The sequence below is a fragment of the Paramormyrops kingsleyae genome, chromosome 3 (genome assembly GCF_048594095.1).
Source record: "Paramormyrops kingsleyae isolate MSU_618 chromosome 3, PKINGS_0.4, whole genome shotgun sequence".
In the NCBI taxonomy this organism is placed as follows: domain Eukaryota; kingdom Metazoa; phylum Chordata; class Actinopteri; order Osteoglossiformes; family Mormyridae; genus Paramormyrops; species Paramormyrops kingsleyae.
In genome coordinates, this window is record NC_132799.1 from 8,646,911 (window position 1) to 8,717,516 (window position 70,606).

Sequence of the window (70,606 nt, forward strand, 5' to 3'; positions counted from 1 at the left end):
ACTGGCTGCAGACGCCTGATAGCAGATAAAAGGGGCAGCTCAGAGGAAGCAGAGTGTACACACCCCCAGATTCTGCGAAAGTCACCCTTCCGGTTGTTGTTTTGTTTCCTCCAGGGTGGGGTGGCCAGAGAGCGGCCGCCCAGTCACCTCTGCTGCACAGCCGCCCTTGCGTTTGGGTCCCCGCAGCCCAGAACCTGAGGCGGAAAAAGTCTGGCCTGTTTGCAGTGAAGCATTAAGCTCAGGGAATTCATATACTCACAAGTGAGCACATATAACATTGTTCACTGAGAAACTGTGGGGAAAAAAATTGAGGCTATATATATAAAGATTGTGCCAAGCAGTAATAGTAATCTTAATAATAATGACAAAGCAAGGTACTGAAGATGCAGTCCTCAGCAGAATTAAAAGTGTAATGACGAACGAGCATGATTTGATATAATTCAGTATTGGTCAGCTGCCAGCAGATGGCGCCTTTTCCCCACTGCCAGCTGAAGGCAGTGGCTTCTTGTGGAGCAGGACTGGGAGACTTCCTGTCTACTGTGGGCCCAAGTCCAATGGCCACGGCTCTGGCTGCATTGACACTGTACACAATACTATGTAACATTTGCAGTATGTGCAGCAGCACTGTGTTTGAATAGGCGTGTCTACTCCTGTATGTAAACTGAGCCCGTTGCCAGGGATACTGACAAGCCTATGCCTTTAAAGAATGGATATGCTAAAAGATTTTTTTTTATCCTAGTTTTGAAGGACAAAAAATATTTCTCAACACTCTCTCCTAAATTTGAATAGAGGTGACCGAAAATAGATTTATGCATGGTGTAGTATTTTAAAGAACTATAAAGTATAAAGTTCAGCATTCGTGTAAACCAGGCATCGATTATTGGACCACGTGTCTGATGGTGAACTTTCGATGAGGGCCATGCTTACCAGTGTGAAGGGGGGCTGGGGGCCACCATTTACTTTTCAAAAACTGCCTCGCTTGACTGTTAGTCAACTATGTAGCTGCGCATTTGTGGGAGAGTGAGTTGTATTGTGTCTAGATTTTTAAAAAAAAACTAAAAATAATAATAATAAGAAGAAGAATAACAATAGTAATGATAATTTTTAAAATGAATAAATCTGATGGTCAGGATAATTTGCTTATTGTTTTATTCAGTCGCTGGCTGCCACACTGGCCTCTGGGGGGCGCCAGTGGCACACAGGCCGTGCAGTGAAGACCACTGGTATAATATGCATGTCAGTACTTGCACTAAGAGTAAGAATGCTCTGCCTAGCATAAATCTGTTAAATATCCATCCATCATCTACCCCAGGGTTCTTCAACTCTGGACCTCGATTCCAAATCCAGGCCATGTTTTCAGTTCTCCCAGGTAATTGTTTAATAATTACTGATTCTGATTGGTCAGAGGCTTCACACCTGACTGACAGGTAAAGGAAGGCTGGAAAACCAGCAGTGCTCGGACCTCGAGGACCGTGAGTTGAATAACCCTGATCTACCCAGTTCGGCTGGTGAGGCTTGCAGGGGGATCCTGGAGACTGTCCCAGGCAGCAGGGCTGTCAGGCTGGGTTACGCACCGGACGCCATGCCAATAAATCTGTTAAATATGTGCTGCTAAAATCACCGCTGGCTCCACAATTATGATAAATACCCGAGCAATTATGAAGTTAATAATTGAATTTCCTTTAAATAATTGAAGTATGCCAGTCGGCTAACCAGCTAGTTGTAAATTCATTTGCCTGCAGCTAAATACTGTGAGAAACAATATTTTAATATATGGTTTTGAACTGTAATAAATGTATTATTCTCTTGAAACACTGGCTGTCTGATTGGTAGTTTTTTTTTTGATAATATCATACAGAGAATTACAGTACCCCCCATGGCTAAAGCATACTCAAAGCACAGCCCTCTAATTTGAATTAAATCAGCCTTGTCTCAGTGTAACTGATGGTTCACGTCTGAGGATTGTGAAAGCAGGTATAGACAGTCCCTTGAGTAACTGGACGTTAAGGACATTGCTCAAAGGCCCAATGGTGAAATCGCTCTGCCAAGTCCGAGATTTGAACCAGCAACCTTCCGATCACAGGGACCGCATCCTAACCTGCTGTGTCACAGACTGCTTCTTGGAGTGGCTCGCTGGAAAGTCAGGAAAAACTCAGGTGAGAGAAAGATCTGGGCTCTCATAGAACAGCAAAGGCACAAGCATTAACACAGATGTATAGCAGATCAGGTCCTGCAAACAGCCTTCAGTACAGGGGGCTTTACAGCCAGCATAAACTGGCATATTCCAGGGTAAAGGGACGAGCAAGCATACCTGGCTTATCATATGATTGTTTTTGTTGTGAAAATCCCCTTTACTAGGGGGGTCTGATTTTAATGAAAATGAGAGGGCACTATTTAATCAAATTAGTGTACATTTATTTGGGTGGGGGGGGAGTTAAGGCCCCCAGAAGCGACACCCCTGCTGTAAGTTATTTATGTGTTCTGACATACCACATGGTTTCGGTTGCGATGGTGAAAACCCCAGTTTCGGTGTAAGTGCCGTGTATGTAGTCTCTCTCTCGACCACAACAGGAACTGAAACTGCGTGACCATCCAGCCGCTCACCTATACATCCTCTGAGTGCAAATGCTGGAGTTTCGACCGCGTATGGGCAGCCCAGGTTGGGGAATAACAGGAGAAAGGTACACGTGGGGAAATTACTTCTGATTAATTGAACGGTTTAATAATCGAAGTTGTAAGATGCGGAAGTTCTTCTCGCTGTCGGTAATTGTGCTCCAGGAGAAAAGGTCGCGACACTGACGAAATAGACTGGATTGGCGCCAGAAGCCAAAGACGCAAGAACCAAAACAGCGGGGGTCAGAATACAGTCAGTGCTGTGACCTCTTGGCGAATCGCATCGATCCGATGTAAAAACGAGCCACAGTCCTCCACTTCAGAACCAGCTGGGCTGAGAGGAATATTATCACAGCAAGACACAAAGACAGAGGAATGTGGAAGGGTCACTTTGCTGGTATGATGGACTCTGCACTTTTCAGAGCAGCCTGAGGCCATCGCTGGGCCGTGTCCTCAGGGTCTCACAGAGCCCGTTGAAAGCTGTTTTCAAGCAGACTGCTTTGACAGTGCCCACAGGAAGTGTGCACCCTTCTTGTGTTACAGCCTAAATTGAAAATCTGATAATTTAAATAAAAGATGAATGTGTAACTATTCATTGACAAGAATTGGCTAAAGTTGAGTCTTTTTGGGCTTATGAGAAGACATTGTACACTGGAAGACACTATAATGTTTACAAAAGATGAAGGTAAATGAGAAGGACCAGCGCAATGGCAGTTTTACACAAAAATGTTCTGAGGGCTGAACATAAATGATTGGTTCAGAGAGAAAACCAATCAGATTGCACAGGAGGTGGGACCAACCAATCAGATGTAATGGTCCCACCTCCTCTACATTCGTTTGGTTGTCTCTATGAACCAATCACTTTGAACCACAGAGCAAAAAAATAGGGATGTATCTTTGGGTCCCCGAGGACTGGTTTGGGAAACACTGTTCTAGGGGAATGCCATCTCTGTGGTCACCAGGAGTCGGCATCGACTTGATGGCAAAATTTGTTCAACTGCATTGTACATTTTCCCATTTATGCTGAACCTGCATGCAGTTTGAAAGCGGAACACAATAATATCCAAAATAATAATCTTTCTGAGGATTCTCATTTACAGTTCAGACTTGGATTGTTTCTGAACAACGTGTTGCTGAAGGTATGCTTCCAAAATCACAAATGAACATGGAGAGCTGAACCAGGCTTGGCTGTTTCTCAAAGGTGGGCCTGCCTTGTGCTCCATCTATTGTTTTCTCGATGACGAGAAATGCCCCCCATGCTGGCCAATAAGAAGCATTCCCATGGTGCCCTGTCACGATGCTTTGCACGCATAGGGGATGGTGTTACCAGGGTGATACGCTGTAATGGCTTTTCCACCGCACAGAGCGATTAGAGTTCTGGCCAAGCGTCTGAATATTTATTTAATCGGCGCAGGGAATCGTTGCCAGCATCCTTCCAGCCGGTGATGTGCTTCACAGCATATTTGCAAACACGCGTGGGCATTTTCGCTAATGACTCTGTTTTCCCCACTCGCAGTAACCGGGTTCTCGATGATGGGGGGGAGCAGTCTATCCCATCTCAGCGGAGGACCCCTGCAGGTTGTTCGGAGCTGTTATTGGCCTCCCGGTAGCTTCTCGTTCCGCTCCGGCAGAGACCGGAAGCCTGGATTGTCATAAGTATGTTCTGTGGGCTGATAAATGCCCAGTGCTTCTACTGTAATAATACAGAGTGCATTTGACAACTCCCATGATCTCAGCGTCTCTAAAGCTTTGCATCTTATCTGTTTTCGAAGCCCCTCACTCTTCCTGGTTATCTTCCAAGGAGTTTCTCTCCATTTTATTTAAATACACAGTTCCACTACAAAACCTTACACGGATAATTCTTTCTTTCTATCTCCTGACTCCTTATCCTGGTCTGGGTTGCAAGGAGGGGTCCGGAGCCTGGCCCAGGCAGCACAGGGCCACATTACACACTGGACTGGATGCCAGTCCATCACTGAACACACAAATCACACACTGGCACACAAACTCACTCAATGGGAAATTTAGAGATGCCAATTAGCCTAACTGCATGTCTTTAAACCTTGGGAGGAACCCAGAGGACCCAAAGAAGCACCACACAGCACAGAGAGAACAGGCACGATCCAAGAAAGGGATTCGAACCCACAACCCAGGGAGGTATAAAGTATGCAGATGTCTTGTTCATTTAAACCATGAATTTATCTGAATGCACTGGGTTCAACTTGAACTTAAGTGTCATTTCATGAGTTCAAACGGTTTCCTTCCAAATCTTGCTGCTATTAAAGGATGGCTTTGTTTATGTGGAGATGTCTGCCTCTGGACCTCATTTAATAGTGCGATGGCCACATGAAGCTTCTTAAACCATTTTCCGTATTTTCTGACACTAACAGATGGTGCTCTTGGTTTACTTTGGGTTATGCTTTGAGCCTTTTTTGAATAGAAAGACAGCAAATGGTTCACCAAGCTTCATTTGGCTATCACTACCATACAATCAAAGAATTAAAAAAAAATCAACTCGCTCTTTCCATATATAATACTTTAATCCAGCAGTATGCAATAAGAGAAACTACTGCCACATTTCACACTGGCATACGAGTACAGAATTAAAAAATACAAGTTATACCTGACGAGTCCAGATGATGGCTACAATGACCGGGAACCGAAATGCAGAGGGTCTACAACACTGCACTGTTCGAAAAAACTCGAGAATGAACATAAGAGGCACATACATGGAGATCTCTTGGAGGTGTGGGAATGTTGCGGACAGCGTTGCCGGAAAACGGGACTCTGTCGTTTTATTTTGTCGGCCTGTTTTTCACAAGCATTTGCCCCCCCCCCCCCCCCACATCCAGCAACGAGCACTGTGACACCCAGACCTGCATGTGAGTGCACTGGCTCCCTGGAACCCCTAAGAATACCTCCATCCACTCTCCACTGCTGCCCCCCCCCCAAACCCCCAAGTTAGCCAAACATGGCTGATCAGCATCGTATACCCTGAGCATCATGGTTTCCAGGCCCAAACAGAACCCCACTCTCTTGCTTCCAATTACGGGTCGGGGGGTTGAACTGGAGGGGTATTAGCCCTGTGACGGGGTAAATAACAGTCTGGCAGGTACCGCGCACCACTCCAGTGCCCCCACATGGACATTTCTGGAAGTACTACGCGGCGATTTACAATGTGAAGGATCGGACCCACGTGCGGAGCCTCCCTGGGAAGACGCAAGTCCCCAGAAATCCTGCTGGCCCTCTCTGGGCCTTGGGCCCCCGCTCGGGCCGCTACGTGGGATTCAAAGGAGGCACTTTGTATGGCGGACCGGGCTCTGCGAAGCGTGCGCACGCTCACCCAACACGGTGCACGTATGCACAGAGGGCATCACGATCATGGGGGCGGAAGGTGTAAATCGGACAATGGATTCCGTCAGAATCCATCATTCAGGAGCTACGAAACTAAACGGGAGGCCGTTATACTCTAATGCCGTACGGAAAGCGCGTTCAACGCAAAGGTCACGGCGCCAATAAGCAGCTTGCAGCATCGTTAACTCAGACTTCTGGCAAAGAAATCCTCGTGAAGGAAGACAAGATAGATGTAATATTTCATGGTGGGGGTGGGGGGTGGGTGATGAAATTCAGGGGAAATCAGGTAGCCCATATAATTTCTATATACCTACATGTGTGCTTAGGGAAGAACAATGGCAAGAGATTAACTAAGTAAAATAGCTACCACAGAGTAACGAGTACGGCTGTTCCCCAGTGTACGTTTAGCACTGGAAGGCTACATTGCACATCTGGGGGAGGCATGGATCAGTAGGCATTCCGGAATGTTCTGGTAACCAGAGCTCCCTCACACCTGGTTCCTACACGGGGAGGAAGTCCCCATACTCAAGCCTGTCCCCTGCACACCCAGCCTCCCCCCACACGTCTTTAGGTGGTCTGATGGCGCCGCCCTGCTGGAATTTCATTGCCCTTCCCGGATGCTCCTCTCCTCTGTGCTTGTCTGCTGCAGCCCAGCCCACCTCCTCCTTGGCTACACCTCCCATGACTCCACCCCTCTCAGAGGGTGGAGAGGAGGCGGGGCTCTTTGGGTGTGCCTCCTTGATTGACCTCGCCCTGGCCCCACCCACCCTCCTCCTCTGGGGGGGGCCCCAGACGAAATCCTCCGGGGGCAGGTAGTGTCGCTGGGCGAAGCGCAGGAGGCCGCGGCGCTGGGAGCGGGCGCGCAGCGTGTAGACGAAGTACTCCAGCGCGCTGTGGCGCATGTTTGGCAGCGTGCCGCCCACCAGCGCCTCCTCCAGCAGGAGGCGCACAAGAGGCGCCTTGAAGGCCTCGAACCCGAGTTCACCCAGGCTCTTCAAGATGCGCGTTATGCGGAGATAGTTGTGCTGGGACCTGTGAGGGCAGCAGGTGAAAAGTTGCTCAGCATATCAGGATGATGTGGAATTCTCTAATCATTTCCTACTCCCAACACATTCACCCTGTGTCACAGGATACACATTCTGGGTTTTAAATTGAGCATTACTGCTTGACTGCAGAAAACAGCTTGAGGTATGAGATTATACTAGCGAACATTTAAGAGTCGGAAGGTTTAGGGATTTGGAAAAATACACCCTGATTAGTCTTCGGTGTCAGATGATTTTACTAAACATGTTATTCCACACATGTTGACCTAAAGGGTAGAATTCCATTAAAGACTAACAAAACAATGCAGAAATATTACCTAGTATTTGCTCTGTATTTCTATTAGTTAAAGTTATAACTTAAGTCAACTAAACAATCATGAACATATTAAATGGATATTTGTAGTATTATACGAATAGTATATTTTGCAGAATGTTCTTCCCTCACCTAAGAAAAACAAATTAATTGTAGATAAGGGAAAAAATCCTCATTTCATAAGTACAGTGTTATGTAGCCAGGCTCAAGTATATTCTATAATCACTTAACATCGTGTTCAGGGCTGCGGTGATCCTGGAGCTTATCGCAGAAGCCACAGGGCAGGGGATGCCGTACTCATGGCTCACACCCAGAGTACACAGGATACATGAAAACAAGCACAGGCAGAAAGTAGGATTTGAACCCTCTACCCTGAAAGTACGAGGGTACAGCCCTACCTACTGAGCTACTGTGGCATCCTGTTGTACCCCGATACAATAAAGGGGAGGAGCCTAATCTAATGAGACACACTGGTGAGGCCTATGTCTACCTCGGACAGGACCTATAGCGCTTTGCTCTCACTGCATGTTTGCCTGGACTACACCCCGGCACCCCCCTACCCCAAACGGATCAGGCTGCACGCTGGCACTCACTCGTTGAGGTGCTGGAAGCGCTCCTGCCAGTTGGGGGCACGGGTCACGCTGCCACTCTTGTCCAGCAGCTTGATGCCAAAGAAGTCCAACATGAGGGCGTAGGCCTGCAGGAAGCGGCGCCGGGCCTCGCGGGAGTTCTGGAATTCCTGCCGGGTGGCAGCGATAGGCTCACAGCGGTCACATGCACCACTGAAGCCCCGCCCACCCCTCTCCATCAGGGTTAAGTCAACCAGCTCTTTAGAAGAATGCAAGACAAGTTGGCACCAACGGCACAGCCAATGCCGGCGGAGTCCTCGTACCTTAATCTCATCCTGAGTCAGCTCTTGAGCGTAGAAATTCAGCCCTTGCTCTCGCAACGGGAACAGCCTGCGACACAGCAGACGGAGACGCTTCAGTGAGCAGCTCGCGGTCTCCTGCTCTCTAGCGCCCCCTGCTTCTTGGCAGCTCCATCCCCACTCGCCGAAAACGCCGACCTTGCTGCTCACCCCCATACCTTTGGTGCTGTCTCTTCCAGAGCTGCCCCCCCCCCCCCTCCACGCCAAGGCCAGACCGAGTCGCAGAACACGTCGCTCTACCTCGCAGTTTTTAGCTATCTGCGCTTTTAGAGTTGCTAATTGGGATTATGCTAATGTTCCCCAGCCCCGTGACGAGCGTCTTTTTTAAGCTCGGTGTCACGTGCCGTCTCATGAACGACTCATGGTCTGTCTCTTCTGTTTTACGGGGGTGACGTCTCACCAGTGTTTGGTGGTGGGGGCGCGGGGGGGGGATTATTATTTACTGGATCCCAGGCTCAGGTCGTTTTTAGCCGTGGAAGGAGGCTCACCACTGTATGTACGTGTGGTTGTGCTCTAGCTTGTCGTAGTGGCCTCTCCACTGCGTGAGGATTTCTTCGACGTAAATACCTGCATGGAGACAAAGGAGCGTTAAACGAGAACTCCGGCCGGCCCCCCGACTCTGCGGGATCCACGCGTCCTTCACGGCAGAGGAGTCACTCCTGCTGGGGCTGAGGCGGGCGTCGGCATCAGCATGCCCCCGCAGCCCCACCTGTCCGACAAACAGGAGGCGCTCTCGGGACCGTGCGGGGACAGGCCAGCTGAGCAGGTCGACAGGAAAAATGCAGGCAGAGGTGCTGCCGCCCTGCCGCGGTCGAACGGGCCCCCGGGCTGCGAGACGACCCTTTCCAGGCCGCTCTCGAAATGAATGTCTGGAGGACGAATTTGGGGAAGAAGGGCACAAGAACATACTCTGTTACTCTGTTACTGCTACGCCGCTGTGTGAGTCACTGGGTAACAGTGTGTACCTTGTGTGTGTGTCTCTGCGCCCCCACCCCCCACAGCCAGCTACCAACCCTAGCACTCCTTTCGAAATACTCCACAAATGGATTCTTTCCGGAACAAATGTTTGAAGAGTGAATTTCCTAATACTCCTAAGGCCTTCTCCAAACAGATTATTGACCCCCCCGCCTCCTGCCGCTGAACTGAAACTGTGTCTCCTCAAGCATTGCATTGACCCCCAGTGGCCCACCTGTAGGCACCCTGAGGCCAATTTCAAGCTAATTACTTTGTGTGTGTGTGCGGCGTTTATGGTGTCGCAGTCTGTCAGTGTTTATACATGCGTATGTGTGCATCAATGTAAGAAGATTCCTGATTGGTTAGCGGCACGTGCGATGTGCGTTTAGCAGGGCAGTGAGAAGCACGCGGTCAGCAATCAGGCTGTCGATTCGTCCTTCCAGACTCCTCCCTGACAGGTGGAGCGGTCAGACCCCTGGGAGCACCGCATCCATAAGTAGTGTCAACAAGGGGTGCAGGTTACACTTCCACAGCAAACATATCGACCACAGGCAGAGTCTGATGTTTGCACTTTGGAGGGCAAGGAAGAAAAAACCCATCTTGCTTACCCTGCGTGTAAACACACGTATAGAGTACCAACAAACCGCTCGTGCAAATGTGCAGCACAGAACACAATTAATAACCTCACAACAGCAATACCTTATGTTAGCTAAACTTTAAACGTGATTTACGTAATGAAGGAGGGGTCGATTTTGAGAGTATAGACCCAAAGCATTTCAGGTGACTAGGCGGGTCATTACCCCCCCCCCCCCCCCCCCCACCTAAAACTCCACCCATGATTTCAACCGAATCACATTCTGAGCGAGTAAACGGCAGCCACGTCGTTCCACGCCATCCACCGTGTGGGCGATATGCCCCCTGCCGTTCATACGGCCTCCCTGGGAAACTTACCATCGGGAACCAGGGGGATCTTGTTCAGATAGAACCTCAGGTTGCGGAAGTCGCTCGGCTGCCGCGGCTCCTTGTAGCTCTGGGGAAAGATGGGGAGCCCAAAGCTCATAACACCCACAGAAACTGGACCCTCCTAAAGCAAGGACAGTGGCCCTAGAGCTGCCCGTGTGACCAAAGGGTGAGTCAGTACAGCTCGCTCATCAATAGCATAGCTGCGCTAGCCAGGTGACTAGCATTAGCATCTAGCATAAGCTAGCTAATATTAGCCTTTTACCAGATAGTGTATGATGTTATTAACTAAACAAAGAAATCCGTTTGCTGCTTCAGTCATGTAGCTGAAAGCATTATTTAATGCTAAACTTGACAGTGGGTCTTATCTCACTGGCTAGACACACTTTGTAAAAATTTATATGCCAATGTAGTTAACAAACAACAGTTACATCTCCAGTACGCTACCACCCAATTATGGGCCTACGTAAAAATTGTAACCCTTCCCTCCACTGCAAGTCCTTTGGATAAAAGCATCAGATAAATGAACAAAATGTAATATGTCCAGCCTGCTAATGAATACTGTTAGACACCTCTAAATGTACTATTTGATTAATAAAGATGTTTCTGTGCAAAATGTGTAAGAATTTCATTTTTTTTTCCCCTTGTAAATATTCTGTTCTTGATTATTTTGAGAGTTCCTTACGTGTCCCATTACTGACCCTTAAGCCGCACGATACAGGTGAGAAAACGTCACTGCTGCGCAGCCGCGATGACTTAATTTCAGCATTATTTAAGTTACTTTAACAGTTTGCAAATTTTCTTCTATACTTCAAGTTGCACTTTGATTGGGGTATTTTTGATTTTCAGTTAACTGTGCTAATTAACGCTTCGCTCCCAGCGTGCAAGTTCGTCTGAGACAAACAAACCTGCAACAGCCTGAGAAATCCCCGTGCAAGACGGTGCATGACATCTCCTCCGAGGCGGCCCTGCGCGCGATCATCACGGCAGCGCTCTCGAGATCACCCGTCCCTGACTCGCGCTTTAACTAAGCACACAATCACGTGTAGCTCTTGACAGGAGCCACCGCAGAACTGGTCATATCCAGAGGGAATAACCAGCCTAAAGGGAAGTGTAACGTTCCCCTATCGTAAAAGAAAGGGAATCGCGTGGCAAGAGTGGCTTACCGGGTAGCTGTGACGGTACTTATACAGGTCCTTGGCTGCATAGAAGCTCCTCTTCACCTTAGCGGCGGGGTCGTGCGGGTCGGCGTGCTGCGGGACACGGGGTGGGTTGGAATTAGCGGAGCCCGATAATAACGGTGCCGAGCATCGTGCAGGCGCGCGCTCAGTGTGATCGCTAAGCATGTGTGACACTGAGCAGGACTGTAGGCGACTGTAGGCGAGTTTTCCCAGGAGAGCCGCTGCCGTTAGACTTTTTCAGAAAGTTCTTTACCTGGATTGCTTCTATAGCACGTGCATCTCTACAGATTGTTGAACAAAGTAAAAATAAACAGTTTCCCTTTGCAAGTCATTAAAAATAATGGATTCCGCCGTTAAAAGGTCTAAACAGTGCAATTCAACGACACTGACCCATAAATCTCCCTCGATAAACTTTACAAGCTATACTCATATTATTCTTATAATCCCCCAAAGCCCCACCCATTCCCCCACCTGAACCCAATAAAAAAAAAAAAACAGACCTAGCACGCAGGTTATGGGGAAAATGTAAAGTAACACGGAGATAGATACAATTTGTTTTATGTGTGTAAAAAATACATTAATCAAACTACAGTATACTGTAGTGATCCTTAAATGTTTTATATTTAGTATACGTTAGTGATCACGGTAAACGCAGGAATTACTAGAAATTGAACGTCCATTTAAACCAATGACATCTAATTAAGCCTAACTGATTATTGCTATGGGGTTGACTTCTATGCTAGTAAAAGTGGACTAGACAGTAGTCTATCAAAAGCAGTAGTCTTATTCTCGACTTAAATTGTTTAAATAACCGGTTTTATCTACGAAAAAAACTGCACCATTAAGCATCGGTAGCCACGCTTCGCAGAAAAACATAGCAGCTAAAGCAACAACGTGTCCCCCGATCCGCTTTAAAGCGCAACATGAGCGGTAGGTGTGTGAGACGGGACCGCGTGTTAACGTCGGTCAGCGGGGGAAATCATTTCCGATTTCCAAGTAGGCAACGATGATATTTCATTTAGCAGCATGTATGCAGAGATCTCGCCATGCGACTTCATTGACAGCTGCACTCGTAACGCCAAAAAAGCCACCATTGTCGCCCCGCTGACATCCTTTGTTCGGCTGGAGCTGGATCGCCGCGTTAAATACCTGCTGTGGCGCGTCCGCCTGCTCACATTGCCGGGGAGAGATCGGGCTGTCGCCGCGCTCCTCTCCCTGATCCTCGCCATCGGAGTCCGTATCCCAGGTCGAGTCGCATTCCTCCACTGTGCTCGGCTCCTTATACCTCCAGCTGGCCAACAAATTTCCCATTTAAGCCCGCACCGATTTCAGCGACCGCTCATTCACTGCCTGGTGCGTCCTGCCTACATATTTAAAACTCCCGGACAGTCCATGGTCACCCCCCAGCTGCCGTGGCCTTGCAGCCGAACCCGCGGTCCTGGACTGTGGACGGATAATTTTTAAGGCGGGATGAAGGGATTTTCCAGATGAGGGCTCGATCGAAGAGCCTTGAACACACCCCCTTCAGCGTAAAAGGGGCGCCGGATCGGTGCAAAAAGCATAGCGTCAACGTCGCCGTGCAATTCAAGACCGCAAAAAAAAAAACCCAAACAACGCAATTTTCCCTACCGATTATCATGAGACCGTTTTTTTTTTGGTCATGTATGTAGTTCGCCCTCTTGAAGAGCGAACAGGATGGCCGCTGTTAGTTCACGTTATTTTGCCTTTACGTTTAACCTAGTTATATTAGTGAGCACGTGCATTTGCTATATAGGTTAACTGCAGAGTCTTTTTGTCTCATAATTAAGGATAACGTTTGAGTGAATATAATTAAATAAATAGTTAGATTACAGTTAAGCCGTGATTTTATGATTTTTTAAACTCCAGTTTAAAAATACTGTTTTTGTATTTGTTTTTGAGAACTTGCACCACTTTTTTTTTTTTGTAGGTATGAATGAATTTCTACGACACACAAGGTGAGGTTACTTTCTGTAACAAAACAAGGAAAATTAAAGTTAAATAACGCCACACCTCGCATTCCTAGCCCCTGGCTTAGACGTTTTTATCTATAAACGAGGTTGCATCGATTGCTGGTCATATCAAATCCAGGACGAGGGCCAGTTCTATGTACCGCTGGCACACCACTAAATGCTATAAGAACCAAATGAAAGCTTTAACTACGACAATGTAGTGAGCATAAATTTTGTTGAAAAATGTGTATTTTAGTTGATTTATAGCCCCACACTATGTACTATGAATATTTATTAATCATTGGCCTACAAAATATTTCCGTTGGACTTTTATAAAGTACAAGCGTTCTTCTCATTTATGAAGGCAGACCTATACAATTAATCACAATAAAGCTATATATGAAAAATGCATTCATTATTTAGTATTGCATACATGAATGTTACAGCACAAAATACAGTCATTAAAAAGGCGTTTGAAGTATTATAGTAGTGGAATTTTAAGTGTATGTTAAGTGTTGCGCTATACCTAAATTTGTTAAGTGTTTTTATGTATTGTATACTATTTGTCATAAAGCCACCTCTCACGCCAACAACTGCTGTGTATGAGAAAGACTGTTATGAGTGGATGCTTGGATGGTAAGCCAAACACTTCGCCGACGAATATACGGTTATCACGAAACAAGCGATAAGATGCTACTATAATTTTGAGTCGACAACCTACACTGTGAGCCATCCAATAATCTCAGGGGAATAAAACCGTCAAAAGTCCCCAATATAATATATACGGTCATAACAAAACTAAGACCACGCGCAATCTCTTCGAAGTTTTCCATTGGTGGTGATCAGTTAGACGGCCAATCAGAATTAGTCCGGGCGGTCATATGACTTTTTCGCCTCCAATTTGGTTTCAACCAGGAGTTACGTCATGCTTAGGGTGAGGAAAGTGTTCCCGGCAGCAACTTGAGAAAATTATCTACTCTATCACATGATTAACATTACATTGAGTTCTTTCGCAAACAGATACTGATACTTTAATCATAAAAAGTAACGCCATAAATGTATACCTGTAACTGAGAGTTGATTACTAATTACTAATTAACTGCTAAATTAATCAGTAAAAACTCTTAGTGTGCTGAATTCATGTCCTGAGCCAATGAAATGCACTTAGCATCTAATCAGCCGCAAATAAAAATATACAAATACAATAAATTATACATCAATTATAACTGTAAAGTATGAATCGTAATCAGACTGACATGTAATTTATTGTTCCCCATGAGGAATTTCTGTTTTCACCTACATCAACTTGCTATGACACACAGACACATGTATCACTGAGAGCAGGTTTGGCAGTGAAGGGCAGCCACACCCATAAAGCTGGGGGGTTAGGGCCTCGCTCAAGGGCCCATGGACATATAACTATTCTGCTGAGACCAGGATCAAGCCGGCAACCTTTCAATCACAGCCAGAGAGGCTCAGCTCACTAAGCCACACAATGGTTAATGGTAGCAGAAGGTGCAGACAGGAAGTACACAGAGAAAGACTGACCGATGCAATGATACAAGTCTGTCACATTCATAATTGACCAGTCATGTAAGTCTTGTCTATACTTTGCTTCAAATACTTTAAATTGACTTACACATTTAAGTATGAATGCCCGTGAAACTGAATTTTATGTATTCAGGTGCCCCAGTAGACTGCTGGGGCCCCTGTGCTGGGGCCCCTGTGCTAGGGCCCCTGAATCTGCAAGGGTATCCACGCCCCTCCAACACCCCTGCTCACAGTTTCCTGAACAAGGAAGGACAGGAACAAGGAGTGAAGACGGGATAGCAGTCACAGTGATGATATTCAGCTAAAGTTTAACGATAATAATTTTGTTTTTTTTGAGGGAAAATCGTCTGCTATCATTGTGCCACCTAGAGGAAAAGAGGTTTGTAATGGATTTGTCTGCTGTCCAATTCTGCCCTTTCGTCTAGCAAAAACATCGGTACTACTACATTTACTCTGTTTAATCATTTCTGTTTGCTAAATACTCATTATATAATATAGATGGTATATTATTATTATCATTATTATTATTATTAGTAGTAGTATATATATGGCATGCACATCAAGCAATTTGCAATTTGTTCCATATATTACAGCTGTTTGTCTCTTTATCAAAAATAGAAATAATTAAAAATATATTTAAGCTATTTTTTAAAACCTAGTTATTTAGGGATTGTTGCTGAGTAAAAAGATTATTCCACTGCGGCAGTAAATCTCTCTGACACCTGAGGTAAGGATTTCAGTCGACTGTAAGAATTATCAGCTTGATATCAGCCTCTGGCACGGCACCCGTATTCCATCTTTTACAACAATCCCTGAGCCTTTTTTTTCTAGGTGAAACTACATCTGAAGTTTAGTGGTTTTTAAGGAGCACCTTCTTGTGCTGAGACTGGCCACACAATGAAGAAGTGGTCAGGGATATTTTCCCAGTTTGTTGAAGCACAGTGAAAACTCAATAAAATGAATCCATTCAGATTTAATTAACCTAAAATCCCATGTAGCCGCTTCACGCCTACAGTTCTTGGCAGAAATATTGGACTGAGCTCCACATTGACCTATATTACTACTTATTGGACTGATGGCAGGTCTGAAACAGGGACCCTAATACATAGCAGCTAATGCAGACTGAGATCTCGTTGGTCCCTGTATGGCCCCGGTCTCTCCCACTCTGCCGCATATTCTGGCAGATGGTTCACTGCAAGAAGGACAGGGCCCAGCAAGCATGCCCCCCCCCCACCCCAAAGCAGACAGACACAGGCCTGACATGGGCTAGAACATCTACAGTGTTTCCACACACAGTTATCTACACTTTTTAGTTCCGTGTCACTAGGGCATGAAAGGAATGTAAAATTTAATACTCAAGTTCCTGTTGTTATTTATACCAAAACTACTTGTTATTTGTTCATTTACTATTCCTGAGCATATGGAAGGGTATTTAGGGCTAGATCAATGGGTCTGTCAGATGCATTGTACATATATATAGTACAGGACATACATATATTACTTGTGTATGTCCTGTGTATATTTAGAAAAACACACCTCATGTTTAACTTCATTCACCCTGAGTCACTATGTTGTGTTTTTTGAGTATAACACCAGAGGGCAGTAGTGCTGCTTCTTAGCAATTCACAGCCACTGGTAAAGCAGTACTATACCAAAGTTTATTGAGATTAAGTAATAATGAGCCCCTTGAAACTCAGGTTTAAATATGCCACATGTAAATTAGCAGACATGTGAAGTCGCTGGGAGTGGGGGCGTCGCGGAGGTCAAATTCTACATCAATATGGCTGCTGACATCTCTGGGTCTCATTAATGAGGAGCAGCCTGGGGCAGCCGCCTGTTCATCTGACCTCGGAACCCCGTCTCACCTTCCCTTCAATGCAAGGGCGTTTCATGGGGCGTGCCGAGATCCAGAGAACCCCTGCCTAAGGTGGCCAGCTTTGCCTACTGCAAATATTCAGCTGTCCATCTCGGCCATTAATGGTGCTGGGCAGGAATGTACAAGGGCGGGGCGGGGCGGGGGGACTGGGCGGTGACCCTTTCACCCGAACGATCGAAGGTGCCCCCCTTTTGAGGTTCTAAGTGTCCCTATTCAGTAAAATGTATTTATTGATTGAACCAATTATACCCCCCCCCCACCCCCCCAGGTCAGTAGAATTTACCCTAAGCCACAGCCCCCCTCACTGCCCCTGCTTGAGCACCTGTACCTTGAAAACTTACTGGGTACCAATTATTATTCTTTCAAGCTAAAACTAATAAGATGACTTATGGCCATTAATGTAGGTGTAGATGCAGTGGGAGGGGCAATGGATATATGTCCCCTTATTAAATGCTAGCAGTCTGTATCGGTGGGGGGGGGGGGGGCAGTATCTCTGCCACCTTCAATTAAGGTGTCGTTCCTCAATCCGTTTTTGCTACAATGTGGACTGTCTAGGGGTCCCTGAGGACTGAGCTGAGAGACACTGAATTAGGGCTTTAAAAAAAAAAATACTGCGCTGAAAAGTCAGCTGCCGTTGACCATAAGGGGGCGCTGCTTCTCCCCACCTAGCTTCGCCTCGCCCCCTTGTGAAATCTAACCTTTCCGGCCAGGATACTCGGCAAGGCCCAGGGGCCGCTGCTGGTGGTGGGTGTAAACACCTCCGTCAGTCTGTACCGCCATTTCACAGAAAGACATTAAGGGAAACAGCATCGCCAAAATGAGAAATCCCTAAAACAAGTGGGCTAATGGGGGGAGGGTGTGTGGAGAGGTGGGTCAGATGCAGCCGCTCCTCCTGGGATTTCAAAAACTTGCACTGGAGATGGGACCTTCATTCCCTGACTGTGATTGGATGCAGATTGGCTGAATCGGGGAAATCACTGAGTTGAGGTGGGATGATGGAGGGGAGGGGGGTGTAATATCAGATACAGCCCAGTCACTGACTCTTTTTGGTAGCATTTCAGCTTCTGTAGCTGCACAGTGATCCGGACGTCGTTTGCTCTTTGGTGGCTCTGGGGGGGGGGGTAACACTGTTGCCTCACACCTCCGAGGGGTGGGGGCTGCAAATCCTGCCTCTGCACCGTGTGTTTGGAGTTCAATTGTTCTGCCCCAGTCATGTGGGTCTGGTTCTCTATAGCTGGCATCACTAAATTGCCCGTAGTACATGGAGTATGTGCCCTGCGATGGATTGGCATCCTGTCCCGGGTGTGCCCCAGCCGTATGCTCCGTGCTGCCAGGGAGAGAATCCAGGCCCATCTGTTACCATGCCCAGGATAAAAGCCTAAAAGATGGATGGGTGTGTCATTGTGATTCCCAGCCAATACAATGCTGCACTGTAGCTATTATTCTGATAGATTTAGATCACAACAAATAATCCAGAGTAGGTTTCTTTACCTCACAATTGTGGTAGTCATTCATCTACAGGATGTCTAACCATGGAGACATCTGCTCGCTTTAAATTTGGCATGGTGACGCACAGTGCAGTAAACAAATGATACAAAAAGATGGTGCTGAAATTATCGATTACATCCGTGTGTGTTCGTGACACTATAGACGTGGCTACTTCAATCATACCCTCTGTGTCCGCAGTACCCCTGTGAGCTTAGCCTGTGCGTCCGCGGTACCCCTGTGAGCTTAGCCTTTGTGTCCGCGGTACCCGTGTGAGCTTAGCCTGTGCGTCCACGGTACCCCTGTGAGCTAAGCCTGTGCGTCCGCGGTACCCCTGTGAGCTTAGCCTGTGCGTCCGCGGTACCCCTGTGAGCTTAGCCTGTGCGTCCGCGGTACCCCTGTGAGCTTAGCCTGTGCGTCCGGGGTACCCCTGTGAGCTTAGCCTGTGCGTCCGCGGTACCCCTGTGAGCTTAGCCTGTGCGTCCGCGGTACCCCTGTGAGCTTAGCCTGTGCGTCCGGGGTACCCCTGTGAGCTTAGCCTGTGCGTCCGCGGTACCCCTGTGAGCTTAGCCTGTGCGTCCGCGGTACCCCTGTGAGCTTAGCCTGTGCCTCCGCGGTACCCCTGTGAGCTTAGCCTGTGCCTCCGCGGTACCCCTGTGAGCTTAGCCTGTGCGTCCGCGGTACCCCTGTGAGCTTAGCCTGTGCCTGAGCAGGCCTGGGCTATTTTGCGGCAAATTGCTTCTTAGCGCAAGTTTAACGCCTGTAAACTAATCTGCAGAATACGTTCCCTTCCCCGCTAACAAGGTTTTGTGCTTGGAGAGAAGCTTCACTTTTGTCATGCAAATGAATTCCTAAGAATTCCTGTCACCATCGTAAAAAACATTACCGGCAACTCAAGGTTATTTAAACATAAATTCATTTTGCAGCTGGGTTAGGATCGTTTCAAGTGCTTTTTTTTTTTGCTCTGGCAAAATACACCACTTGTTCTGTTATCGCGGAGGAAATAATGATGTGATTATGTCAGAAGATTATCTTTTCATCACTTAATTTTGCCTGGTTCAGAAGCAGACAGCACAGTAATGATAAGGCTCAGCAACACAGCACAACATCTACTGGGGAAAGATACATAATTGTATTCAAGAAGGGAAGTGTCTGCCTTCTGGATTACCCAGAAATCCTTAAAAATCATCTGGTATGCATCTAATGTGGAAATTTACCAGTGCCTTGGACATATTTTACAAATATAATAACACGATCAACAGCCCACGGGTATTACCAGGATAACTTACTTGATTTTCTTATATAGCTGCAGAAGATAGTGTCAAAACACTGTGACAAAAAACAAGGTGACGGTTAAGACCTGATTTCTCAACCGGAAACTGGCGTGAAACTTACTGGCAAAGTGATTTAACTTAAGTGACAAGCAGCAAGGAAAGTGTGACGATGACAGCTGCTACCTCCCATGATAGGATGATGTTGTCAACGGTGCAAACAACAACGGAAGGCCAGAACACACAACACCTGAAAAACTCAGCCAAACAAAATCGCAGAAACAGCTTGTGTTGGAATATGAGGGTAATCACGAATCCTATTTTGTGGCATGGGGGTGGCCTCAAACCTCTAGGGTTGCAGGTTCGATTCCTGGCCCCGGTTCTGTGTCTGGAGGTTGCGTATCATGTTTTCTTTAGTGACGTTCCTCTGGTTACCTTGGACTCCTCCTGGAGTGCAAAGGCATTAGGTGAATCTGTCTCAAAATACTGTTACTGTGTATGTAACCTCCATACTTCCTAGGATAAGTTCCAATCTCACTACAACTGGCTGTTAGATGTTATAGATTGCTGTAATAAATACTACTATTTTACTATCACCCATTTCCTGCGGACCAAAGTTCCGGCAACTGGATAGACTAGGTTTTCCAAGGTTCCATCCCTTTGGACGCCGTTGTAAAAACAGAAACACCATGCCCTGAACCGTCAACGTGAAGCTATAGTAGCTGCCGCAGAGCTGAGTCTTATTAGTTAATAAAGGGCGGGAAAGAAAAGCCATTTCTATGCTAATGTTGTTGACAAATTCATTTTGTATTTCCGTCCATTGCGCGAATATAAATTGTTTGCCCTAAAACCTACTGAAGTGGATGTTCTTATTATCGCATAATCAAATTAAACCATAATTTATTTTTACATGGCAACATGAATTTTACTGACCACTTCCTCCACAAGCTGCCTGCATTATTGAAGCGTATGGAAAAAGTTGCTAGTCACAATACTCTCCACTCTCTGTCGTCTTAATCTATTATTCTATTCTCTCCTTACGCCTGTGTGTTACATTAACTTGGTAGCGCCGAGATAATAACACATCGCAATACCTCCTTGATTTAGCGCCACTATCATTAAAGATTGATTATTTTTTTTTGGCCGTACTCTTCTCATTGGCTTCCACCCCCTGCATTCCCTGCAAGGTGCAAAACGTAGCCTGCGAAGCCAGTCAGAAAAATTATATATCTCTGTAAGTATAACAGACTGCCATTGTGACAAGTGTAATATTTTTGACATTTGATGTATATCATATAACGCAATCCATATTTTCAACGTAAATGTCTCCACGTAGCAGGATGCTTCGCACATGTAGGAAAGAGGGTTAAACTCACCGTGAAAGGCAGAACAAGCGAAACTCATACTGTTATTCGTATAAGAGCGTACGATGTGACGTCACCACGCACATACAGTAGGATTATTAACACAGTGGTGCATTTCGGAGTGAGCCATTTCATTCGTATTGTTTCACTAATTTTCACAATGCGGCATCGCTACGGCTCTGGTCCAGGATTTTTTAATAGGCCACTCTGAGAGAAAACTTCTAGAATATGGTTTCACACTTGAAACTGATGACACAGTGATGATCCTATTTATCCAGCCACACACACACACAAGGAAATTTAATCGCTGCAAGAAATAATAGCTTACTTTAAATATACATGACAAGCTTGATAAACGTCCGTGTTTAATTATACTTGATACTGCGCACTGCGTGCGTCTATTTTCTATGCACCGCGTACCGTGCAAAACGTGACAATAAACTTGCATTTTCTGAAAGATCGACCTAAGTATAACGTGCTAATTTATTTCTAATTTCAGCATGTTAATAATAGCTAGAGCTTTATTGCGTATTTATTTTATGCGTGATGTGTTTAAGTGCTCTACTCAACCGTTTAGTATCTCTGTTTATCTTGGGATTGTTTGAAATTAATCTTCAGATTTTGTTGCAACTAATTAAAGCAAGCATAGGCTATGTGAACAGTCGTGATAAGGAAAACATTTTTTGCAAGGTATGCAAAACGCATTTGCATGTGCATAAAACAGTAGCTTAAATGGCCAATATGTAAAAGATAAAGCGATAATTTAAACTGTCCTATCAGATGCGGTGCCAAAAAGGAGTACAATCAATGAATACAGTGCGATGCGCCTTCTCTCCCCCTATTCTCGCCCGGCCCTCCCTTTCTCTACGGAGGATACCACTGGTGGATAAAACGAAGAGCCTTTCAGGTCTCGGCGGACACTGACGTTTTTCTGAGCAGCACAACAAAGGCGCTCTCTCTAACGCGGCTCTTCGCCAGCCCTCTCGGACACGCCGCCCGTCTCACAGCCAGCCGGCGCCGTAGATTCCCTGTTATCCATATAAAGTAACAGCATGTAATAAATATCTGGCGTGTGCCGCATATCGTTATTTTTTCCGGGATCGGTGCACGGCGCAATTCAAACGGCACACGCCGAAGACGCGGATCCTTGAATTACCTGTTGTCTCCGATCTCGGTGCGGTCCCCCGCATCCGAGGTGCGAAGCATCGCTCCGCTCCCCGTCATGAAGAGACGCTCCGCCGAGGAGAGCGGGCCAGTCAGGGCAGCGGAATCACGGCGCTTTGAAATCCGCATAACAGGCAAACTTTGGATTTCCCCGGGGCGGCTCCGGTAGGTCGGTTTATTTAAAAAAAAAAAAAAAAAAAAAAAAATAGTACTATATAAGATATTTTATTAATCAGATGTGAAATATTACGTCGCTGAAAAAAATGCTATAGAGATGGTTTAAAGACATAAGACACTTATAGATGTCCAAGCTATGCCGAAGAATCAGCGGACTGAAGAGACAAAATAAAAACATTATCCTCTATTCCTTCTCCGTTTAATATTTGCATCATGAAATCACAATTCTATAGTCGTTTTTTTATCATTTTACCTTGGGCTCTGATTGTTATTATTATGATCGATATGGATACCAAGAGAACATCCGCCCGAAGCAGCGGCCACTTTTACCTCTCCCGGTTGGGGAACGCACGCCGGCAAGACCGGACGACTCGGATTGCGTACAACGGTACGACTCTGCCAGTCATCTACGCGGTAACACCTACGTACAGCAGACCGCAGCAGAAAGCAGAGCTTACCCGTCTGGCGAACACCTTTCGCCAGGTGCCCAGTTTCCACTGGATCGTGGTGGAGGACTCTAATGTGCGCACGGAGCTGGTGTCGCGCTTCCTAGCCCGATCCGGACTGTCCTACACCCACCTGCACGTCCTCACGCCTCGCAGGTATAAGCGGACCGGGATGCCCCGTGCTACCGAGCAGAGAAATGCCGCCCTCGGGTGGCTGCGCCTGCACCGGTCGCCCCAAGACCCCGGCGTGGTGTTCTTTGCAGACGATGACAATACTTACAGCCTGGAGTTATTCGAAGAGGTAAAGAAGGCATCTCATGTTGGAAGTTGTCCTCGTGTTTGTGATGTTGCAAACCATACAGTAACTAACATTGGTCATATAAGTATAGTTACTCTGGTATTCTGTGCAGTCTTTATTACTGAGTGAAAAACAAGGAATGCTTTGTTTGTTACTTCTGAACCATATAAAAAATAATTTCATAATGTTTACTGATCTAAAACGAGTTTGAATATACACAGTGAAGAAAATGGAGTACTATTAGAGATGGTTAGTCCTAATAATCCAAAACCATTGAAACCATACTGCTTGGATATTCTGTGCATGTAGGACACATTACCAGTGGCATTTAATGAAAAAAGAATATTTTGGACAATTGCGCGATCAAAACGAATACACGAAATATCACTAACATAAAGTAGCTGGTAGTCTAGCATATATGATGCTTTTGGGATCACTTGTTTTACTCCAGAACAACTTACTTAACCTTACAATTTTTCTGAAATATATATTGTGCTGAAGAGCTTATTTCTGTGGGTATGGACGACCGCCACATCACCGTGCATTCCGTACAAACGCAACTGTAAGCAGCATAATCGCAACTCCAATTTGCGTGCGGTATTACCACGCAGCGCGAAATTAGTAACAGCTACAGAGACACTAGACAGACATGGATTTATATTAATAAATAAATTAAAGTAATCAATATAGTTCGACTGGATATTACAGATCTGTTGAATCCTCATATTAGAGACCTACTGCGTGTGACGGTTTCATTCTACCTGGGCTCTTTAGTATAAGCTTGACTAAGGGGTTAATCGATTTTGATACATTGTAACATCTCTGTTGTAAGACGTGTCGGATGCTTTTTCTGAGTAAATAGGAGTGCATTTTAGTTTTTTATTTTACGTTTAAACTTTCAACTGATGTAACAGCAAAAACAGTTTTGTTATCATTTGTGCACAGTTCGCCTACCATTTTGTAGCGGCTTGTGGGTCAAACATTCTTTAAATCACCGAGTCGTCTCAGTTAAGGTGGTTTGAAGAAAAGCCACACAGTCCGGAATTTTGCACGCAGACACTCACACGCTCTCTCTCTTTCTCTCTCTCTCTCTCCCTCCCTCTCTCTCTCGATTACCCCCCCCCCCCACACACACACACACACACACACACTCACACACTTTGCACTATGTATGACGTTAAATCAATCAGATTACTCACCATACGTTGTTTACTTCTTAATGCACTAAGGCAGTTTCTGGCACAGGCCAAGGCACATTTTTACTTAATAGCACGGTATGTCTATTCAGTCCAGTTCTCATATTGTAAGAAATATATGTCAGAAAACGTTGCATCGCTATGTGGGCTATTGAGCAATTGGCTTTGCGGGATGTGTGCGCCAGTTCTGCTGTCATGCAGTCTGCAGGATTGAAGGCGCGCGCGCGCGATCTGGCTCCCTGCGGTCCGCAGCTGTGCATTTGCATGCTCACGTGAGCAGAAGTTGGACAGCATACCATGCTGTACCCGAGGAACAAACCTGCCCATTTTTATCCAAAAAATAGGAGCCACGAAACAGAAGCGAGAAGGTTATTGAATGTAGTCAGGGAGGTTAAAAGAATGCAGTTTAGAAACAGGAGTGTTTTCCGAACTATTTCCACCTAAAGGCTTGAAAAAGGTCAGATTAAGATAGGAGTTAACAGGGTATAGGTTGTATCACAGGGTAAAGTGTATCGCTTCTGTTCGGGACTGAAGAACAATGCTTGCTTACTCACCAACTCGGTCTGACTACATGTGAATAATGGGGTTTAATGGTCTGTGGCATGTGTCCTGTGGAGGTAGCTAAATAAACGAGAATTAGTGTTGGGTCACACTCATGCCGAAGTGAAGGGTTTTAGTTCAGAACAGTGTGTAGAACACAGGGCAGCACCAACACCCAGGAGACCTGTCACTGTCCAATGCTCACAAGGCATGTGCCGCTTTAGCCTCCACAACAATGTCAGCTTGGCTTCCTGGCCCATCAGAGACAGGTGCGTCACTGTACAGACTCCGAAAGATACAAGCTGTATGCTGACATAACACAAGCTCCAGCGTAACGCAGACGATGCCCCCGTGCCCCTTCCTGCACATTTCTGGGATACAGTTCTTCGCCATGATTCCAGCCACCACCTTTATTACATCACAATGAATAACAATGACAATGAAAGAACAGAAGCACTTAAGTACAGTTGATGCTGGGAGAAACATGTATAAACCATATAGAAATATGTTTATACAAATGAAAGAGAACCAGGTGTAAAGAATGTCACCCTTTATCGTTTTTTCTTTCTTGTCTTTCTGATTATAATCTTTTTGTGTTTCAAAACCAAAGGATGACTCAGATTTATTTATGGACAGTGTCTTAATATAGCGCACACATGCTGAATTGTCTTCTTTGTTATATAATTCTAATGCTTTAAAAAAGAGGCCAACAAGTCTAATCCTATACATCAGACAAATAGCTTAGCACTAGAATTTAGTTTAACTAAAATAACAATGTGCTATATTGCTAGTAACAATTAAATAAACAAACAAATATTAAATTTAGTAAAATGTTCTGTAGGTAGCATGGCGTGGAAAGACTTTCAATAAAAAATATATCCCACATTGCATTTCTCTTAAATGCAGTACATACACTTCTGAAATTTGTGGATTTAATGTACCAGAAGTATTTCTTCAACGAATCTTGTCCTGCTGTGAAATATAGCCAAAAATATCACAGATGCCTTTTAATATTCAGGGGCGTAATATTCTCTGTTTACAGTATCCTTTGCTAGAATTCTGTGTGTCATACTTAGAAAGATTCTCTGATGCATCTGATATCATTTAAACCAGTGCTTCTCAACCTTTTTGCACCGCGGCCCAATTGTTACCATGCCAGCTCAGTTGCGACCCTATATCAAGTATAGATCTAAATTAACGCTATGATCAGGCACACGGTGCACTCCGCAATTTACACCAATCGATGCCTATCGCAGAAACCTGATTGGATGTGCCACTGAATTTTAAATTAAGCATCTGTGGTTTGGCTTCTTGGATTGGACGAGTGTCCACTAGTCATGCGCTAAGCATTTGCAGACCCAAGACCTGTTTATATAGGTTAATTCTAGGACTAGGGTTGGGAAATCTGATTGAGGATCAGCATATGAGCTTCCTGATTTAAAAATACTTACATTTCCAACTCTGCCAGGAGAGCCTTTCAGAACTTGCTGTGACCCATGGGTTGAGAATCGCCGATTTAAACTACACATCCATTTTAGAGCACCCTGTTTAATTGAATAAATTCAAGCTGGTTGCTCAGACACTTCTTGGCTTTGAAACCTGGTACTTCTTGTCAAGAATGTTCCCTGAACACTCAGCAGTTTATGTATCACAATAAACTGACATTCATCTTGGATCAAATGGATTTTTTTTTAAAAAAAAAACATTACCACTTCTCTTGGCAGATGCGACTGACCAGACGGGTGTCCGTGTGGCCAGTTGGGCTGGTGGGTGGCCGGCGGTATGAGCGCCCCCTGGTGGATAAGGGCAGGGTAGTGAGCTGGTACACGGGCTGGAGGGCTGATCGGCCCTTCGCCATCGACATGGCAGGTACTTCCCCTTCTTTTTACTTCCCACAAAAATGCCACAGGACACAGATCTGGACCATCCTGACCCTACTGATCCAAGCAGAAGCAACCCCTCGCTTTGGCTTTCTACATCTCCCCCACCTTCTGAGAGATTATGGAGGCGTCCAGCATCCACCCTGGACTCCATCAATCTTCTCCTGTGCAGCCAGGGAAGGCTGGCTGCTTGTGTCACCACTGATGCCGACCGCCGCAAATTATTTAGTAGAATTTCTGTGGCATGACAGAAAATCACAGCCTGTGACGGCTGTACGAAGCAACTTGAGGGCGGAGGCTCCGGGTGGGGATTGTCCGTTCTGCGTGTCTGCAGCTATCTCGAGCCCATGAAGGACACATTCGGACTGGCATAAGACTACACCTGGGCACCAGGCAAAGAGATCCAGAAAATCCCTTAGATCTTGGCCTTAAGGGCAGTGTGACTCAACGACAGTCATACATGTTCAAGCTACCTTATCATGAAGTCCTGACTGGGGGGAGGGAGGCTCTGAGGGGGCAGGCTGGGTGGCCGGATTTGAGCTCAGCAACCAGTCACCATCCTTTAACGGTGAAAGAATCACATTAAAGGCAGAGACAGAATCTGCAGGCGCTGCAGGTTGTAGAGGACTGGCAAGGATGGGGCTTTGCAGGCAGAATGTTTTTCACGCACACACACACTTCGCAGAGAAGTGTGTTGCTCTGCCTCGCCTGAAGCAAGAGCGATTGTCTACAGATGGAGGTAGTTTAGCATTCTCATTAAACGGCCACATCTCGCAAGCCCTCTGGTGAGATCCTCGGGCTAGACAACAGCGCGTCGTACATCTCCTCCTCTCTCTGCGGCCTGGGGCTGCAATCTTTTGCTCTTGACCTTACAAGGAAGGGCTACACCACAGCCATCGCTGGGGTGCCATCCGGCCGCTACCATCTCCAGAGGTTCACCTAATAGTCGAACGGCCGCGGCATTGAAATGGCATTAATCTGGAGAAAGTGGGCGGATGCTTTTGGTCGGTTGATGAAACGCAGACAGCGTTGGTTATTTAAGACCGAGCTGTGTGGAAAGCTCACCTCTGGGGTTTTCTCCTGGCATTTGACGTATCGACGCTTTGCTGAGGGCAGAGACACGTGACCTTATTTAATATGAACCCTGGGGAACAAAGTGCTAGATCTTGTTGATGCTAAGACATATTTACTGTATAACAGCTCTGTTTAATCTCTGCCGGCTGTATGGCTGCTGACATCTTTTTCTGTTGGGTTGCAAAACAGAATCAGATCCACAGAAGCTCAGAGACGTTGAACAGCAGCATCTCATGACCGTATAGACACACTAGATCATTGACGTCTTTGTGTCGCCCTTAGGGCGCCATATTGGTTCACTGTCAAGACCAAGAATGAAAACTATCAGTAAGAGGTTTCAGTTGCGCCCCCCGGCCAAAGACAGAATGGTCCTAGACAGCCAGGCCAGACGTGGCATTGATAACTGTGCCCATGTTCTCTCCAGGCTTTTGCGTGAACCTCCAGGTGGTGCTGGACAACCCTAGGGCGCTCTTCAAACGTAGAGGGTCACAGCCCGGCATGCAGGAGTCGGACTTCCTCAAGCAGATCACCAAGGTGGAGGAGCTGGAACCCAAGGCGGAGAACTGTACCCGGGTCAGTTACGTCACCCCGCCCACCCTCTGACATCACCTCTGACTCTGAGTCAGTCATCAAATCCTACATTCATGTGAAACTTGAACTGGTGCCGAAGTTACGTCAAAGCTGCTAAGTCACCCCCAAACACAACACTGTCGCCAGCCTGCTGTAGAGAGCCCACCCCCTGCAGGTTTGTCCTCAGCCCACGCCACAGTGACGCCACGTATTAGACTCATCAGCTCCTGTGCAGTTCAGCTGGACCGATGGACGGCTGGGGGCAGCCTTGTTTACGGGCACACTGCTGCGGCTTCCGCTCATTAACGTCAATCTGTCGGTGTGCAGCCCGCCAGCAGCCAGCTGCCGCGGCGACGGTACCGTGACAGATCCGCCCCCCTCCCCCCACCAGTCGACGTGAAGCCTGCCGACCGCCCACGATAACGCTACTTTAGCGGTGGCTACCCTATGCGTCGACGGAACTTGATATATCCATTTCACGTCAAGCAGGCCCTATGAGGAGTGTTTGGCAAGCTAGTGCATGATGGGAGATGGATCAGAGCACGGGCAACATCAGGTGGCTCATACTGGACTCACAGCGGCCATGAGAAGGTCGTGACTCTACTACTGCCCATCTGGAGGCAACCTGCTAGTTAGACCACTTGCATACATAAGACACCACCAAGGGACATAACGGATTCTTCATATTTATACCACCCAGATACCTTGATAACCCAAATCTTATATCTTAGCCTTTATGAGTCTTCATCACAGACCATCAGTATGACAAGAAAGGGCGGCTGAAATCTCCACCCGGTAGAAAGATGGGGCATGACCATAGCAGTGAGCACACAGCTCACGTGGGAGCCTGGCTGTACCAGCAGGACAGGGGAGGGCAGCCATTCCATCTATACCAGGATAACTCTAAGTCTGAAGATTCTCACATTCAGCTGGCGAGGGCTGGTTCTCCTCGGCCTGGTAGGCACTGCATTACAAGCCTGGCACTGCAGCCGTTCATGTGTGAAGTATGGATATGTCAGGAGGCCTTGGGGGGAGGGGGGGTGAGGGTGCAGACTCATACTCACATTTCCTCTCATTCCCAGGTACTGGTGTGGCACACCCGCACAGAGAAAGTGAACCTGGGCAACGAACCCAAACACAGGCAGGACTCCATCCATATTGAGGTGTAGCGGCGAACGGGGGCCCCGAGAGAAGGACCTCCAGGCCTGGCCTGGTGGGCTGAAGGTCGTGCTCCGGCGCCTGCTCCTCCACCCAGTCCCGATCTCCCATTGCCGGAGCAGAAGCTGCACACTCTGGAGCAACAGCAGCACTGCAGACCTTCAACCCATCAGTGACTTGGCCCATCTCCCAATCCCATTTTGCTGAAGGGAGGTGCAGCTGGGGTGCCGAGACCCACTCCACGGATCCAACATTGCTCCCCAATAAGGATCGCGGGCGAAGACAGGAGCAGAAATACACAGAAACCAAGAGCCGCCGCCGCCCCCCCCCCCCCCCCAAAAAAAACATTGCAATAAAGGAGTCTTTAGACACAATGAACACACTGCATTTCATGGCTATTCACTGTTTAATGCACGGAAATAACATTGTATCTGACCTAGGCACCAGAGAATGTAAACACAATGTTGGGAACAAATCAAGAGGACAAGGTGTGAGCTCAGCAAGGCCCCCTGGCTGCGTGGAGGGGGTCAGCATTTGAGCAGCAGACACCAAGACTCTGTTGCATGTCGAACCTCTACTCTCCCAGTCTCCCCCTCCCGAAATTATAACGCTGCCCCCTCCACTCCACCAGATTTCAGAACCCAACCCCCACACACACACACACACACGCACCCTCCCCCCCGGCTCGCTGACCGTTTCACTAGCTGGGCTTTCTCCTGTGACAGGAACAATAAACTCTGAGATTAAAAGATGCACGACTGTTTGGAGTGGAGTGACTGCAGTGTGGGATTCGGCGAGCGGCACATAACTGGGCATGTACAGTAACAGCTCACACCACGCCTCTGCCGGGCCTGGAATCACACACACGGGGGTGGGAGGGGGGGGGGGGGGTGTCACCATCATGATAGCCATATTTCTGCTATTTAAATACTAGAATGCACTATTGATTTGGTAATGATATATATTAGACACTTGTATAATTGGTCCAGCAGCTTCAATCGCTGATATGCTTCTCATCTTTTTGTCTTTAAAACCAAAAAAGAAAAAAAGTAAAATTAAAAAAAAAAAAAAAAAAAAAAAAAAAAAAGCAGAAAATTAAGACAAAGCAGCTGGTCGATGGAACTTTCCGGCTCGGGACCCTCAATGGGGTGCCCTTACCTGGAGGGGTTGAGTGGATGAGTGGAGGATGGAGTAACTACATGTCAGTACTGAGAGAGAGAGAGAGAGAGAGGGGGGGGGGGGTGCTGGGGGGCAGGCTCATTTCCAGAGCTGGGTACTCAGAGTCTGGCCCGAGGGCGGCCCCACCCAGCCTCCCACGGGGGCCCCAGGCTGACCAAAGGCTACTGCTCCCCCAGGACCGTTTAGGGTCATGCCCGACATCTGCTGGTTTACCTGAGAGAGAGAGAGAGAGAGAGGGAGAGAGAGAGAGAGAGAGAGAGAGAGAATTTGTTCGGGCCTTCACAAAGTATGGGGTCATCATCCAACACCCTTCCCCAAAATACACCACCAGAATCAATTTTAGTTTGCTCTCATTCTGCCTGCAGCAGAAAATAATGTGGTAAAAATACACAAGGATGCATTTGGGGCAGGAAGGCATGTGGGCAGGGGCATGCTGGGCAGGGGCATGTGGGCAGGGGCATGTGGGCAGGGGCACACACACACTCTGCAGTAAAGCTGCACCCCCATTCAGCCAGGCAGCCAACAGCCGTGCGGCAGACGGAGAAGGCGGGGCTATGCAGATCAGTCAGGCGGCATTATGAGAGATAATCCACGGCTGGCGTGGTGGTGGCCTGGTGACAGTGACAAAGGCCACGCCTGGGGTGTTTAACTCTCGCATGCTTTTGGGGCTGTAGGTCGAGGCCCTTTAATTAAAGGCAGATATGAGACCCGTTCGATCGATTTACGATGTGTAATTAACCTCCTAGAGACTGTGGGGGAGGGGCACACTCTGCCTGCAGCTAAGACGGCAGAGGTGATGGGAGATGTGTGATTTTAGAGTGGCGGGGGAGGGGTGTTCTAATTCCCCCTCCCAGAGGAAGGTAGACAGAAACAGCTTCGAGGTATAGGAGGAGTGCAAAGGATCCAGGAACATGGCCAGGCTGCTTTGAAACTCACCAATTATTACTACTGTAGAGTTCTGCAGCTGGTGGGCGGAGCCATTAATTAGCAGAGTCAACCAATCAGAATGAGGAAATGTGTCAGGAGGCGGGCCTACCTGGCCGATCGTCCACTGAGGCTGCTGGCCAGGCTGCATGGCGTACATGCTCTGGGGGGGCACCATGCCGGGTGGAACCGGGACCCCCTGAGGCGCGATCATGCCAGGAGCCAGACCCATCACGCCAGTCTGCCCAGCGCCCATGAATCCGTTGGACATCGTCATGCCGACCATGATGCCCGCGTTCTGGCCCATCATGGTGGTGGGGGGCATCGCGCCCATCGCTGGGAAGCCCTGGAAGCCGGCGGGAGGCTGGCTGGGAAACTGCATCTGGGTGGGGCCCACGAACATGGCCGCTGGAAGAGGACGAGGACGAGAATGCGAGGCCACCCTCAGTCATGTGCTAAAAGGCTGAATAAGTCTGCTGGCTCAAGGCTCCTAAACACACATCCAGACTCTGAACTGTCTGGCCAGAGCTACCTGCTAAGGACGCTAACCGACAGGCTCTTATCAAAAAGTACCGATCCGACAAAGGATGCTCTCTCCTCCAGAGGTTACTGCTGAGAGGGGCAAGGGGACAGAGTGAGCACATTGCCTGAGAGGGATCGTCACCTCCCTGCGGCCCAAATAAACGAGCACGCGGATCTGGATCCCGGGGGCATCGGTGTTGCGGCGGTGTCAAGGGGGGGGCAGAGAGGAGTGCTGTCGGAAGGGGTACGGGAAGAGGACGGACAGCTGCATCCCACTCAGCCAGAGCGAGAGTGCAGGGACACACAGCACACAGGCCATGAATAATTGATGTTCCCGTTTATAAAAAGGTCTCTTAAGTCTGAAAGCCCTCGTCACACCCCCCCTCCCCCCGTTCCCACTCTAAACCTCCACAGCCACTACCGACATTTTAATTTTCATCGGAATTCTTTCACACGGGGATCTGTACGGCCCAAAGTTGCCCTCTCCCCCACATTTGTCGCATACCCCACCATCAGGTCAGGACTGCAGACTGAAGACAGACTTTTGCGACCCCCACTGGTCACGGAATGGACCGAGCCGGTGCTAGAAGGGACTTACCAGGGGCAGGCTGCTGGGCCATACCACTGCTGCCATACAGGGACAGAATGGAGTCCTTGGAGAGAGGCTTCTTAGTTGAGTCGTCCGTCCGTCCGCTGGCCTCGCTGAACAGGTCTAGGTCACCTGATTGGGCAGGGCCAGAGCTCCCTGTCCCCGTGGCAACCATCGCTGCAGCAGCGTTAGAGCTGGCCTGGGGTGGGTATATAGGAACACCCACTTATACGGTCAGAAACACTCTCGCCCAATGAGATAATCAGTGTGACCGTCGGTATGCTGATGAGGATCGGGGTGGAAGAAGGGTCACCTGTCACTGTTCCGGTAGACCGGGATGTTTAATTAATGAAAATAAAGAGATGAGTGCAGGTGCGGTACAGCACCAGTAGGAGGCACTGTTTTAATAAGACATCCTGAAAAAGTAAACAGGCACCAGCCTCAATACGGCAGTAGTGCGTTTAACAGCGAGCCTGCAAGAAAGGCGAGAGGATATGGCCCCCGCTTTCATCAAGAAAAGGTGACGAGTGAGCGAAGCCCCCCCCCCCCCCCCCGGGTGATGAGGATCAGAGGTAGCGGCAACAGGTCTCTGTCAACACTTCTACCCTGGAACGCAACAAAAGACGTGATACCGTGTCCCTTCTGTCCCCTCCCCCCCCCCCCCCCCCGGCCCAGAAACGTGGAGACACCCCAGTACTGACAGCCCAAGCGGGCCGGAGATCACAGCAGGGAAGATGAAATACAAAAACACTGCCAAGCTCACAGAGGAGGAACATGGAGGCAGCGACTCTGAGGTCACCAAGTCGGAGAACCAGTCACACGACCAAAGCCATAACCTCTTGGGGACTGGGAGAGGGAGGTCGAAGCAATTAAAATAAATAATCTATGAGGAATGGGAGATGAACACGAGTACTGCATTATTTAAAGAGCGTACCCTCGAGGGGGGGCGAATAACCAACAAGAAAGACTTTAGAGTTCAGTCTCTTCCACCTCTGGCCCTGTTCCTTTTAAATTTTGATATATATTGGCGAGAAAACAGCACTTAAAAACTGGCCTGACTGACTGACCCGCTGCAAAGGGAGGCATCCATAACGAGCGACGAATGACCTTTTCCTTTCCACTCAGACGCACAGAGCTGTGAACACCCTGTACTCGCACCAAAAAAAAGTACGGCAAGCCTTCTGTGTTTACAACGGGGGTCAAAATAGTGACCCGGCAAGCCATGGTGCGCCTTTGCACGTCTATTTAAAGCACGATCTGTTCCAGAGCGGAGATCATGCTGGAAACGGACTTAACAACAATGTGGTGAAATAACGAGAGGTAACGATGGATAACGAAATGCAGACTCAAAACCGGGACCCAATTTACGAAGGACTGATGAAAAAAAAAATGACAAAGGTTTTTTTGAAATACTGTAAGATTATCACAGTGTGCATAAGGAATCCATGTTGCCCCCCCCCCCCATGAACAGACATCAATATAAAACCGATTTATACGGTTCAACGTTACAACGATGATATGGTTGGAGTGCTATTTCAGCACAGCGTGCTAATGGCTGTTATTGGTGCCACAGTAATCCTGACCGCTACAAGCTACATGGCCAGATGGACTGATGGGTATCGGCTCAAGTCTTACCCAGGGTTTGCTCATGCGGGGGGTGGGGGGGGCTAAGCTTAAAGAGGCTGTATAAAGCAGCAGAACCAACCTTCATGGAGGAGGTGGAAGGGCAGGAAGAAGGCCCCCCCCCCACTTTAAATCAATATTAGGAAAAGCAGGCTTGTAGTGGGGGGCTTTTCTCCAGCCAGGACCCATGAGACCTTGCTTTTTTTCCAAGTGTGGGGGGGGGGGGGGGGGGTTAACACAGCAGCATTATCTATTATTTATAATTATTTATCACAAATTCCCCAGACATGGCTTTCCTGAGCCTGATTTTCCTCAAAAAATCAGGGTGGGGGGCTTCAGAAGGGGTGGCAGAGAAGGGGAGACTGGGCCCTGTAGGTGCAGTCAGCTCCACCCCCATGTGAAGGTGGCAATGATGGATCGACCCTGATTGTGACAGGCCCTGGCCCCGAAAGCCTGCCCCCTGTCTGTGACGCATGGTAAGGCACCCGAGGCCGAACACCTTTTCATCTACCAGACCTTACAAATCAATTTTTTCAGCCAGTAACCAGAGAGGCAAATATAACCATTTCGTTGGGCCGGGAAATTAAACAATCGCACATGACCTTCGCTGTTACGCCTCTGTCGGCTTGGGGTTGGGGGAGGTGGGGGGGCACCAGGACAGGGGTGCTGTGTTCATCGCCCCGGGGAAATGGGGGGGGGCACAGAGGAGACAATGGGCCGCTGTCTCAGTCCCACAGAAACTGTCTGTGCTGTCCGCGGTCCCTGGAGGGGGGGGGGGGGGGGCAGTGGGCAGACTTTTTCTGGGGGGTGTCAGCCCACTCACCTGAGAGTGCTGCGTGTTGGAAGGAGGCAGCGGGTTCGACACCATGGGCCCAAAGATGTCCAGGTCTTCGCTGGCTGAGACTCCCCCTCCCTTGCTGGAACTCACCGCTGGGGCATCTGAGAGAGATAGAGAGAGAAAGGAAGGGAGAGTGAGAGAGAGAGTGAGAGAGAGAGAGAGAGAGAGACTGCCCACAACACACCACCAGCCTGACAGCTATTTTATACATTTAATTTATTTATACACTTGTTTTGCGTCTCTATATAGGCCCCTGTAACCGGGACGGGCAGGGAGATGGACCTTTATATAGCTGAGAAGGGGGGTCGGTAGATGCGGACTAAAATATCGGTGCTGGCCAGCAGGGCATGTTGGACTGATGCCCCCCCCCCCCCCGCCTTCTTCACCACACGCCTATGGGGCTACCAGCATGGCTCTGCCAAAAGACTGAAACAGAGCTGCAGCTAGAAAGCTACTTGAATTGAGAGGAGAGAGAAAGAAAGAATCAAATGGGGGGGGGGGGGCAGCTAAATTAACGCTGTCTCCACGCAGCCCCTGGAATAGCTGTCCTTGTTCCCATGGCAATGAGACGGTGGTGGTGCTGGGGTGGGGGGGGAGTTGGGGGGCGTTTTCTGAGCCCACGTTATTAGGACAGCCACTTGAGGCGCTTGCTTGGCTGGGAGTTGGGGGGGGGGTAACCATCAGCGAGATGTATTGTTTGACATGTGCCCTGGGGGGCTGGGGGGACTGGCGCACAGTTGGCTCTGCTTCCCGAGCTGCGCCAGCCCACCTGCCTCCGTCCAACCCGCTACTGCTGCCCTCACAAGCCTCCCCAGGCTCGCCGGCGCCCCCCGCGGACTCACCCAGGCCCAGCAGGTCCACCACTGGCTCACCGCCCTTCATGGGGCTCAGGCGGGACTCCTGCTGGTCCTCTTCCCTCCTCTGGGGCTGAAAGGGGGGAACGAAGATGGAAACATTAGAGGGGGATGGGAAGCTATGTGACACACCTACATACAAACCCACAATCGGGCCACACCCACAATCGGGCCACACCCACAATCGGGCCACACCCACACCCAATCCCCACCCCAGAGTCAATGGACGCTGACTTCCTTTAGCGATCAAGGTCAGCCATGGCCGCCTGGCACACACAGACCAAATCGCTTCTTGAAGGCGTTTAGGTGAAGGAGAAAATCCTCATCTGACAACTTAACACGTCGACAATCACTATCCAGTTACCAGCCCCCACCCCCCAAAGACCACTCAGCACTGTCCGGCTCTCCACCGAGTGCCCCCTCCCCATATCGGTTTCACTCCCAGCACTCCATTAATTGCTGTGAAATTGCTCTAAATCCTGTCCTGCAGGGGGGGCACCTCCCCCCTCCATCAAGGTTATGCCTAATTCAGGAACGCCCCCCTGTGATGGCAGGCCGATTTGATTTGGGCCGCATTACGCTCCATGCACCCGCCACACCAGACAAGTAACGGGGGCGGTCTGGGGCTCCAGGAGCGACCCCCCCCCCCTTTGGGAGAGGCTTCAGGAAGGGTGGTGGACTGGAAAACAGGCAGGTTGGTAGCCACCTATGCACAGCCCGGTCCAAACCATTTCAAGTTTGAAAGGGGTAACCCTGCTGGGCACTGATCCGTCCCCCCCACCCCATTGGGATTATATCCGACAAAATTGCCCCCAATCAACCTCTCAATGGATATGTGAGGATACCCATCCACCTCTGCACAACATCTGGCCGTCCAGATGCAGACACGACTGACAGAAGCCCAGACTTCTGCTGCTGTAGACAAAAAACATGGGGTCCCCCCCCCCCCTCCAGCCCAGTTTTCTTTTTCCGTTTTAATTTATTTTCCTAAGCCAGGAAATGATGCATTCACTTTCTTATTACAAGTTCCATAACAATATATTTCTAACACCTGACATGATGGCATTTAAACGTTACATAAATCTTAAGTATGTCTCCGAGCGGGAAAAACCTGCAAGACGGTGCTGGGAACAGCAAATTCTCCATTTTGCAGGTGTTTTTTTTTTTTTTTTAGAGACAGAGGGCTGAACAATTGCACTTCACAAGCGATCAATGTCCGCTGGGCCTGGATAAATGTTTCTGAGTAGCAAGCATCAGCACTCAAGGAGTTCTTTGGGGGAGGACGAACGTCATCCTATGCCAAGCCTGATCATGGGATCGGAAGGTAATAGAGCAGTCGTGCACCTCCAGGGTCAGAGGTGCGAATTACATGGCGTACACACACGGTCTCCCCATATCTGTGCAGGTTTGCTCCCTGGCCTCTCTAAATTACCCATAGTGCCACAGTGCATGTGAACGTTCAGTTTGTACCTCAGGCTTGTTTTCTCTAATGTTATCATGCCCGGGGGGGGGGGGGGGGGGGGGAGCCAATCAACCTTGAACCCCCAGAGGTTTCTTTTTTTCTCCCTACTCAGGAGTTTTTGGTTCCTCTCCTCCACTGTCATCCAGCTTTCATTCTCTCTCTCCCTTTCTCTCTGTTTCACGCACCATTTCGTATAAATGATGAAGTAATGGACTGCCACACACACTTGTCAAGTGCCATGGGGCAGGTGTTGTGAAAGGCACTATATTATATATATATATATAAAAAATTATACTGCACGTACCATTTATGCATCCCATCCAGGGTGCACTTTGCCTTGTAACTAAACTTCCTGGGTTAACTTTACGGTCATCGAAACCCGGTCAGCCCATAAGACAAACGGATCCCAGCTGGTTCAGTGCGGGAATAACCTACCGATGAGGGTTTGGTCAGGCCAATCCAGGACAGCTCATCTTCTGGTACAAATAGGAGAAGGCTAAAGAGGTAAAGGCAGAGGGATCAAACGGGAATCCCAGTGACAGTCAGACCGCGCCGACGCCCATCGGCAGGAAAGGGTCCCGAATCTTTAGAGGGAGTCGAAAGTGACAGCCGCAGGCAGGAAGGGTCCTTTGAAGTCTCTTCCCATTTAAAGAGGAAGCCTTCCCGAGCTACTGTTTTCCGGAAGGATCTGCCACTGTTGGCATAAACGACATCGTAGCCGGCTGGTTGGCACAGAGCGCTGTTCATGCGGCGTTATGGCGCTTTTCCCCTGGCATATAGGAATCCAGCCGTACCCGGCTCATGACATCAAACCGGAGAGACGCTTATTTACTGATCACATGCTGTACATCACGATTTACTCTGTGTATTTTTTTTTCCTTTTACTGCTAGCACATCTGTGAACATTGCTCTTATGTTAGCATCAAATGCTAGCGGAACTAGCATTCCACATTACGAATCCACTCCATTCAATTGTTCTAGAGTAGTTTTTTCAAATAGGTCATTGTTAATTTTCAAGTTCCGAGTTATAGGGAGTGTATCAATACGCTGCAATGTGCGATACCACTAATAATGAATAATATATGGAACATGCCCATTTTTCCTATAGGTAATTATGCAATCAACGCAGATCACTGAGATCACCGGTATCTCCAGGCATCTCCATGCATTTCAACTAATCAGATAATGGTGATGCAACCAGCTTTTGGTCACGCTGTCAGCCCTGCTTGTAAGCAGGCCCATGTCGGCAGGGTTACGGCTCTCACACATTAATTACAATGAGAAACCACCGTTTCATGGAATGGCTCAGTTCTCGGTGGCAGTGGAAAAGCGCCACGAGTCTTGGGCTGATTTCCATTTCAGCGTTCAGTCCCATCAACGGTCTGGTCATGTGGGGGGGAAAAAAAATATCCACCAGTACTCATGACTGCCTTGTGAGCTCCTGCCATTTAGGAAGGGTAGCCCCCCCCCCCCCGGCTTAGAGATCACACCACCCACAAAATCCATTCGCTTATAAGTGAGGGGCCCACATCTCACTGCGTCGCTCCCTATGCAGCTGCACTAAAGTTTTAATTAACGCTTTTTAAATCCTTATCTTTCCTCTTAAGCATTTTACAGAGAATCGAGTGATTTCATGACTTGAAAAGAAAAAAGCCCACCCCCCACAGCTGCGCTTCCATGGAAACCCAATGCCCACCTGTCGCGGTGCCGCAGTGCATGATGGGTAGTGTGGATATGCCGAACCGTGACCTCTGGGAATGGGGCTCCCCCCACGGGGCAGCAAAGAAACGGGGCGACCTCAGCGTTTGAAGGCCCAGATGCTCCCAGGGATAAACCGGGAAGCAGTTCGCAAATCCTCTGCTCTCCATCGATTGCCGTAGTAGGTCACCATCAAAGGTATTGAGCAGTAGTGGTATAACCCCCCCCCCCCGCCCCTTTTCACCCTCATAGAAAATAAACGGCTTCAAAAGTGACAAGTCGCCCAGGAGGCCCTTGGGGTTCCAAGGTACCGCAAAGCCATACCACCCCCCCCCCCCCCCCACTCTAACCTCACCACAGTGCTTGGAGCAAGAGGCAGGGCCAGAAGAGATTTGAATTTCTCAGAGCTAAGTAGACTGTGCCCCTTGGGGGGTCATAAAGGGGAGAAACACAGGTATCGGGAGGTGGGGGGGGGCGGCCATGAATCGCACCCACCACATCATTCTGTGGGGGGGGGCACCTGAGCACAGAGGATTATTTAGTGGGGGGGGGGGGGGGGTTAGACAGTTTTCCCCATGACTCTGAAGACAGAATCCCCACACAGACCGCCCCCAGCGAAGACAGGCTTTAAGCCCCTCCCTGTGTTTCTGCACTCAGACAATGGTCTGAGCCTTGCTGTCACTCCCCCCCCAGGAAAGATAACCAGAACTGGCACCAATTACCATGAGGAATGACCCGGGACTCGCCAAACAAACCGAAGCGTCGACACTTCGCTTCCCTCCACGTCCGGAGCTGCAGGGCTCAATCCTGAGAGAACCCCCCCCCCCTTCCCCCCCATGCAGGATGTGCTCGTTTTCTTTTGATATTTTATTCATGCCACCGAAGAGATGGGAGCCGAGCTTCCTCCTATGGGGGGGGGGATCGTCCGCCTTTGGAGCTCGGAGACCATCGTGGATGCCTGCCCCTCCTCCGCCACTCACACGTACACAGAGCACGGCTGCAGACGGGACGCGTGCGTGGGCTTAGCGCTGTCAAGTAACGTAGAGACATTACCAGGGGGGGGCAAGCCTAGGCTGGCTTCAGATGATGGGGGAGGAGCTTTTAAAACAGCCCCACCCACAAAGCTAAGGCCAGTGGAAATGATGGTGTCAAGTGAAGGGGACAGGACAATGGGACAGGACAATGGGACAGGACAATGGGACAGGACAATGGGACAAGCTAAGTGTCCATTACAAAGGACACATGGGAGTTGCACCAAGTTTCAGCCAGATCCAACTGGTTTGGGCCACTTTGCCTGATTACACGAGTGACAGAGGAAAGATTTTGCCCATTAGACACTCTATCACGACAAATGAAAGAATACTTTAAAGGAAGGGGGTAAATTACAGAGCACCACAATAGTGGGCCCTTCAGCTGACAGAGCACACAGCGCTGCAGAAAGTCGGCCGTCTGCTCCGAGAGTCGCGTTATTATGGAGATCGGTGCGACTCCTCAGGGGGCCAGACGCAGCTCAGTGAGAAAAGCAAGTTCCCCCCCCCCCACCACCCCTCCTTTTTTGGAAATCCGCTCAGATGGTGCTGGAAGACTGCAAGGTATTTTCCTGTCAGTCTTTCTGCAGCACAGTCAGACCCTGAATCTCAAAATGTCCACATCCATCTCCTTAAAATGGTCTCAGACACACATTTGGATCACGCTAAATAGCATCGACGTGTGGTGGAGAAGCGTGTGGTGAATACTGCACCCATCCCACCCTACCAAGAGAAGAAGGAAGACCTCCCTCAAAATCTGACTTCTTTTTTCACGTAGAAAGATGACATCAGGCACTGTTGAAGCCTGTAAACCATTACTCAGGATGCATTTGGATCGGAAGTCCGGGTACACGCTTATCCAACAGCCAGGCTCCCGATTCCACGCTAATCTCCAGACTTCACATGGTTTCTCTGCATCCCAGCACCCAGCCAAAGCTCCCCAGAGAAGAGGCCAATCGTTTTGACTCCGCGTTCCAGGGCCGCCAATCGCGCGAGTGTCGCCCAGCCCGGTGGCCAATCGCGGCGTGTCTCTGCTGGCATGCCGGTGGAGTGCTCCCTCCGCCAAGGATCGTAACGTCACTTTAAAGTCGGCCTCCTGTCCCACTGCAGACTTTCCACTCAGTGCTGGAAATGTCCGTCCGCAGAGGACCGGCATCCCCGACGAGGTAAGGAGCCCCCCCGCCCCCACGAACCGCAACCGTAGCCAACAACAGCGTGGTAGATAGCTTAGGGGGAAATGTGTTGTCGCCCCCCCCCCCCCGCCCCCAACCAAAATTTCCTCTGACAGCGGCCTTGGCCATGGTTTAAGAAAGCGGCGTCTGCGGCTGCTTTGCAGTTCGTCGCAGTCAGCTGAGGTTTACGTCGGTTTGCGCTGGCCTGCCTGCAGGGGGCAGTGTGCCTAGACTGAAAACTGCAGCACTGGCTATAACCCCACATGGACACTTGGAAATATCACAAAGCAATTAAATTTTACTTGAATCAAGACCTCCATGCTGGAAAAGACCCCAGACGAGGCTTGGATGAGATCTCTACGAGCCGACGTTCTGCCAGACATCAAACAGATTGCTGCTGAAATTTCAGCTCCTATCGCAATACCACCCCCCTCCCCAGGCACAACACGCTCGCAAACTCCGCATCTCCCTCTCCGTGCGATTTCAGCTCCCTATTCTACGCTCGACGGCTGCTGGTCAGAAGCCTTATTTGGGCACCAGCTCTCAGTTTTTTAAGCTGGATTGTGAAAGGATTTTAGTCAGGACTCAATCAGGCTGGGGCACTGAGGACACTGGCTTCCTCTGTCTTAATCACTGCAGGCTTGCAGGGTACAGATTCATCCTACATTAATACAGGAACCCTAAGTACCAAGACGCACTCCATTACTGTACATTTATTACACACACACACACACACACACACACACACACACTGCACAGATGCTACTGATTAATGACTTACTAAGAGAAACCAGGTGCAAGGAAGAGGGAGATTATTGGGTAACCTTTTCAAACACTGTAACCCCCCCCACACCCCCAACCCCCGTAGGCATGGATGGGCAGGACGCAGGAAAAGGTCGTCTCTAATCAGAGAGGGGACTGCAGCCATTAGGGGCTTTTGTGGGTGAGGTGTGTCACGGGCCGTGAAACCAAAGGGGTGCAAACGTCACGCTCTCACACACTCACACACACACACCATGTGTCACTACACCACCATTCTGCATGACTTCCTGAGCATCACACGCCGGGTGTCATTACACCAGCACCGCAGTGGCCCACTTGCTCCCCTCACCCCCCCACCGTGTGCACAGGAAGCACTTGCCGCGCCGATCAGGTCCAAGGGACTAAAAAAAGCCTGCCATGCAGGAAGCCATGGCTCATCCGTGCCTCGCAGTGGGACACGCAGGAGGTCTCTTTTAGGGGGGGGTTGTGTCATTACGCAGAGCATCACTGGTGAGCACCGGGAAGTAGCAGAGAGTGGCGGGCTGGGTGACATCACTTCCTCTGCGAAGCCCCGCCCACAAACATGGCCCATTTCCCAAGCCAGTCCTACCTTCTCCAAGGACACAGATTTGCTGCCTTTATCCGCATCCCTCGGCCGCTTCTCCTCCTTCTTCCTCGCATGCTCCCTCTGCAGGGGGAGGAGAGGTGAGAGGATGACCAAAGCTCCATCTGGCTTTTAGAGCTGGGGACAGGGGCACCACGACACGGGCAGGGCTCTCAGTCGACATGTTCGGCTCCCCCTGCCCCTCGCCAACGTCAGCGCGGCGTCGGATTAGGTGCGACACCTCCGTGACACGTGGGAGAGGGGGAAGACCACAGCACACCGAGGACGGATTCCAGGGGGTGAAAATAGGGGTGAAAATTGCCAGTGGGAATTGCGTGGTTCACAGCTCGATGGGGAGGGGGCAAGGGAGCCAAACGCTCCAGCAGGGGGGCACTATGGTGGAGACGGGTGAGTGTAGAGGGCTCCACTAGGTGCTGAGAATGCATACATGTACCTGCTGTAGCACACGCACACATGCACACGCACACGCACACGCACGGTACCTCCAGCTTGCTCTTGTCTGCTGCTTGTGAGGAGGGGGACGAGGTGGGTCGTACATCCGAGGATTTCTACATGGGTGTGGGGGGGGGAGGGGCGGCACAAAACAAAATATGGATTAATAAAAGCATCAACTGTTTCATAAAATTAAGGAGCCTCTGGTGTGTGTGTGTGTGGGGGGGGGGGATGCTGACACGGAAGTGGGGGGTGAGGGGCTGGGGCAAACCTCCATTGACTGGCCCGAGCTGATCACATGACGTGAGAAATGCAGTACTGCTACTGATTTATAAAAACAAAAAAAAAACAAAAAAAAATAGCATGGGAACAATGGATTTATCCGTCAGCCATCGAAACCGAGCAAGAATAAAGAAACGTGGGGATCAGGAGACGCGCAGGCAAGGCGGACGGGCGGCTCCATTCCGGCACGTTCCGCCGTGGGAATGCGGCACTTGAACGCTTGCCCTCTGAGGGAAGGGCTTAACCGAGCTGCTGAGATCGGCTTTGTTCTTTTTTAAAGATATAGGGAGAGGACCGAAAGTGCCCCCCCCCACCCCCCAGCGGGGATTGGCTACTTTTTGATGTCTTTGTGACTCCGGGCCGTCGGGGGAAACCATTCCTCCTGAAACGAGGCCTTGCGTCATTCTGGGAGCAACGTAAACAAACAAGGAACATCCCAGAAGAGGGAGGGGGCAAATCTGCCTGTCAAACAGTGCCCCATTTACAGGGATATGCAGGCGGGGGGGTGGGGCGCCATCCGCAGGCCTCAGCAGGAGTGGCGTTCTTCCCCCAGTAGCGTGTAGCGCAGTCTGAGCACGCTCAGTGCGCAGGCGTTCATGCAGCCGCGTGATGTGATAACAGCACAGAGTTCTTAAAAAGACATTTTTTACAAAAAACATTACTTGTTCTGTTCCACCACCTACACGCCTAATTTTACTTGTCAGTAACTTTGCTAATTATAAAGCCCTTGATTACCTAATCCAGGAATGAGGATGGGGGGGGGGGTTGTGTGTATGAAGCAGTAGTGCATTTTGGGAAAGTCTGAACAATGTGTTTTTAAAATCTCTTTCCTACTGATTTAGAATGAAATGCTTACCTGACACACCCCCCCCCCCCCCCCCCCAGCCCAGGCAGCCGTGACGTCCCCCTGCTCCGGGGCAGAGGTACAGAATCAGAGCCAGAGGACGGGGAAGGTCACCTGACAAGGCAGCAATACCACAGCTAGGACAGCGCTGAGGTCAGAGGTCATGTGATGGAGGTCACATGCTCAGGGAGACACGTTCCCACGGAGCCCGCCGACGGCACTGCATACGCAGCCCACTGCCCAGGCAGATTCACACTGTGGGCTGTTGTTCCAAAAGCTGAAACCGCACCCCCACCCCAAACAGGACAGAACCACCATTCAGGCGGGTTACTGGGGCCCCGTCCGACACAGACACGCTCCCCCTAGTGGACACTCACCGTGCTGGAATTAAGGGCATTTTTGTCATAGTATTTCTTCCTCTCGTACTTGTCCCTGATGAAGAACTCGACGGCTCTGTGCTTGGGGTTAAGGTGATGGCGTCATGAAGCTGTTTATCTACATTACAACGGTCCAGAGACGACGCTTTCGAACCCAGAGCCTGGGATCGCAGGTAAGCAGGCTGCGGCTTTCTGGGGTCTGTGAATAGGGAATCGCTCCCCCCCCCACACACCTTAAAGGATCGGCACCTTCATGAAACTTTGATTACAGCACAATGTTAAGTGATGAAATATGCATCATCTCAGGGGGGTGGGAGGGGGGCAATGAGACTGGGAGCTTCTGAGCCCAGAGTTGCTGGCCAAAGGGGAGCAAGAGCACAGCCCTCTGGCTGCAGGAGCAGAAAGCTCTCCGAGGGACTGGGATGGGGGGGGGGGGTGTTTGGCGTGTACACAAACACACACATATAAAGGCACAGACACCCTCTATCAGGTCCACTGGTCCTACTTGAATTCAGCATTTTTGCACCTCCAGGACTAGGAGGTGCAGTGAGGGGGGGGCAAGGGGGAGGGGGGCAACACTGGCAAAATAAAACCTCCACCAGGGGACGAGGACACCCAGCCTAGCCCGTCAAGATCAATATATTTTGATGCTTAAGGAATATTGCGGAGCGCCAAGCCCCACAAACGGCCCATTTGCATGCGAGCGCCTGGAGCACATCGCTACAGATAAGGCGCCGGCCGCGTGGAAGGAATTCAATTATGGCCGGCGGAGGCGGCGGAGGGGAGAATATGGAATCACTCAGCCGCCGCGAGGCTCCGCAGTGTGACAAAGGCGAGGGGCTGGGGGGGGGGGGCACTTTCACGGCACATGAGGGAACGGACAAAGCAAGGATACTGGTCGGTCTGGGGGCGTCTGAAGTTCTCTGGGCGGTGGCCCTCATACAGCAGCCGGGCCTTGGTGTTACCCATGTCCTGTATGCTCTGCAAGGGGACAAGAAACCAGCAGAAGGACATCAAACATTTGAGGGGTTAGGATGCCGTACCTACGATCGGAAGGTCGCGTGTTCAAATCCCAGGCTCAGCAGAGTGATTTCACTCTCGGACCTTTGAGCAAGGCACTTAACGCCCCCCACGCCACCACCCCCCCCCCCCCAACCCAAATCCCTCCAGGGACGGCCTGACTCTGCCTTTTTTGGATAAGACCGTTTGATAAATAAAAAAAAAAATGTAAATGCAAAATGCAACTATACACAGTGACTCTGGCATCTGTCCCAGGATGCACAGAGGAGAGTCTGGATTAGCATGCTGTAGAGTGCTGGGGACACACACAGAGGAAACCACTGGAATAATGGGAAGAGCATGCAAACCTCCACAGAGAGCCTTGTGAAAATGAACTGATCCACCAAGCGACTGCTTTTAAGAAAGAACACGGCCAGAAGTTAGCATCAGATTCTAAAGATGAAGTTCCCCCTTAAAACAGTCATATAATGTCAGTTCCATTTTACAGCAAGTTTGCAGAATAAGTGATTTAAGCAGTGTGGGCGGGCCCTTGGTACCTGGATCTGCTCTGGCGTCCACTGGTCCAGGTTGACAGACTTGACTCGGGATATGTGGACACCCAGGTTCCGGTGGATTCCAGCACAGCGGATGCAGATGAACACGCCCAGGTTCCATGACGCCCACCGGGGCCCTGTGCGGAGGACGAGATGGAGTCACGTCACATCGCAGCTTACCTCCATTCCCACGCCCGCTTAACCATCAGGTTGTGATCACGGCGATCCAGTAATAACTACACCCATATCTAAACGTCACTGTCAGGCCCAAAACACATGGGCCTGCACATCCCTCCTCCGAGATCCTCGTCTGGAACTGCCGCCTGTCAGGGGCACCGACATTAATCCCACTCACCCGAGACTGGGCCACCTTTCAAGCACAGGGAAAAAAACGCTACCGACTTCAGCGACGTCAAGATGGCCGCGTGGCTCCACGGCCCGGCTCTGCCCGGCGGCACAGGAGAGCCTGACAGGCTGGGCCGCGCTGACTGGCGGCTCATAAATCACCCCTGCTGCCGGGAAATGGATTTCTCCGGGCACTGGGCCGCCTACTCCTCCGTCTGGAGCTGTCAGCCATTTTGGGACAGATTAAATTTTGAAAAGGGGGAGGGGGGGGGGCATCTGTCAAGAGCCAGCTATCGGACAGTGCAGGAGACTGAGCCGGGGGGTGCAGGAGATTGAGCTGGGGGGGGTGCGCCCCCCCATCACTACACCTCAGCAGGCTGTTAGCAGATTAGCGTAATGAATCGCCACCCTCCCCGCCCCTCCCCTCTGCGGCTAACGCTAAGTAGCTGATTAACTGAGATGTTATCACTCTGTTCCGCACAGTTCAACACAGAGCATTAAGAACAAAAATACAGCATAATAATATGAAAAATTCAATATCCTTGGTAGTGGATAAACCCTGCAAGCTGGTTCCTTCCGGCGATGGGGAACACAGTGACGCTCGGCCAGGGAGACGCAGGCACCCCTATCCCAAGAGAAGCGATTACACCATGAGAGGCAGTGAGTGCTTTGCAGAGGCCACCCACTGAAGAACATGGAGTGTGTGTGTGTGTGTGTGTGTTTGTGTGACTGACAGCCAAGTTATACCACAGCTAAGGGACAGGCCAGGCCGGCCACACACACACACACACACACACACACACACGCAGAGTCACTCTCTGGGTCCAAGCTCCTGAAAGCTCGCCTGTACCCCTCTGTCAGTGTCACCGTGACACAACAAGGGGGCATTTGTCAGGGCCAACAAGGGGCCCATTCTACCAGCCACCATTCAGCCCGGGCACACGTGCAGGCGGGGCCGGACCGAGCCTTAGTCCCCCACAGCGGCGCTGCCTTTCCCCGACGTGGGAACAGAGGAACCTGCATTGAAGTGTTTGGGACCATAACAATTCAGGACTCTGGACTGAAACTTCAAAAAGCACTTTGAGAGACTGACCAAGAGGCCCTTCATCTAGACCCAGGTACCGTGTGCTCCAGTACGCACCCGGACCCGGTCACAGAGCAGAACTCCAGGCAAACAGGGAAGGAGGAGGTCAGCAGGTCCGCCACCTCTCTGCCGGACCCCGCCTCCGCCCACCGGTAACCCCCACACACCTCATATATAAGGGTTCTGGCCACACAGAGAACACGCCTTTTAATAATGCAGACGAAATCTGATTACACCAGGCGTAATTATGAACATTGAGTGCCGTATTAATAGACAGAGAGGGTAGAAAAATGATGAGGGATTAAAAAAAAACCCATGCAAGATGGTTCGATCAGAACCAAGCTGGCAGGAGAGGAGAGCTAGACACACACACAAGACACACACACACACACACACAGACACACACACTGCAGCACCGGTGTCTCCATGCATACATTTGTGGGCACAGGGGATAACAATCTTCTTTTAAAAATTAAATTAAAAATATAACACAACATAAAATGTTTTTTTAGCAGTTTTCATTTCTTTTTTCAAGCCTTGCTGGTTTGGGTTTAAGAGGGTGATTAATTACTGCCTAAAGAGAGCCAACGGAAAAGTCCTTACGAATCAAACCCGCATGCCTGTATGTCCATGCCGAGGGGGAGGGGGATGCAGCTATGAGTAGGAGACCCCCCCATACCCATGCAAAAGTAGATGCTGGACTGCGACTGTCGTGAGCCCCAGAAAAGCATCTGGGAGGAGTGGCTGCAAACAGTCACCATTTGCTGCTCATCAACAGCTAAAAAAATAGCAGAACAAAATGTGCTGCACGAGCATCCCAGTCCCTCTCTGGGCTCAGCCCCCTCCTGTTTGGTGGATCAGCTGAGTGTGAGAGTGTGTGTGTGGGGGGGGGGGGGGTAGTCTTCACCTCCCCTCCAAGCCAGCGACACTCAGTGGCCGTCACACACCAGTACACAGGAGGGCCATCCTCTCCTGAGCCCCCTGGGCTGGAGGTCTGCGTTAATGTGGCTAATTCGCTGCTCGCGCGGATCCGACGTGCCGCAGTGATGCAGTTCCGCTGCAGCATGCCCCCTCCCGCTGCCTTACCTCCTTGTCCCTCTTTGCAGCCCCTCTGCCCTGCATGCTTGATCACGCGGGGAGAACAAACCCTGCTGTGTCTATCAAAGTGGGAATCGAGGGAAATGGCCTGAGAGGGCAGGAGAGTGCCACAATCCGAAAGCGCCCCCTGGTGTCAAAAAGAGGACCCTGCATGACAGTAAGGGTACTAAGCCTAAAGTGTGGCTGTAGCATAAAAACAAGAGACAACAGCTTATTAAAAAAAGATGCTGCATTTAGGAAACTAAAGCGCGCGTGCTCTCTCTCACACACACACACACACACACACACACACAGACACAGACACACACAGACCAAAGTCTGTTGCAGTACTGTAAACGGCCAGCAGAAGGGGCTGGGTCACATTCAATACTCAAGTATTTGGAAGGGGGAAAAAGAATACCAAAACACTTTATCACACTCTGTCCCACAGACACTTTGAAAGGCTCTGATGCTAGCTCTGCTCCTCTCAGGGTCTATAGCTTTAACCACCGTCATACATTCGCATGCACTTCACAGTAATTATTTCTGTCAAATTCTACTTCCGGCGCTGCCTTGAGTGCTGCCTGCTACAACAGTTCTTTGTCTCGAGCTGCATTTGTACCTTTGAACTTTATATTCCGTTATGCAAACAAAATTTCCCCCTAGGAAGCATCTTAAAACTGCAGATCACAGCCGCTAAATGACTAAAGGCAAGGATAAAACAGAGGTCCCTTGCCTGCAGCTGGGAGGGAGCAAAAATGTGGACTGGCTGTGGATCCCCAAGGACTGGATTGAGAAACACAGGGATAAAGCAACGGTCCATAGAAAGACATCCTACATCTAGGGGCATGGACTCAGCACTGCATAGAAATCACTGCCTCTCACCCACACCAAAGGGTGCATGTTACTTTACAGCAGGGATTTTCATCCTTTTTTGAACCAGGGAAAACAGACAAGAGCTCAGAACAGCCAACCACATGTGGGAAGGACCTGAATGTTATATAAATCGAATAGCTTAGTATGTCATACCAGATTACAACGTTTCTTACATGCTGATCGTTGTGCCTCGTGATCTCATTATTAAATGCACTGTCTCACATTGGTCACAAGTTTGTGTATATATAAAGAGCAGAGGTTCTCAACCTTTTTGCACAGCGGCCAAATTGTTACCATGCCAGCTCAATTGCGACCCTATATCAAGTATAGGTCTAAATTAACGCTATGATCAGGCACGTGGTGCACTCTGCAATTTACACCAATCGATGCCTGTCGCAGAAACCTGATTGGATGTGCCAGTTCATTTTAAATTAAGCATCTGTGGTTTGGCTTCTTGGATTGGACGAGTGTCCACTAGTTGTGCGCCAAGCATTTGCAGACCCATTTATTTAGGCTAATTCTAGGATCGGGGCTGGGAAATCTGATCGTGGATCGGCATGGGAACTTACTGGTTTTAAAATGCTTAAATTTGCAACTCTGCCTCGTGACCCTTTCAGAATTTGGGTTGTGACCTATGGGTTGAAAATTGCTGATCTAGAACACATATATTTACTATTTTCAGTATTGCAGTAGCGTTTTTATTACCCTATAGCTGTATTTTCTTTTATGCCTAATTTTTTATTTATTTATTTAACCTTTATTTAACCAGGTTTGTCCCATTGAGATCACAGATCTCTTTTTCAAGGGAGACCTGGCCAAGGAAGCAGCAACACAGTGGCTTACTTTAATGTTTAGTGTCTTGTTCATATTGCAGTGAAACGTCAAGTCAAATTCCTTGCAAGTGTCACCTTACTTGGCCAGTAAAACTGATTCTGATAATCTGGCATTCCACAAATACACCAAATGCCTCTGCAGATCCCAAGCGGAAAAGTCCTGGTTTAAAGTGTACAAAGTCGTCTCTTGTTATGGGCTGTGTCATACTACTTGCCTACTCTGGTAAACGGTCTGCTGTGAAACTTTTCAACAGTCAGAGAATACAAAATATGAATTAAGCTCTCTGCTGCCACAAGTGGCAAACAGGATGCAGTGCAGTGAGAGCCATTCCCGGATGTGGCTTGCTGGTTTTTGCATTCCATACGGCAGCTGCACACTGGACATGGGGTGTTCATCGTCAGCCGAATCGTGTCATAATCAGGCAACATGTACTAGCACATCAGCCTGTCTCACAGCTGTCTTACAGGAGTTGCCCACAAAATGCACGCTTCTGGTCTAAGGAAAACCAAAACAAAGCAACACCATACCTTGTAAACTGCCAGTTGTGTTAACAATGAATGTACCCATCAACAACTAGTCTGGATACAAACAATTCATCCTCATTAAAATACAAATTAATATTTGACCCATTTCTTTAAGACTCACTCTGACAAGAACAGCTCTGGCTCCATCTGCTGGCCGATGTAGAAACAGCAGCTTCCTCTGAAGCGTGGAGCAGTCTTTAGAAAGGTTACTAGGGAACTCACTTTAAACCAGAACTATCCATCCAGCCATGTTCTATGCAGGGTTGTAGGGGTCCATCTTGGAGGCTGAGGGCTCAGGATGGGGTGTCAATCCAACTCAACCCGAACTAGCCACTAAGTTTAAGGTATAAATTTAGTGTAATGTGTAATTAGTCAGCTGGCCACCCCACCCCCACATTTCACATAAATCAAGCTACTCAGTACAAAATGGCAGCAAGATCCAACATCAAACATCATGTCAGACATGCAAGATACGGCCTTGTTTGCTGTGTGAAAGTCTTGAGCACATGCTTAACTAGGTATATATCAGGATGGGGTGATTCCTGAATGTGTTCATCAGCTCCAATCCAAATCATGAAATTCAAATTCAATTCCATTTCTGTTCCCCACAGTTTGTTTTCCAATCCCTACTCCAGTTCCATTTCCTGATTTGGATTGAAATTGATGAATGCATTCCAGAATGACCCCAACGCTGGTAATATTGCTAGATGTATTGGTTTTAGAGCAAAAATATTCATTTGTTTACAAAAAATTACATTAGAAACTAGTAAGGTTAGGGGTAAAGGCCCTTGCGATCGCGTTATTCCCCTTGGTCCTACACAAACACAGTTTGATGCATTCTTGAGTTGCTAAACATTTTGTGAGTCATCTGCTGGCTCTCTTGTCTCCAGGGCGACTTTCACAAAACTCTCAAAAACTTCCCATTTAATTTCTCGTGCCAACCCACAATATATCAAAACCATGATGGGGAAAGTCATGATACAGAAGGGTCGACTAAACTGAAACCCAAATTATAGCTCGAAAAGCATGTTCCAAGACATGTCAGAGATTTATTAGGTGCTTTTTAAGTAGGAACACTTTTGCAATAACATAAAACTCTAAACATTTGTTCAGTATCCCTTTGGGAGCCAGTGTCTACAATGGCAATTAACAGCAAAATTGAAAGAACAGAACTGAAGAAGTCAGTAACCAAAACTATGATATTTAATTAAAAGAAAATGTCTGTGCGTTAGATATGTTAAACACTGCTTGTCAATAGACTTTATGAATCCAATAAATTTGCAGTATTTTTACAAAATTCCATTAACCCTCCAAGACTTTCTGTGAGTGCTGTACATACACACACTATTTTATTAGGTATACCCTGCCTTAAGATCTGAAATAATTCTTTGGGACAAGGTGCTTGAAACATTCCAGAAAGACTTTTTTCCATGTTGACATGATAGCATCAAGCAGTTGCTGCAGATTTGTCAGCTGCACCTTCATGATGCAAATCTCCCATTTAAGCACATTCCATATGTGCTCAACTGGATTGAGATCGGGTGACTATGAATTTGAGTGCAGTGAACTCATTGTCATGTTCAAGAAACCAGTCAGATGATATGAGCTTTGAGACATGGCGTGTTTTCCTGCTGGAAGTGGCCATTAGAAGCTGGGTACACTGTGGTCATAAAGGGACAGACATGGTCAGCAACAATACTCTATGGCATTTAAACGATGCTGAATTGGTACTCAGGGGCCCAAGGTTTGCCAAGAAAATATCCTCAAAACTATTACACCACCAGTCGCTTGCTGATACAAAGCAGGATGGATCCATGTTTTCATGTTTACAGCAAATTCCGACCCCACCATCTGACTGCAGCAGCAGAAATCAGGACTCATCTGACCATGTAACATTTTTTCAATTACCATTGTTTAATTTTGGTGAGCCGTGCCCACGGCAGCCTGCTTCCTCTTCTTATGGTGTGTTCGTTTTTCTCTCGGAACTCGGAAATTCCGAATTGAGTGACATCACGTCCGACAATCTCCCGTTCGAGCTACCCACATCTCGGAACAAACATGGCCTCCATGAACACGTTGCTGTGTGTTGTTGCTTTATATTTTAGCAGATTTGGAGTTATCCAAATGGAGAAATGGAGATTCTTCCGAGAGACAAACAAGAAACACGAACTAGTCAAACCACATTAAAAGCTTTATAAAATATTTTAGTACATTCATAGCGATATTCTTTTTTCGAACGGTAAACAAGCTACAAACAAACCAAGTCGCCATGTTGAAATTACGTCACAGGGGCAACTCGGACAAAATCTTGTCCGACTTCAATGTCATAAAAGGGGCGTGTTTCCGACGGGATGTGACGTTTTTCGTGACGTTTCGTGACGTTTTCATCCGAGTTCCAACTTGGAGAGAAGTAATCGAACGCACCATTAGAGTGGCACCCGGTGTGGTCTTGTGCTGCAGTAACCTATCCGCTTCACAGTTTGAAATGTTGTGTGTTCAGAGATGCTCTTCTACATACCCTGGTAGTAACAAGTGGTTGAGTTACTGCTGTCTTTATCAGCAGCATCATGTTCTCTGACCTCTGCCATCACCGTGGTATTTTTGCCCAGAGAGCCGCCACTAGCTGGTTGGTTTGTTATCTTTTTTGATTCATTCTCTGTGAACCCTGGAGATGGGTGTGTGGGAAAATCCCAGTGGATCGACAGGTCTTCAGAAATGACAAAGTAACTTGACATGCAAAGTGTACAGTATAGTATTGTTTCTTTGGAAATTGGTAAATAGACTTACGTTATTGTTCAGACTAGCAGACTGTTCTGGGTGGAGGTTAGGGATACCCATTATTCATGAATTGTCACATTCGTGGGGACTTGTCACCCCTAACCCCAGTGAAGGGGTTACAGTACTTTACACTAGTGCATATTATTCTTACGTCTGAACACAGTAACATTTATACAAACTATATGTTCAGACTTGTATCCCTTCTAAAGTTTGGTTAATTACTACTTACAGGTTTTATCTGTGCTCTGTTGTATATTTTGAACTGGAGAATTGTGTTTACTGGCCGTGCATTACTTCTTGTACTGTAGTGACAAGACTTTTGTTTGAGCAACATGACCATTATATTTTCCTATTCAAAGTCGTTACAACACTAAACACAGATGTTAACTGATGTCATGTTAACTGAAATGTATTAATGCAAATATGCTTGGTAGTTGATAAAGGGGAAAAATATCAAACTGGTTTCAGTATCCGCAAATACTCAAAATGTATATATTATACATGCACACAGACATACACACTTTGTGTGCATGTATGTGTACACTAACTGGAATCCTTAAATTATACTATTAAATATTTCGTTAACAGGACACACATCCAGTGTGTCATTGTGTGAAGTCAAAAATTGTGAGGAAAGTGTTAACGTTTGACGTGGCTGTAAGACATGGCTACGCCACAGACACACGTAAGCGGATTATTATAAAACTTCAGGAGTGTCTGCCTTTCCCTCGTCACACGTCACACAAGGACGATGACACAAAAGGGAACACAAACCCTGAGGTCTGAGTTAACAGGAAGTGAGAAACACGGATGAATGCGGCAGAACCGGTCGCTCTAGCATTCCTAAAGCTACAGAAGCAGTGCATGTGCAAACATGCAGACGCAAGCACATATACACGCTCAGGAGCACGTTCCATGTATGCTTTAAGGGGACACGCCATTCATTTCTATGGACAAAACCCTCATTGCAACAATGAGGACCTTAACCCCTACCCAGCCCTTCACTTAACCATAAGTAACCCAACAAAATACAAGTGCTATTTTTAGTTTTTTGATTGCATTCAGAGATATTTTATAGAATTGAGGTTATCCTTGTGTGGACTGAAAAAATGGTCCCCACAAGGTAAAAAAGTAACAGGGTTTTATCATATTGTGGGCAAATCTAGTGCCCACAATGTAATAATTACAAAGACGTGTGCTCACACACAGACACTACAGTACCAACATTTTAGTGCTAATCTTGGAAATGCTGAGGAACTCCCTCTGAAAGTCGTACGAGTCTAGTCAAGCCTCCCGTCACAACAGCCAGCCCTATGGGAGCCAAACAGGCCCAAATGGGCCCTGCAACAAGAAAACAGAGGAGGAAGAATAATTTCTGTGCTCTGCTGGAGAGTCCAACCCTCAGCCCGGTTAAAAGCCACATCTCGCACAGCTCACTGCTAGATTCTTAGGTAGGTGTTCCCCATGGCACTATGCTGGGAACAAATACACATTCATCTGAGGCGTACAATGACTTTAAAGGACTATTAAAAAAAAATACACAGATAACACACACAGACAAAAATACAGCACCTGCAGCCTTATACAAACAATGCCTCATTGCGTGTATATTGAATGGAGTAATGTTGTGAAAGAACTCACCCAACATACCAATGCGTCACACTGTGCTCTAGGCAAGACAGCATAATTACATTCTGCTGTAAAGCCTCTAGTAATTCTAAGACACTGTTAATCAGCCAGTATTTGAACTGCATCTTCCTATCGTAGACATATAAACAACTTAAAGATAACTTAGGAAGTAACTCATAACAAAAGCATAGTTTACTCATATTCTATGTGATGCATTATTTCCTGAGCAGCATGGCATACGCACTTAATTAATGGCGAAGCAATCAAGGGCCTGCACTTTTACCCAAAGAGGCCAAAGGGAAGCACCCCAAACTCAGGCCACAGAGGGGGCAGAAAATGGGGTAGATTCAGAGGACGGTAATGGGCGTCACCCTTGCAATGTCCTGACTCCACTCAAGCAAGCAGAGACGGGGTGTCCAGTGAACTAGGTCTCATAAACTATTTACGGTCTTACAAGCAAGAAGAGTTCAGTACACAATATCATATACCAGCGTATGGAAAAGTTCTCCTGCCATTACGTCTGCATCCACTGGCTAATAATGTCCCATTGTTTCCCAGGTGTCCAAACTCCCAAACTGTCAAACATACTGGGGGGGAGATATGCGCGTGCATGAAACTAATGTCTAAGATAAGTGTCCAGGGGGCCTATTATCTAACGCAAATGTCATAAAGGTGCATGGTCGTCACACGCATAGAGAGTCTACAAGAATCAGTAATGTCACCTTAAGTGACTTGACCTTTTCAGACTGAATCAACAGAGAAGGCACCACACTGTTTTCTGTATAGCCAAGAAACGACACACCAAGAGTAAATTATTCAGGAGGTCCACCGCCGTCTGGCTCCTCAGTAAAAAGATGTGAGAGACTCCTCACCTGGTTCCTCACTGGAACTGGCAGGAGCCAGGCGACGCCCCAGGATAAGCAATATCAACTAATATTTGATATAATATCAACTAGGAGAGACATGACCCTGAACAAGCAAAAACGGGTTTCATATCTCAGTTGAAGAAACACAAAAGCCCCCACGAACTTTCCATAATCTCCCACGGGAAAGAGATCAGCAAGGATCTAATGAGGGGGGGGGGGCGTCATTTCCCAAAACTACATACAATCACCTTACAACCTAACTTAATACCAATACAAGTGCTGCTCTTCAAAAGCAGAAAAACAAGAGCGATCGCTCTCTTTCTTGGAGAGAGACATCGCTAAGTCACTTAAAGCCCCAGTACAAAAGTAGGAGACCGTGGGAGAAACGGGGACAGAGGACGCGGAGGTTACAGCACCGGTGCTACAGGTCTGGGAAACAGGATAAAACACCCTGAGTCATGACACAACAGCAGTAGGCAAAAGTCCATGATCCAGCCTAGCGTGAGTCTTCCGCGTCTGGGGGTGACACGCCGAGCAACGGGACGCCCCCGACTGACGGACGGCGCTAGCAGTTAGCCGACAAGCTAACTGGCCGGCACAGCGGCGTGTTAATGAATGGGACATTAGAGAAAGTGCGGCACGACGGTTTTCGGAGAAATACCGGCACCTATTAGCACATTCCGCCGTACCTTTGGCCTCGCAGTCGGCGCAGTACTTGTTGTCTTCTTCCCTCAGCATTTTGGACAGGATGGCCTGGTGCTGCTCGTTGAGTTTCTGAGCCTTCTCCCGCTCCGAACGCGTCGTCATGTCGCCGGCAGCGCTGTCCCGCCGTTAACGCGGCCTCCACACAACTCACACACGCAGCTTTCCTTTTTGTTTCTTCGTAACGTTAAATTAAATCAGGGACAGTACCATCCCCCGGCACGGCGTACTACGAGGCGGCTAGGAGAAGAAGCTGCTCTAATATGGCAAAGCGCGGAAACACCCGGAACAGGAACTGCAGCGCCCACTAGTGGCCGGGATGGTTTAAGGTTTCGTTTGCTATTTGCTTCTCATACTAACGCATCGCAATGTGTTCAAAGGTGAAGGCAAAACTTGCTACATACAGTCCGTTTGCTGCAAATAATCAATGATCTAACTCTGACTGATTGAAAATATCAGCACATAAGTCTCTTTGTTGGTTGTAAATACTATTTAATTTTAATAATTTAAAAATATTATTTTCTAGTTTCATTTTCTATCTTAATTTAAGAACTTCCGTATGGGATCAACAAAGTTTTTGTTATCGTACTATTCTAGCATGTGTGCTACCTGTCTTACTGTACAGCTAATCGTTTACATAGTTACGTCATTGCTGAAATGCCAGACACACGTGAATGGGAACTACTCAAAAATTTCAACGCATCACTTCTTCTCATTTTCAGGAGATCAAGAAAATCCCTATCGCTAACAGAACGCGGCGGTTTCATATCCGTTTTGAGCAGCGTTTAAACTCCAGTCATGTGACGTTCTTCTTACCGGTAGAGGTAAAAGCGCCCACAGCGTCAACAATTCGTGATGAAATCATCCAGGTGGAGCGCATGCATTAGACTAGAGTTTAAGATGTGTACATGGATGAAAAATAAACACATATGATTGTTGAGGGATGATAATAATAACCTTTAACCACATTTCATATTAACACACTTTACAATATTTGTATCACTAACCACTGGAAATAATGTGCTTTTCTGCTTCTTTACTTCTCAAGAATATGTCAAGAAGAACGGGACAGTGCGTGGCGCAGCAGGTAAGGCCCCTGTGTTTATGACCGGGGCTCCTGAGTACGGCACTCAACCACCCAAAGTGTCCCAGGGGTGCTGGATTGACGTCCCGTATCTGTGCTCAGACCCAAGCTTCGCTCTCAGTCATACACGTGTGTGTATATCTCAAATGAGAGCAGGATGGGGTACGTGAAAAAAACACACCAAGACTCCTGTACTTCTGCAAATCACGAACGAAGCACGATTTCATTAGCCTAAATAAATTTAATGTCCCATAATGAAATTAACTCTTCAATAAGTAATGTAAATATTTTATATGACTCCTAACTGGAAAAGCTTCATTGTACCATACAATTGCATGAGTGGCAAACACAAACCATAATTATAAAGCTTAGCCAGAACTGTACATTACTTAAGTTAACCTTACATCCATCTATAAACGAGTGTATGTGTATAGAAAGTGAACACAGAAGTAGTTATAATGCAAATTTTAATTGAGTAGCTCCACATTTCAGTAGACTGCATTCAGGCAAATTAAAAATAAACATTTATTAGAAACTAAAATTTAAAACAACAATCACTATAAGGAATACAGCCTCACTTGTGACAATTCTTCATCACTAAAGTAGGAACAGGGGCAACTATGAGCAAGGTAGAATGATCCTTGGTCAGTCCGTGCAAACAATGATATACATATTTATTAATACAGTCTATGCTGGCAGATCGCGCGTTTCAATAAATTGTAACTATAGGCTATTTAGTTACATGTTTCTACTTGTGTTTATACAAGGCTTCTAAAAATCTATGCACCTTCCTTTTCTTTCCCAGTCACCGTATCGAGTGGGTTCCGGGCCTCTGGGTCCTCCCTTCTCCTTCGTTGTAGGGTTTATATCGTCCGGGAATCCTGAAACGTCCAACATCATTCGATTATTTGGCATAAACACTAACACTGGATAATTAAAAGTTAAAAGAACTATGATGTCCAAACTGCGTCATACTAAGTCAAGTCAATTCGAGAGAACACCAAGGTTCAAATGAACGCGGAGAGCCCACATGTATGCGATGCTTACTTTCCAGGACGTCCTTATTTTCTGTATCTTCTTTTTCGGAACTATCAAGCCGGCCTAGTGGGGTTTTAGGCTTTCTTAGTGGCTCCTTGTCCTGAATCACCCCGCTTGTAAATGATCTAGCTATTCGGATGTTTACAAAAACGTTAAATAATTAGATCTGAATATTAATGCTGATTTACTGATAAAATTCTGGCGAAGAATTTATAAATAACAAAGCATACCATTCATACCCGTGAAAACTGGGTTCACAGTTAAAGCCTGGCAAACCAGACGACTTGACGTTACCGTGAAGTATCGTATTATTGACATTCGTCCTTCTGCAGAAAGTAAAGCAGCAACTGCAACCATGTTTCGTCGAGGATTGATGACGTAAACAGCGTCATCATTACTGGATACCTGGGTTTGGAGTTTTTGTATGTGGTTTGTCAAGAGCCATTGTGCTATAAATAAATATCAAATGTTCTGTCGATATATGCTGCCTTGTCTTTAAATGCTACCATAGTGTCTATAAATGCTACCATAGTGCTAATCGATAGCCCTAGCCCTAACCTTAACTCTTACCCTAACCCTAACCCCCCAAAACCCCTAAACCCTTACTTTAACCCTAACCCTAACCCCTAAAACCTAACCCTAATCCCAAAACGGTGGAACTGCACATGCGCAGAAAGGCTCGATAGCGTGTCTCGACAGGTAGTATTTTATGACAGAACATCAAATAATAAAATAAAACATGATAGCAGTTTCTCTTTAGCAATTAAGTGAAATTTTTCAGATAAATGGTGTTTAGATAGAGGTGGTACGATAGCCTCACACAACTAAGGCCGGGTGTCTGAATCCCTCTCTGAGTGTGTGTTCGTGCCCTGCGAAGGAGTGATAGATTGCACCCTCTACTGCCTGGATGGGTTCCCGTCCCTCGCGAACCTGTTAAAGAATGATAAGCGGTTGGAAGATGGATAATGATGGATGGGATTTTAAATGGAATTGAATGGTAATAATATAGACACACATGCAAGGGAAGTGAATGTGGACATGTTTTTTTTTTAATCCATCGAGATATAAGGGCGGCTTTGGAACTCAAGGCAGATGTAGGCTACCCCCACGACGGGATGCCAGTCCATCGTAGCGTATACAGACGTGCACGATTTACAGTTTGTCTTTGGAGATCTGAGGGAAACACTAGGGGAGCTACGACTTGTTCATGTTACGCGTCACATCTTTTATCACTTTCAACTTTCTATTCAGGTTATTGCAAAGTGGAGCATAGAGTTTAATTTTCAAGGTAAAGTTAATCATCTAATTGTGCTTGCGCATGCGTGCGTCTATAGGCGCTACATTAATAAAATTTAAATATAAACTCTGAAACCATTTACCGTGAATAACCAAATTATAATTTATGTGAACACAGGATTTATGAATTGTGATAAAGCCTTCAATATGAGTTAAAAATGTTTAAACTATATAAATCTCGATGTACCATACTCTGTATAGTTATGTAAACAAAAAAGTATTTATCAATATCATTGCATAAAAATATTTTTTAAATCGTTGTACAAATGTACTCTTCTTCGCCGTTATTTGCAATTATATTTAAATTTTTGTATACAGAAAAAATATATCGATGCACATTTACCGTGAAACCAACGTGACATGTAAAACTCCGAGATACAAGTGCCTGATGTTAAGGGTCGAAACTGTTTTTTTTTTAGGGGGGGGGGGGGCGTCTGTTGCGGATGGAACGCTGGGGTTTAATTACAGAAACAAATGAAGAGGTGTTAAGCATCTTACAAAACAGCTGATTTTATAGCAGGTTCTCTTTAAGGTTTCACATATTTCCTAACATCATATTTTCCTTCAATAAACAGCGTGAGCCCTTGTGCATAACATAGGCCTACAGTTACTGCTCTTCAGTCTTTAAAATGAAATTATTATGAGATATGAAATTATGTCAGTTTTCAACTTATATGATGCTGTCGGAAGACTATAACGTTCAATTTTAAACAAGAGATGTTTTCAGACTATGCTGGATGTGTAAACTAAAAGAGAATAGATACTGGACAGGGTGGCCTGAGATAGATACCGGAAACATTACATATTTGTATCACGTAAACATTAAATAACCTTGTAGAAACGCACAGACATATGCGTGCCTTGCCGCTTAATGAAAATGGTTCACAGTACATGCACTCACAGTCGAATATGTGAATGCAATTTGGATTTTTGTGCACATTTTAATAACTAAACGGATGTGTAATTGACTTATTATATATATCTCTCAGTTATACAATTCAATGTGGGTAATTCACAATATTCTTAACTTTACATCTCCAAACGTTTTCATTACAACAGTCTCCCACCCTAGACGTAGTTAATAAAGAGAATAGATAAATCGTAGTCTATCAAACAACATTGTCATGTTCATTGGTTTACGGCCTTAACATGTATATTATTACTTTTTTATAACACACATGGCATTTCCAATTACTTTCAAGCAGGAATTTGTAAATGAGTGTTTAAAAACTATTGTTGCCTTTAACTCAAATGTATGATCTGGCAGCCAAAAGCCTAATGCTGCTTGTCCACTTGGCTCAACAAATTCGCCGGTGCCTTGATAACATGTAAATGAATAAGCAACTTTGGACAAAAGTGTCCAATCAATTAATAAAATGTAACAGTTTCCCTTGATCGATTTTAAGTTTTTTTCTGATTTTTTTTTTTTACATGTTTTAAATAAAAACAAAATCAATGACTGGTAGAGCTTATATACTGAACTGTTTATCAGTCAATTCAGGGAAAAGTAACAGTTTTGCCTGGAAGGAAAAAACAAACAATGTCCTGATTCCTTGCAATCTTTTCAGTGTTTGCTTCTGTTCTCACAACAACATGTTTTGCTCAATTAATCCTGTTAAGCATCCTTGAAACAGGCTGTTACCAAAAGCTATTTAGGGTGGAGACACTTAATGGCAGAAGTTTAAGTGGATGATAATAATAATGCAACAGTAGGCCTATGTTATCCAAGTTAAAAAATGCAGAGCCTCTGGTTCCCTTGGGTTTAAACACCATTTTTCACCCCATTGGTGTAGGTCTATGTGGAAAAGACTGGGTCATAGCTGGGTCGCAAAAGCCACCCTTTGAATGTTTAAAATGAGTCCAGCACAAAAATCATACAAACTGGATCTATGGAAGTCTATCCTGCGTTTTACAATAATGTTTATGCACACTATTGTATATATATATGCACCTATATGCTTACTTCAGTTTGTTTTATAAATGCTGAATACAGTGCTGAAATTAATTTTGGGCAAATGACGTATGTATGGAGAGTTCCGTTTATAAAAGAGCTCTTCCGGCAAAGAAAAAAAATGTTTAGAAAGAATAAAATATCATTTAAAATGAGTAGAAACTGTTTGTTTACGTAATTTCGATCACATTTCACTTTTACATAGATCAAAAACTGAATACATTATAAAACTTAAAAAAGAAAGATATCAATGTCCTTTTACAGACCTATGTCATTTTAAAACTTTTTTAGGTCCGGTTATTAGCAATAGGGTTTACCAAAAAGCAATCGACGTGGACAGAGAGATTGATATCTATGCATAGTCTACTTAGAATGGATACAAACGTGGATTAAAACCATATTTTATACATTAGACCTATTTAAAATGTGCTTTTATTTTGTTACAATACTAAATTATACACATTTAAATATAAGTACTAGCAAATATGAAAATATGCGTGCGTGAAACGGTCAGTAAGCGATGTCTACAACACACTTCCACATTACGATTGAGTAACTTCGATTACAGGTATATGAAGATGCTGTATAAATTCATATTAATTGTTAGCTGTACCAGGTAGTTTCGTTATCCTGGTGACTGGTAGTTTGCATAATAGCCCGATAAAAGTCTTTTAATGTTTCTGACATCATATTTTAAGGTACAGTTTGATACGCTGTGTATCTTGTATACGAAATCGCTGGTCTGATCCTTTTCTCCCCCGCATGTTTTTTTTTTCCTTTTGTTTTGCGCTACAAAGTCACAAATAAGCGTTTGTTTTTCAGTTCCGTTATTCACAGTTAGACACCGTGCTGATTTTACTGGTGTCTTCAGTCCAAGGCTGAAGATTCTGAAGAGCGAATAGGGAAGTGTTGTGCAGGCAGATCGGGTCCGGGGTGACCGGCTGGTTCAGTGTTTTTTGAAAAGCTTCTTGCTGGAGCTGCATAAGAATCCGATTGGCCTGCTGTCTCTCGGCCTCGCGCTCCTCTGCTGTTTGCCGTCTAATAGAGCAAAAACAGAGATGCACAGAACTAAATCACAGCAAGGAAAATACTTCATTGTTCAGTGGTCGTTGTATCTTTTTAAAAAGAATATGCTTTTATATAAAGTATCAAAGTAAATGTTATTGTTTTTATCATCGGGTGTAATATTATGCAAAGTATCCTAATTTAACTCGGGTCGGCTTTTTCTGTCTATCAATTATATTTCACTATTGTACGGGCATGTGTAACTGCAAGGATCATCACTTTACATAATTATACACGTGCAAGCATATAATACTGTATTGGTACATTATTATTATTCATGTCATGCCTGCATTAAAATTGTATTTATATTCTAAATGCCTGCATATAAAAATTCAGCCCTATTTTCGGATGATTTGCAGTATATGAAACCATGATACCTCTATTGCCATATATAGAAAATTCTCATTTTTCCACATAAAACATCGCCAAATAACAATAATAATTTCTCGCTGTTACTTTATAGACCTTCTTAATCTGAAAATAAGTCGTAACGGTATCATATTTGCGCTCTTTACTGCCAGCTTGAATAACCTCCACTTCCCATAATACGCTCCATTATGCGATTTCTTAATTTAAAACTCTTTGACAGTCTGCATAGAACAATTAATAATTCTTATCATTGATTAAAACTGATATGTGGGAATTTCTTTCTTAAATTTTGAAATATAAAAATCCCTTTATAATCCATTCTTTTCATTTTCAGAATATGCAAACCCGCCAACATATTAAATGACTGAAACACGCCCATATTTTGACGATAAAAGCCGAAATACAAGCTTAGTTTAAATACTTATATTCTCACCTCCATTTTGTCCTTCTGTTCTGGAACCATGTTTTGACTTGAGCATCAGTCATTTTAAGTGCTTTTGCAAGGGTCGCCCTCTCGGCTGACGCCAGGTACTTCTGCCGATGAAAGCGCTTCTCCAGCTCGCAGATCTGCAGTCGCGTGAAGGAGGTCCGAGGCTTTTTCTTCTTCGGCGGGGTCCGGTTCTGGTACGGGTGACCTATACGGCGTGTTACATTGAAGGGTGAGAGCGCCACTGGATTGGGAGACAGACAGGGCGAAAGCAAGCGGCAGAGATCAGCGAGAGGGCAGCGAAGCATTTGCGGGTCAACAGGATAAGCAACCTCCGCCGGCGGATCGAAGCCGTCCGCCGCAGGCCTGCCGGTGGACAACTGATCGGGGAAACAAATGAAAAATGAGGCCTAAATCTGAACGGGCATGTGTAACTGCAAAAATAATAGGCCTACAGTAAAATACTAGAATAAGAAGGCAAATAACTGTGGGTTCAATTATTATGATAATGTTGGAGTGAATTTAAATATTTATCGAATATTGTGAAAATGTGAGATCATAGCAGAACAGCCCCGTCTCTGTTTATATAGGAACATATATGTGTGCGTGTGTGTGCGTGTTTGCGTGCTTGTTTTAAAAAAACAAATAGGGAAATAAAGAATTAATCCAATGCCATATCCAATGTTGAGAATGTGGTAATTAAAACGATGATTGTGAGGACAGCTAAGGAATTGCTATTAAAATATCAGAACTTCACAAAATCTGGTAATAATTAGCAAGGCCCATTTGTCAATTATAGGCTAAATATCCTGAAATTTACATACTGGGGTAAGGATCATTTATAGATACCAGTGTAGCATTTTATTTGTTTGTGATGAATTTCTCAATCAGAATAACAATTAGAAAAACATTTTTTGGTTTGTGCGCCAAATGTATATGTTTGATGCAATCACACAGAAATATTGACTATTCCATATAGAACAGCACCGACATTTCTAATTGAGAAATAGATAAACAAAATGCTTTGCTGGAATATAAAAACATCATTCATTAAAAGAGTTACATCAGCTGTATTTATTACACCTACTATATTCACCATTAGTATTCGATTCCTGTAATGACGAGTAACTGGTAATATTTTTTTTACTGTGTCAGGTATATCAAGTACTTTTCTTTTTGCATTTTCAAGTACACTTCACATTTCAGCAATTTATTGATAATTTTTTACATATTAATATTTATCTCACTGTCCTTGGATTAATTCTGAGACCATGCCAAATAATGACTAAATACCAAACAAATTATCAAATAATTAATTAAGATGTTGTATCCAATGACTAATTATGGATAACTGAGTCAAACTATCAGTTCATTTAATATTTTACATATTCTGCTTGAGAACAGCCCTATTCTCAAATTCCTTGACGGTTAAATTGTGCACTGATATTTATTATAAGACAAAAGCTCGGGAACACCTTTAGAAATTCGTAACCGTGTAGCTGTTGTGCACGAATTACGTAAATGTTGTACCTATATGTGATTTGTGGCAATTACAAGCAGAAATACTGGTCTCAAACTAGCCCAGTTACCTGTAAACCTGTCTTTTGTATATCTTCTGTTGCTCTCCATCCAAGGGAAGGTTAATCCCGTGAGATTGTTGATGGCGTTCATGCTGCCCACGCCGGGCACTGTACTCATGCTGGTGGGTATTGATTGAACTCCACTCAGCGGTCGATGGGCAGGCACACGAATCACGCCAGCCGTGCCCAGATTATTTCCGTTGACATTCATGCCGGTGCTCACGTTGTAAGAGCCGTTCAGGGACGTAACGCTGCAGGCGCTGCCGCCGTAACCTCCGGAATTGTTGGCGTTGTAGTTACCAGTCATCGTGCTGTAGGCAGTGCTAACAACGCAGCCTAAACCATAATCCGAATCTTGTAGCCGGGAATTGGAAATCATACAGCTCCCCTGATCAACATTGTTCAAAATCTGATCGATCCCAAAACTTATGGGCTCTGCGTGCGGGTGGTGGAGATGAACTCCGATGTGATCCATCGTGTCCCCGACCCTCCGCAAAACACGCAGATCCTTCTCGCAGCCCGAGTTCTCTGAACTTCAAGACGACGTCTCACATCAGTTGTTCTCAAATAGGTGTGAGTGGATGTGTGTGAGTAAGGCTTAACTGAAGTCGATTGTCTATTTTTTTTCCTTCTTCCCTTCTTTTTTTCCTTACTTCGCGGAGCCTGCCCGCTGGAACGGCGAGAGCATCAATCAAAATGCCAAAGAGGCTGAGCGAGATTATGGCCCCAATTCAATCCAGCCGCCACATTGCCTTCCTTTACATTAGTGAGACATATTTGAACAACTGTGACACTTTCTAATTACGCACATTTTCCGTTCGTTTTACTAAGGCCAATGCAGGAGCGTTGTTTAACCTCGGATCCTTGTTTAACCTTACGGATACAAATGCCGCTATTTCCAGATCCTCCAGGCAAATATCACTGAAAAGCTGAAAATAAGAGTCACGTATAGCGATCAGGGTTCTGAACTGGCATAGATACAATTGTATGGTTAACAATGAATACACACAATCTGTAGGCTGAGAACAGAGCAATAGTAACTATAAACTATAACTATAAAAATAATAACAATAAAAATATAGCTACTATATTTTCATCATACAGTGCAAATGTTGCAACAACGTTTACAGATATGAATTTAAAGTCGGCCTACAGAAATTTCAATTAAGTACAAAATTTGATACTTTTGACACTAGAAAAAGCCTGAACGTAATATAATCATTAATGACTGTGTTGCATCGATTGAATATGTTGATTTTTATTGTTTTCTCCCTCTTGACTTTAAATCAATCCAGACGCAATATTTCTTCACATTATCGCTTAAGTTCCGCATACATTTTTCATTGAAAAACACTAAATGTTTCAAAAACAAATAATTTCATTTTGCCTTTCCAATAGCGAAAATAAGGCCAAGATGGCTAATCAATCGGTACAAAGGTTTATAATTAGATAGATTGTTCTTGGTGTCTAATCTGAATAGCTATGGCTTATGTAAGCCTATGGCATGCATGGATTTTGTTAAAATCAAGCGCAGAAATGTATGCCGACAATGACAGAAAAAAGAAATTAAGCAAATTCAATCATCAGTAAATAGGCCATTAAACTGGATGGAAATATTTGTTATTTCTATTCATTCATCAATTTATTAATAGATGCTGAAAACCTGTAATACTTGTTTTCACTAACTATTTTAATTCCATTGCATAGAATTAGAATTTAGTGTTATTGTCAAGGGTTTTTCGTTTAAAACATAACCAGCGTAATCAATGCAAAACTAAAGTACCCCTAAAAGTTTCAAAAACTTAAGCTAGTCTTCAGACAGGGTATACTCTGGCAGAAAGGGACCACTGCGTGTTTCGTCTACAGAACTTTTTTAGTCATTTGAGCCTGTTACGTGTGGGTATGGGTAATATGAGCCGAGGGAACATCTGTGCATGAAGAAAATTAATGTCGATTCTAGCTAAGTTACTTGTCAGATAATTTGTCCTGGAGAAATAATATTTCGACAGCGCCATTATCCGCATTAAGGTATACAATACTTCGGGTTTTCAGAGAATGAAACTTACAGATAATTGCGTGGAAATGATTCGCTGCAGTAGTTTGATGTACAAATGTTCTATCTATCATCTATCTATCTATCTATCTATCTATCTATCTATCTATCTATCTATCTACTGCAGTAACTAAATAGTCATGAACAGATATACATTTCAATTAAGTAACTGTTCATCCTATAGACATTATAGAAGGTGGCATCAAAATGTTAAATGCTTACATTTAAATTATTGCAAGGAAAATTATTTTATTTCATTTGAGGTGCAAATTATAAATCTTTATGTGTCTGAAAAATAGACACAGGCCCACTGCTTACGCTGGAAATGACAGATAATGGTGTTCTACAATTAAACGGAAATAATACAATGTATCATTGATTTCTTTCCTGACTGAAAGCTTGAGGGAGGTGATTATTTAACAGAAGCATTAAAGTATTAATATTTGATATGGGATCCAGGGATTCGTGCTGCCCAGTTGACCCACATTAAACTTTAATGAAACGCCCTGCGACATTTTGTGTGACGTGTACTCCCTGGTACAGGAAAAATAAAAGGTATATTCTGGGCAAATTTTCCAGCACCTATAGTAGATAATTAAGGAAGAAATGCTCCAGGTGCAGTCCCACCGATGCAGCTTATCGCGTGAAACAATTAAGGCAAATCAAGCAGCAACAGCCGTTTACATTCTACACCGTTATATATTTCTGTATATACGACCCGATACATTTATCTAAGTTATATCAAATCAAGGTTAGTAAACTACCCGACGTCTCTATGTAAGTGTTCTATTAAACGTATAAAATCTGAGTTTTCCCGGTCATTCATAACGTATCGATTATACAAAATCTAGTGCAAATTTAGATAGATAGATATTTCATGTTATTCGAAGTTCACCAGAATAATTAGGCAATAATCATGGCCAGACTCTTTCTGTCTTTGTTTGTCTTCCATCCAGCTCTCCACCCTCTGGAAGTATCGCCTTTCTCACGTCTACCTGGCCGGTCCTCCCTGGCGCCAGGTCCATCAACTAGTCCGCGACTCTTAACGCGTTAACAGAGAATCGCCACGGGCAAGCGCGTGGAGACAAGTCTGAGAGCCGGGGGCACTTGCACGAAGAACCAGGCGAACTCAAACCCTTCCCTCATACGTGGGTCTGAATCGAGTTGTCAGTGTCAAAATGTATCGAGCATACCATGACAGTTTGTATTTAGTTGCATTTGCTGTTCAAAGTAGATTGGATGCTAACTATATTTAGTTTCCGACATAATGGATGCGGCAAGTAAAAAACGCAAATAAGATTGAGCCTTTCAAATTGCAAATTATTTTTTTAAGCGGGGGTGGGGGGGTGTGGGGGGGGAGAGATTGCTAATCTGGAAGACAACCATTTAAAACGAAAAACTCAACAAAGAGTTTAATGGCTATATGGGAAAAGTGTTACAAGATTAAATCCGTCAGTCAAATCGACTAAATGCGTGGTCTAACTGTTTGTCACGCGTCCTATTTTTTCTTGTTTTAACACGAAACATCATGCGCAATGTACTTTATATACAAAATCGAATTATTTAAATAAACCTTTCATCCAAAAACTACGTTATTACACGTGTTTCAAATTGTAAGAAGCATTATTGATACGATATTGATTTATGTAGGCCTACCTCATTTTGTCCACCAGGACAATTCCAACACGGTGTAATAAGTGTGTTCTGTACCCAAGCAAATCAAGCAAAATAGCGGCTATGTTTTTTAATCAGAGCAAAGTGCATCTCTTTTAAAGAATATATAATCTAATATAAAAGGGTAACTGAAATACATTCGTGATATTTTTTTCTTCCTCATGCCAGGTGTCGATATGCCCAAAACTGCCTAATTGGCAGGAGTAGGCGAAGACCGCCAATAATCAGTAAACAAGGAATAAATGGATAATTGACACTAACTATGGCACGTGCTCTGTCTGCTCGGGAACGCGCTGTAACACCCCGGTTCAGCAGATCTCTGAACATCCATGTTGCTCTGTTTATGTCCATGAGACAGCCACGCGCCCATAACCCTCCTGAGGTTAAATAAGCTGGTAAACAGCGAGCGGGGTGAAGAGAGGGCGCGAGTCCGCTATGATAGTAGGGAACAGGCATTATCCGTCTGTTACAATAAGGTGTAAGCAATATAGTGTCTCTTTATTTATGGTCTTTCGCAGGGGCGTTTCAAGCTATTGAAAAGACCAGGGGCTAAGTCAAGTTTGTCTGAGGCTTGACTTTTTTTTTGAAGGAAGATAACTGGCATCGGGGCTAAAATACTCGGTGCCATAGCCCCGAGTGATCGGACCTAACGATGCCCACGATCTTTTGTTTTAGCTTTGTTTTTGGTGACTTTTTTATTATTTGATTATATTTTATAGTTACCGACATAATGACATTTGGAAAGGACCCGAATCTAACACTTATAAATTAAAGAAAAAAATAATATTTTACAAAACGTTTTTTTTTCACCATTTTATCCGCAGAACAGAACAAATGATCGATAAGTTTCTGGAGCGTTTGTAACTTGCACACTTGCTCTATAATGAAATGGAATCAATTATGGTTAGTGACAGGTTGTATTTCGTGAAAGATTTGATCTTTCTTCCTTCTGCTTAGATAAATTAAGCTAGATTGAGTAGCCTACAAGATCGGAGGGAAAATGCAATTATATTTCGATTTATGGAATTTCGACTTTTTATTTCCGCGTTCAAAAACGGCAGGTGGACTGCGCGCGATTAGAGGCGAACACGCGTCCGTGAAAGGCGGCCTGCCAACATGTGTTCACGCGCAGCCTTCCCGGAAATGTACTTCTCTGGGTGTCGAGCCAGTTCCTCACGTCCACTGAGTGAAGATCCCTGATGAGTGAATTATCCTGGAGATGGA

The 70,606-nt window shown here is 46.5% G+C and overlaps 4 protein-coding genes and 1 long non-coding RNA gene across 9 annotated transcripts; 1 reads left to right on the top strand and 4 right to left on the bottom strand.

Annotated features, from left to right (window-relative positions):
• Positions 1–5,134: 5,134 nt before the first annotated feature.
• ogfrl1 (opioid growth factor receptor-like 1) lies at positions 5,135–24,382 on the bottom strand. 4 transcript variants are annotated; one of them, XM_023840442.2, is made up of 8 exons: positions 23,903–24,045; positions 12,496–12,637; positions 11,332–11,418; positions 10,157–10,235; positions 8,740–8,818; positions 8,216–8,282; positions 7,917–8,062; positions 5,135–6,999 (listed from the first exon to the last, which is right to left on the bottom strand). In XM_023840442.2, the coding sequence occupies exons 1-8, from the start codon at positions 23,929–23,931 to the stop codon at positions 6,468–6,470; spliced, it is 1,161 nt and encodes a 386-aa protein (XP_023696210.1). In that variant the 5' UTR covers positions 23,932–24,045; the 3' UTR covers positions 5,135–6,467. The 4 variants fall into 4 exon arrangements, with proteins under 4 accessions (XP_023696210.1, XP_023696233.1, XP_023696225.1 ...); XM_023840465.2 differs by lacking the exons at positions 12,496–12,637; positions 23,903–24,045 and adding an exon at positions 24,148–24,382; XM_023840457.2 differs by lacking the exon at positions 12,496–12,637.
• Positions 21,531–29,696, top strand: b3gat2 (beta-1,3-glucuronyltransferase 2 (glucuronosyltransferase S)). Its single transcript, XM_023840478.2, has 4 exons — positions 21,531–22,951; positions 26,409–26,553; positions 28,063–28,211; positions 29,291–29,696. Exons 1-4 carry the CDS (start codon positions 22,418–22,420, stop codon positions 29,375–29,377), a joined length of 915 nt encoding a protein of 304 aa, XP_023696246.1. The 5' UTR covers positions 21,531–22,417; the 3' UTR covers positions 29,378–29,696.
• Positions 29,697–29,753: 57 nt separating this feature from the next.
• smap1 (small ArfGAP 1) lies at positions 29,754–57,188 on the bottom strand. Its single transcript, XM_072709562.1, has 11 exons — positions 56,833–57,188; positions 46,134–46,267; positions 45,473–45,558; positions 44,578–44,653; positions 43,125–43,190; positions 42,628–42,705; positions 35,884–35,968; positions 35,027–35,142; positions 32,590–32,779; positions 31,582–31,877; positions 29,754–30,758 (listed from the first exon to the last, which is right to left on the bottom strand). The coding sequence occupies exons 1-11, from the start codon at positions 56,948–56,950 to the stop codon at positions 30,624–30,626; spliced, it is 1,380 nt and encodes a 459-aa protein (XP_072565663.1). The 5' UTR covers positions 56,951–57,188; the 3' UTR covers positions 29,754–30,623.
• A 1,602-nt stretch (positions 57,189–58,790) lies between these two features.
• LOC111858963 (uncharacterized) lies at positions 58,791–59,355 on the bottom strand. The gene is made up of 3 exons (XR_002841714.2): positions 59,198–59,355; positions 58,977–59,096; positions 58,791–58,810 (listed from the first exon to the last, which is right to left on the bottom strand). It is a non-coding gene; the product is annotated as an uncharacterized lncRNA (long non-coding RNA).
• A 2,371-nt stretch (positions 59,356–61,726) lies between these two features.
• Positions 61,727–66,537, bottom strand: tlx1 (T cell leukemia homeobox 1). 2 transcript variants are annotated; one of them, XM_023841192.2, is made up of 3 exons: positions 65,665–66,537; positions 64,082–64,319; positions 61,727–63,252 (listed from the first exon to the last, which is right to left on the bottom strand). In XM_023841192.2, the coding sequence occupies exons 1-3, from the start codon at positions 66,128–66,130 to the stop codon at positions 63,042–63,044; spliced, it is 915 nt and encodes a 304-aa protein (XP_023696960.1). In that variant the 5' UTR covers positions 66,131–66,537; the 3' UTR covers positions 61,727–63,041. The 2 variants fall into 2 exon arrangements, with proteins under 2 accessions (XP_023696960.1, XP_023696969.1); XM_023841201.2 differs by having other exon boundaries at positions 64,082–64,283; positions 65,665–66,525.
• Positions 66,538–70,606: the final 4,069 nt, after the last annotated feature.

Excerpts from the sequence above, each read along its gene's own strand:
- ogfrl1 (XM_023840442.2), bottom strand. The coding sequence starts at position 23,931 with ATGTTTGACCCACAAGCCGCTACAAAATG. Across the intron at positions 12,638-23,902 it reads CCACAAGCCGCTACAAAATG|CTGGAGGTATAAGGAGCCGA; the intron begins GTAGGCGAACTG and ends TTTGTTGGCCAG. Across the intron at positions 8,283-8,739 it reads AACCACACGTACATACAGTG|GCTGTTCCCGTTGCGAGAGC; the intron begins GTGAGCCTCCTT and ends GCTGTGTCGCAG.
- smap1 (XM_072709562.1), bottom strand. The coding sequence starts at position 56,950 with ATGACGACGCGTTCGGAGCGGGAGAAGGCTCAGAAACTCAACGAGCAG. Across the intron at positions 35,969-42,627 it reads AATCTGTGTCCTTGGAGAAG|CCCCAGAGGAGGGAAGAGGA; the intron begins GTAGGACTGGCT and ends CCCCCCTTTCAG. Across the intron at positions 31,878-32,589 it reads GGCCCAGCAGCCTGCCCCTG|CGGCCATGTTCGTGGGCCCC; the intron begins GTAAGTCCCTTC and ends GTCCTCTTCCAG.
- tlx1 (XM_023841192.2), bottom strand. The coding sequence starts at position 66,130 with ATGGATCACATCGGAGTTCATCTCCACCACCCGCACGCAGAGCCCATA. Across the intron at positions 64,320-65,664 it reads TACAAAAGACAGGTTTACAG|TGGCGCTCTCACCCTTCAAT; the intron begins GTAACTGGGCTA and ends CTCCCAATCCAG. Across the intron at positions 63,253-64,081 it reads AACAGAAGGACAAAATGGAG|ACGGCAAACAGCAGAGGAGC; the intron begins GTGAGAATATAA and ends TTGCTCTATTAG.
- b3gat2 (XM_023840478.2), top strand. The coding sequence starts at position 22,418 with ATGAAATCACAATTCTATAGTCGTTTTTTTATCATTTTACCTTGGGCT. Across the intron at positions 22,952-26,408 it reads GCCTGGAGTTATTCGAAGAG|ATGCGACTGACCAGACGGGT; the intron begins GTAAAGAAGGCA and ends TTCTCTTGGCAG. Across the intron at positions 26,554-28,062 it reads CTTCGCCATCGACATGGCAG|GCTTTTGCGTGAACCTCCAG; the intron begins GTACTTCCCCTT and ends TGTTCTCTCCAG.